Source organism: Amphiprion ocellaris, chromosome 2 (assembly GCF_022539595.1).
Source record: "Amphiprion ocellaris isolate individual 3 ecotype Okinawa chromosome 2, ASM2253959v1, whole genome shotgun sequence".
In the NCBI taxonomy this organism is placed as follows: Eukaryota; Metazoa; Chordata; class Actinopteri; family Pomacentridae; genus Amphiprion; species Amphiprion ocellaris.
In genome coordinates, this window is record NC_072767.1 from 8,987,500 (window position 1) to 9,057,077 (window position 69,578).

Consider the following 69,578-nt stretch of genomic DNA (forward strand, 5'->3'; position numbering starts at 1 on the left):
GCTGACAGAACAACAGTGGAGCAGCACAGGACTGGAGTCCCAGAAGCAGAAGCAGGACACCCTGACCACAGGGGCAATGTGCATACTGGAGTTCCGGTTCCAGATATCCCACACGTAACCAAAGTCCAAAGCTGATTATACCTTCAAACCAGAGAGAATCACAGACACCACAAACATGACACTGCAGTGCACAATGACAGAAATACACCTCAAGCATCAAGTCACATGAACCTCCAGCTGTCCACTTTGGTAGCTGCATACAACCCAAACCCTAAAACTGCTTTATCTGTGGCTTCATTTCACACAGCACAAAAGACTACAACCTCTAAGACCTGCTTTGTCGGTGGCTCCATTCCACACGGCACAAAAGAAGGACTTCTACGGATGGCTTTGCCTGCAACCCCTTGTGACACATGCCATTTACCACAGCTGCTCAGCTCATGAATTATATTGGATTTGTGGTATGAAGGTCGATGAATATCCACCAAAGTCAAGGTCTGGTATGTGTGGTCTGGGTCATGTGATGCCAGCCATGAGAGTCCTTAGTTTGCCACCTGAAGTCACCACTGTCAAGAGAGATACGCACGCACGCACGCACGCACGCACGCACGCACGTACACACACACACACACACACCCCACAATGGACAAGATTCTTTGGTGTACTCATTCCAACCTATGAAGTGATGACATCTCTTGACCAAATATGAGATCTTTCTCATGCTGTAGAAGATCTTGCAAACTCCACTGCATCTGGTTTGGCCATGTTGTCACAAGAAATGACTGCTGTAAGAATGATGACATTACAGAATCAGACTGTACCAGATTTCATACTGACATCACAAGGAGGAACATGCGCCGTCATTGGAGCCAAGTGTTGCACTTTGATTCCTGATCACAATGCCACCATACAGGAATTAAATGATTACTTGAGCAGCATCACAAAGACATTACATGGACCCATTCCTACTAGATTATTTGATTGCATCAAGAACACAACTGGACTATTGGCATACATAATTTTTGAATTCATACTGCTTGGTTTGGTTATTTTGACTACTGTTTTGTGATTTTTGTTTAAGTGAAATTCAGCCTGTAGAAGAAAACCTTGATTTCCTGTTTAGCATGGCGTCATTATGATTAAGTGTACACAAGCACACACACACACGTATACACATGCCCACACACACACACACACACACACACACACACACAAAAAGTGCAGATTATTGAAGAAAATAGCACATCTTTTGGTACTAGTGTCACATGTCACCCCCTTCATTCCATTTCCCACAGTTATCCCCAATTCTGTTATCTTTGTTTATTGTTACTGTCTGTCTGCACTTCTTTGTAAAAACGTGTTCAAACTCGCCATATGAGCGCATTAAGATTTCCAATTCAACTGGGGTGAAAAACGCAGCCCTCCACTTCCCCGTTGCCATGGTGACTCGTCAACTCGTGGCTCCATTGATACTGGCTTTTTATAGTTGTGGTGCACGTGCTTAACTCCAGGTGAAACTACTCCGAGTTGATAAAACCAACTCAAATCAGCTGTTCTGAACCGGAAACTCAGAGTTTCCCATCTCAGAGTAGATCAAATGAGCGTTCAGGGTTACACTCAGAGTTTGTTGAACCTGCTTTGTGAAACGGACCCCAGCTCTCTTCCTCCCCTCTCTGTGCTTTCAGAGCGGAGCGGACCTTTTTTCGGCTCCGTCGGTCTCCATTCTCCTCGGTGCGTGCTGCGGACCTTCAACGGACACTGGAGAGACACCTGATGACATTCATCCCGGTAAACTGCCAGGCAGCTGCTCAGTTCATGGATTGTCGCCGGTTGTGTAAGTTGAACAGGGAAATAATTTCTCCTTCTCCAAGACTTTGATTGTCATTGGACACATCGCTACCTTTACGCGTGAACTTTTCCAAGCGTAAAAATGTTCTTTCACCGTGTGGGAGCCTCAGGATGAAGTGGACGGACACATTTCTTCACTTGGGTCTGTTCCTGCAGCTGGCGGTTCAGGATGCGGTCAGTCCGCTGGAGACACTCATCAGAATGAACAAGTGTGTTGCTGTGGACGTTGTTTGAGGCTGATTTTTATTTGAGATAAACAGTTTTTTGCAGCTCTGCATGTGTACAGAATAAACCAGTCTGCCTTTCACTGTAGTGTTCATAATTTGCCAGTTTTATGGAGGAAATACTACCACGATCATGTCCCAACAAAGTGTAGCCTATATGCCGTTACTATTAGCGCTGTATTGGTACTAGTTTGCAGTTAAAGTATTGGTTGAATTGGGCTAGAGATCAGACAGATCTAAGTTCGGCTCTAGGAGTGGAGGAAAGGAGACTGAACACAATGATGCAAGTTTTAGGTGGTACCAATTATATTATATTTTGACATAGACAAACAACATTTAACATTTAAAGTGAATGGCCATTCGTGAGAAGTGCAGAATTAAGTCACAATTATTTCACAATAAAACATTATTCGATGGATCCATTAACACGCGAGAAACGATCCATTAGACGCGCGAAAGAGTTCTGAAGTTCAGCCGAGATAGAACACACGCAACAGTTCAGTGGCCCAAATTGTCCAGAGTCCAGAGGGAAAGGGCAGTGTCCAGGGAAAGGGAGTGTTGAATGAGTGGTGAATGGGTTTGGGCCAAGAATGAGTTGTTGCGAGGGGCAAAAAGTAAAAGAGAGGGGCGGCTGCCTTAAAGGATCCTCCTACCAGCCCAACCAGGTGGAGGAGGTGCAGGAGGTCCAGTTCAGTTCACTTCAGTTCGAGCTCCAGGGTTCTTCAGGCGGTGTGGGCCTAGAATTCTTTGGGTCTAGCTCGCCATCACCTGGCCAATTCCTTCTTTAATCAATACCCGTGACTCCACACGACACCTGGCGGCTCCGGTAGTTGGCTCCTTGCAGCAAATGTTCCCAACGCGTCCCCCTCTCGAAGCTTGCGGCCCGCGAGTGACTTCCGGATATAAAACAACCCGATTGGCCGCGCACCGTCACGTGACGGGACGCACAGCGTGACGTATGATGTCATTACGCATTTGACAGGACAGTTTTGGAGACGGGAATGGAGGATATACTTATTTATTTATATTTCTAACTAGGGTTTTATCACCCAGGTTACAAAAGAGTTCCTCATGATAGGAGCTAAAAGTAACCAGCTTCATTTTGATAGACTGATTAAAATACTTGAACAGATTTTTACTATTTTGGCAACAGTCATAAGAATGGTAACTTGGAACTTGTTATTGATTTTTTTCCCTTTTCAGATTTGTTTATTTACTTGTATTTTAAGCACAGACAGTTCTTATATTGTGTTAATTTGGTCGCTTTTCAAGTTGAGTTCTTTTCATTCTTCTGTGTGACAAGTAATCACCAAATTAAGGAGAATTCTCATAGATTAAACATCAAAAGCTGTTTTTAACACTTGTCCAAAAATGAGGTCACTCTAAATTATTGTAGTGCTTATTTACTGAAACATTCTGAGGAATAGCTAAAGTTTTCTTAATGTCACAAATAGCCGATTGCACATTTATTATTTAGTTGAAGTCAGAAATGTCAGAAACACAAGTGTAACTGAGAAGTGTTTCATCCAGATATCGACCTTCTGTCCTCATGTTTCTCATGTTAGTCTGAAGTGGATTAGAATAATACAATAATGACCTAATGGTCAGTGTGTCTCCAGCGGTGTCACATCCTCAGAGATCACCAGATTTTCTGACCACTACTCCATTTCTAACCTCATTAGGAGCTGTGGTTCGAATGTTCAAGACTTTTGCCATGTCTGCTAGGCATGCTTATCGCCTTGTTTTAGTGCCATCCTTAGAAAAAATATGAGCTAAAATTTATCTCAGCTTTCAACAAAAACCACACAGTTGTACATAAAATAAATATGAAATAAGCCATAAGAAAACATCGGAGGTGTCCCCTATAAGTTCATTAACCCTGGACACACTCTGGCTGCATGAGCAAGGAGACAGCATTAATATTTCCCCCCTTTTTTCTGCATAGGTGCATATGCCAGTTTAAAATTCAAACAATGCAGACAACAGGATTTAAAGAAGATTCCATTTTATCCTTGTTTGAACTTCAAAGCCATTTTGCTGGGATTCCTTGTGCATCAGCTTACTGTGGCAAGTGAGGACATCATGGAGCTTTTGGGTTTGTGATGCCTTTCCTTATTCTGAAGGCTGTTAACAATCCTGTGCTGTCCCTTCCTTTATTAGACATTTCCCCCAGAAACTAACTTCTGATCATTATTAGGCCTGAAGGTCACTTTTATCAATGTTTTCATTTCACTATAGATCTCTTTTTTGTAATGACAACACTTGAAGACAACTGTCTAGCGCTATTGGTTTGTGTCCTGGATCTCTGTAATTGCCTCAAAAATGATTGTGGTGAGAGCAACTTTAGTGTGGACACAGTCACTGCTAATTTCTGTCTTTTTCATGCTTTCTGTTGACAGTTCAGTGTACCCACAGTATACTGACATTCTTTATTTATAAAAGTGGCTTGTTGAATCTCCCTTACAAATTAATTATTTTCTATCATATTCATGTGGCAAATGCTTTTATTCAGAGTGGTTCACAATACATGATAAAATTTTCATATTGATTGAACATTAAATATTATATAAAGTGTTTTGGGGAGATATAATAGAATTATGCAAAATATAATTTAAAATCCATTTAATAATGTACGATATTTAGACCAATTAATAACAGTTGATGGGAGAAGCACTAACAGTAGATATTTTAAGTAAAAGTAAAAATCCTGCACTATAAGCTGTTTCCACTGAAAAAACATCCCAGAAATTCATCCATCCACCCGTTATCTATACACTGCTTAATCCTCATTACAGTCATGGGAGGGTGGAGTCTATCCCAGCTGACTTAGGGTGAAGGCAGGGGACACCCTGGACAGGTCACCAGTCTATCACAGGACTACATATAGAGACAAACAATCGTACTCACATTCACACCTACTGACAATTTAGAATTACTGAGCATATTTTTGCACTGTGGGAGGAAGCCGGTGTACCTGGAGAAAACCCATGCATGCACAGAGAGAACATGCAAACTCCATGTAGGAAGATGCAGGGAAGAAGGGACGCGAACTGGGGATCTTCTAGCTGGAAAGCGACAGTGCTAACCACCAAGCCACAGTGCATCCCTCCCAGGACTTCAGCTAGCAACAGTTCTTCAACTGTCAACAGTCTGTAAACGCTGGTGTTTTTGAGTCTGTTCTATTTTCTGTTTTCAACTGCTACTCAAATTTTAAAATATGCATTATAACAGTGGATATGGTCTGGCAGAGGCGAACAGAGGCGTCCAGGGTTGGGAGGGTTAAAGCTGCATAAATCGACCTTTATGACCACATGAGGGCAGCAGAACAAACTGTAAACTGGACAGTGACAAAATGTGCACTCACAAAGTTGGGACAACAAATGTATTAGAAAACAGTTGCCGATTTACAGATCCAGCAGACAAAGGACAACATTAGCACTCAGCTGAAGATGTGTTTTGGTGCACTGGATGAGTCCAATTTTCAATTCCCTCTGACTCTATTTTGGTCTCTAGCTGCTAAACAAGCCTCTATGTCAGGGCTATTCAATTAAAAATTCACTGGGGCCGGATTTTCAGACTAAGAACATGAGCTGGGCCGGATGTTTTTAGCAGACACTGAGCAAAGTTAACCATTTAAAATAAACACAAACAGATAACAAAGACACTGGATGTTTATAAACGTATTGCCACATCCAAAAGGACATAAACATAATAGAAGAGCAGTACTTAAACTAAACCTGTGCTGAAATACTGCTTCTTTAAATTTTACATTTCAAACACACAACTTCAACACATTTTGATAGGTAAATATAAGCACAGGTTAAGGTGCATATGAACATAAAAACTAAGTGCAGATTAGAAACACCATCATTTGTTTTGGTTACATCTCAAAGTGCATTAAAAAGTAACTTGGTTAACAGTAACTTTTCAGAACTTGAGACATTTTTCTTCTTTGGAAATAACAAAAAACAGAGTGTGTCCCTGTCCATATTTGGTCTCATCTGAGACAGTCACAGCTTCAGTGCATATAATCAAAAAAATAAACAGTGGGCACAGTGATAGTTACTATCCCTTTGAAATGAAATAAAGCTGACATCAAAGTGCATAATAAAGTGCAACTAAGTGAAATAACTGTCAAAACAAAATGTATTTCTTAAATATTAAACTTATAATAAGTGAACAGAAAATAGTCACATAAATACATAAAACTACCTTTAGTGTCTGCTACAGCACGCTGCTTTGTTGCACTTACCATGTCTCGAAGACATCTGTGGCGAGAATGTTTGACGTGTCAGACCTGTTTGATAGCAGATATCACACTCGTCTTAACTTTATCGTCCGTTAAAACTTCATCCACGACAGCCAACATGCAGTCCTTCACAGTTTCTGAGTCTGTGAACGGCCTCTTTTTCGTGGCCCTTTCCTGAGCTGTGCAGGTCCGCTTCATTGTAGTACAGCTCCGGTTGTAAGATGCAGTCAAACTCTGAATTATAGCCGCTCTCTCATGACATCCCTCGGGAAAGTTTGTCCGAAACGCAGCATGTTTTTCAATGTGGTGTCTTGGGACATTATAATCTTTCAGCGCTGCAAAGCACTCATTGCAGAGTAAACGCATTGGTTTGGCGTTCGGACTTGGTGGTAAATAAATAAATACTTGTAAGTCCACGCAGGATTAAACCGACGGTTTTCCTCGCCGATTTGTCATTTCAGGATAGAAAAAGACATGCTGCTATTTTCGCCTGTATAGAACTGCTAATGTTAACTTTTCAAACACGTCTCCTCAACGCAATGCATTGTGGGTTAGTTGCTAGGTTACGGCAAGTGTTGCATTCAATGTTCGCAATAATGTTGGAATTTTTGTAAGAACTTGTCGTCTCGAGGGTTGCTTTCGGGCCGCATGTGGCCCACGGGCCGCTAGTTGAATACGGCTGCTTTAGATGGTTGGAAAGGGGTCATTGGGGGGTGGGCCAGTTGTGAGGGGTCCGCGGGCCGGATGTGGCCCGCGGGCCGCCAATTGAATAGGCCCACTCTATGTTCACCAGTGAGTCTGATCTATTTTAGCGTTGTACAGTGGAATTTTAGAGTGTTATGTTGATGTTATAAACCAGTTGCTGATTGCATCTAGAGATGGGGTTTGTTGAGAGCACTGATAATTAATTAAACAATAAAAATGTAGACAAATAAACAAATCTATGAATTTAAAGACTAAATTATCCAGTGGGGTTTTAGTTATCAGTGGTTTCAGTGCTGTGAGCAACATATTTCATATTACATGTCATCATTTGTTGCATTAGTATAATTAAAATACTTATTAAAATAATCCTGTGATGTTTTTGGCAAAAAGAAGATGTAATGGCCAGCAGTACTGGTGTGCCGCCTGGTTTCTGGGGTGGTGTCTCGTTAGGCCTTTGTGTGGGGAGATTGCATGTGTGGGTTCAGCTGTGACTGGTTTCAGAGTCTCTCTGGAACCCCAGCTGCCAGCCATTCCAAATGATGACTCCGGAGTAGACGATCTGCACTGCAGCCTTGTCCTACCCGCCTCCCGACCTTCCTGATCGGGCCATCGTCCAGTTCCCCTCCACCTCTAACCAACTGGACATAGCCATCACCACACCTGCAGAGTACATACCTGAAACCAAGCTCTTAGTCTGGGCGGCTGGTATCTGTGACCAGTCCGCCCTGGTGCCTCTCTGTGAGTGACATATTGTTTGTATTCCTGTGTTGTCCTTCAGTCTGTGGATACTTGTGGTGGGTACTACAGACACTTTGAGCCTCTGTTGGCGGCTGCTAATTTGGTGTGGAGCCTACAGACTCAGTGGAGACTGAGGCTCCAGTTTGCAGTCCGCCAACTTCGTGAAGAAGCTGTTCGGTATTTAGAGTCTTTGTAAACTGTTTGATCAGTATGTGAGTGTGAGGCACCAGTTTTGTTTAGTTTGTTTTTGCACTCTGGTATTAGTTTTTATTACTTGTGGTGGGTGTTGCTGATGTACTTATGTTTGGCTTGGGTGTTTAGTGACTTTGTGTTTAGATAGTTTAGAATCTCTGTTAGCTTTCTTTTTATTGTATGCTGTTCTATGATTTAGCAACACTCAGCAGTCTTGTGTTCTTTATTATCACTTTTATGTTCCATTTGCCAATAAGCAATAAACTTATCTACCTGAACCAATAACATTCTGGTTATTTTGTTGCATCCAGCCAACCCCTAGAGGTTGGATCCTAACAGAAGACTTCTGGCCAATAGACATAGATGCAAACAATGCAGTTTCAAATTCTGGAAATCAGTTTTGCAAATGTTTTACAAGCAAGGAAATGGATTTAACACATTTGATTGAACTCAAACAAGTTTTGTTAAGCAAATATATGTTGAATTGTATACGATCCTGTTTGTAATATTCACAGACAGGATGTCAAAGATCAGTCAAAGTGAGGACCTGGTGCTTGGCCTGAGAACCTCAGTCATCACACCCCTGTTTTTAGGGGTGACCTGTTTCAGCTGTATTCATCAGACTGTGTCTTACAGTGAGCGCTGAGTGACTGGAATGAGAGCCAGAACCTTCAAGTCTGAGGCCATGGTTTGCTTGGCTGTGGATTTTTCCCTCAGGGCTGGGGGTGAGTTGCTGCCCTAAGTGAAGGAGGTTAAATATGTTGGGATCTTGTTCTTGAGTCACAGCAAAATGGAGCATGAGCTGGTGTAGCTTCAGCAATAATACAGGCATTGTAATAATGAAGAAGGATTTACAAGTCGATGTATGTTCCAACCATCACCTATGAGGGCAATGACTGAAAGGTTTAGATACAAGTGGTCTAAATGAGTTTTCTCTGCTGGGTAGGGATAGGGTGAGGAGCTCAGAGATCCGTTGGGGTTTGGAGCAGAGTTGCTATTCTGGATCTCGTGAACGGATTACATATCTCATCTGTCCTGGTAACATCCAAAGATCTGCCTGGAGGAGCTAGAAAATATTGCTGGGGAGAAGGACATCTGGAATGCCTGCTGCTACAGCAACATGACATGAGAAAAACAAGACAAAGTGGATAGAGTAAATCAGTGTAAATATAACATTAGTTTTTTTAATCAAAAATTAATTAAGTAAAACTTTTAAAACTATTGATTGTGCAAAAAATGACCTCTGCAGGTGCTACACTATCCATATATCATGGATTAATATTACTGATGTATTATTTATGACCAGCATTTTACATGTTCTTTTTAATGCCTATGTATAATGCACAACAAATTTCATGTAAAATATGAATTTGGAAAATAACTGTAGCTGTCAGATAAAAGTAGTATTAAACAAACGTACATTTTCCTCCATGAGTAGTCGAAGTATAAACTAGAATGAAATGGAAAAACTTTACCAAAGTACAAGTACCACAAGCATCAACATAAGAGCAGTTCTTAAGTTAATGCATGTATATAAAGTGCTTAAATTTATTAGACCACGATTCAGTGTAAGGTTTTTGCCACTGCTGCAGTAAATAAACAGTATTGCTGATTACCAAAATATTTTTTATGTTTCTGTAATGGTTAATTGACCAGTATGTGCAGCTCTTTAATGAAAATGATATCTTTTATGCTAAAATAGAATTGTTGTTGTTGTCCATGAATTTTCAAATTTACTGTTTGCAAAAAAATGAAAAAATAGTAAAGCACATTATTATTTTTTGCTTGAGATGCTAAATTGCAGTTATTTGCTTGCATTCCTGAACAGAAAAAATTGTTTTAGTGGTTATATGTTAGTTTTGAATTCAGAGAATTCCAGCGTGCTGGCTCAAATTTGGGTAAAAAACATGAATTTAGTTTGAAATTCCTCACTTCTGTTGAAAATGGTGACGTGTAGGGAACTCACTGAGAAAGACAGAGTCAGTATTAAAGCACTTTATGATGCTGGATGGTCTTTGAGACAAATAGGGCACTGTGTGTGTTCTCTCAGTGTGGTCGAGAATGCCTTGAAAAGTCCATAAAAGTAATGGCAGCAAGAGTGTAAGCTGTTATTAGGGCCAAAGGAGGTCATACAAAATATTACGATGTTTGGTTAATATATGTGAATAAGGACTATTTAATTGTTCCAGTTTGTTATTTGCTTAATAAATTACAATACAACTTTTAGTTTGAAACAAATTTTTGACAGATTTCTAAAATATTTGTGTTCTCTCATTTTTACGACAGGTGGTCTAATAAATTTGTTAGGGACTGTACATGCTGGCATTTCAGCACTGATTTCCAGCAGAAGGCTCTTCCAGAGCTTTTGAGATGTTCATTGACCCACTAACATCTGTCACCAGCCTGAGGGAAATTGTGCCTCTGCCTTTTAAATAAGCCATAAAGCCTTAAAATCAGCTCTAAAGGCCACAGGTAACTGGTGCACAGAGGCCAAAATGAAGAAATATACTGTGATTTTTTGTATTTTTTTTTTTTTTTAACATCCTGTGAGTGTCCTTCATTTGGCTGTTATCTGTACAAAGCAAAGGCATCAAGTGATTTTTGGGCTGAATATTGAGTGACAATAATTTGTTTCCTGGAAATTAAGACAGGAAGGGGTGAAAGGAGAATGGAGAGAGAAAAGGATTGGGATGAAATGATATATATAATAGTATCCTTACACCGAATATGCACATTTAATATATATGCATTAGAGAAGTCATTAGAGAACCTGGACCACAAAGACAAATTCATGTAAGGACACAAGGTTTAAAAAGTGAAAAAATGTATGGAGGATATCTTTGGCCCAGACAAGACCAATAGGTACAGAATCAGGCAAAAGGGCAGGATAGCAGATGGTCAACATATACTATATGTTCATTCCATTTTGCTCAATGTTTTTTTTTTTTTTTAAATAATTATATTATTTGTAGGATCTGCCTCAAAATTCCAGTATAGTTGTACCTTTAGTTTTAAGAGTCCCCTGTGTAAGTAAAGCTTAATTGGAAGAGAAAAACAAGGTAAACTGAGACATTATGACCCAAACATAACACATCATAGTTCAAAGACTTTTTCATTTATCTGTGATTTCCTGCATTCACACAGTTTTTCTTTGCAATGAGCGATAATTACCATTACTTCAGGTCTTCAAATGTGTTGAACTGCTGATTTGTTTTCCAACATGTCTGATGGTGTTTTTTCTCAGTTGGTCTTTGTTGTAGTGGAGTGTAATACTACAAGATTTGATATCAATCTTATACCAAGTAAATACAGGGCTGATACCGATAATTCAGACTAACTTTTTCAGTTGTCACACTTGTGTGACAGACATGGTCAGTTGGTTGCACCCACCTGGTCCCACCTGGTCACAGGCGAAACACCTCGCTGAACGATTGCTTATTGACAGACACTACATTTACCAATGTTCTCTAAACACCTCACAGTGCAGACTGTGGTAGATGCTGCTCAGTGGCTACGGTGCCCCGACAGGTGTGAGCCAAAATGACTTTGAAAAGAGTGAGATAGTGTCCTCATTTCAGATTTGTCCAAGATGAAAGCAGAGAAAACAGTGCATGCAAATGTGCTATGTCTCTCAAGAGTGGACCACATGTTAAAATTTTAAAGCCCACAGTCATTCGTTTTCATATGGTGGTTTGAAGTTAAAATCATGTCAATAGTGATTATTTCTCCACCAAGGAACGAGGTGGAGTTGTGTGACGATTGACGTATGTTTGTCTGTCTGTCTGTCTGTCTGTCTGTCAGCAACATTACTCAAAAACGGATTTGGATGAAGTTTTCAGGGAAGGTTAGAAATGACACAAGGACCAAGTGATTAGATTTTGGCAGTGATGCAGCTTGTAGTCTGGATCCACAGATTTGTTAAAGATTTCTGCATCATTGCAAGATAGCGGCACGGCGTCACTGTAACTATAACAAGTGAACGCATCGTCAGCTGCCTGCTGAGCCTGCTTGCTCGTTTGTCTGCCGCCGCTGAGTCACGTGACGATACAACATCCAGTCACAAGAGGGAGGAGGATTAACTGCTGCTCTGCTCTGTGATAGGAGGAGCTCTGACAGACAGACAAGTTGCCTCTTTGATGAAACCACAGCAGTGCAGGCATACATGAGAGAAACTGAAACTAAAACATCAATCTCATTACGCTGGTATCATTGAATATTAATACCAACGTTGGTATAGATATTATTGATACTTGGATCGATCCGCCCACCACTGCTGTGTTGCCATGTTCCCATGTCTCAGTACGTGTATTTGTGAGTACAACATTATTATTACAAACAGAGATTATACTACTCCAGCGGAAGGACACAAGCTGTAATCATTTATATTTTTTTTGTTTAACACAGTAAAACTGATATCCTCCATCCTGCATCAGATGCAAACTGTGAGCACATAATGAAAACCTGAAGTTCAGAAGCATGAACAAATCCCAAGCATGGATCCTCCCTGTCAGACCATGACAATGGAGCTCCTGCACCCTCAGTCAATCTGTCCATGGCTTCCGTGCAGGTCCTCTGAGACTAGCTAGTCAATGGCCCTGACAGGGAAGACAAGTTGCCCTCAGAAGACAAAAACCACCCACAACCCTGTGTCCCCCACCACCTTGACTTGGGTAATGCACTCCCTGGGCCAGAGCAAACAGACCTGATGTTGGAGTGCAGAGGCCAATGCAGCGTCTCTCTCTGGTGATACTGAATTCAGGTGAGTCACTCTGAGGCTTAACCTCAGCACAGTGCGTCAGCTTCACCATGATGGCCCTCTATATTTATTTAATGTCTATCAAGGTGAGATCATTCCTTCAGCCTGATTTTTGTTTTTATAGCTGTGTTGACATTAAAATTCTTTTCTGTGCACTTTGACTAGCAGGCTAAAGGTGGTTAATTTCAAATCAAAGTTGTTGTTTTGTTTTTTTTGTCTGGGTCCTAAAAAGTAAAAATAAGCCACAAAGATATAAATATTGACTAAAACGAAATATTTTATTGAAGTAAATTTTTCAGCTGTTTTGCCCAGCCCTACGGTGTGTCATCAGCATAAACATGACAACTACTACTGTGAGAGAAAGAAAGTAGGATGTAATTTCAAAACATTAAAGGACCAATGTTAGACACACACACTCATGTACATTGCATTCTAGCTTGACAATCCAAAAATCCTAAAAAAAAAAGAGAAAAAAAGGTCACAATGTCATAAAAATGCTGTTGTGTATTTTTCTGCCTTTCCTTTGTTTTTAAAGAATGTTCTTTTATGCCTTGTTGTTGCACAGCCTTGTGGAACACTAAATTTGCATTTCACGTCACACACTGTGTGACCATGTGACAAATAAAAAGTACTAAATCTCACATATAAGAGCGATTCTATTTGTTGTATCAAATATGATAGATAATAACTGAAATATGGGTCTCCGTCATCCCTTCAGCGCCCAAACAGCTGTATCGTAAGGACACCAGTAGACAGCAGGTCCTCCCCCTCAGCAGGTGGCGCTAAAATGAACTTTGTGTTTGCCACCCGCAGTTAAACGTCGAAAGAAGAAAAACATTCTCTTTCCGTTTCCAGGACAATTTAGTTGGCGGCTAAAAAGCGCCAAATCAAAAATACTGCGGACTTACAGACAAGCTGTGATGGAAACTAACGCCGCTCATTTTTAGCTGCTCCTCCTCACATCTGTATCTGGAGCGGTGCCCGGAGGACGGAAAGATCAGAGCCGTTAAAGAGTCGTCAGTTTGTTGAACGCTATGGAGAAGCTTTTCAGCAAAGAATTACACGTTACTGTGAAATGCAGGGACAGCGAGGAAAGGTGAGACTGCTTACACAGACATCCACAAGACAAACAATCATCTACATGTTTTACCTGGACACCACAGGAGTGTATTTTAGAACGTTTCAGTTATGGCGAGCCATTTTCACATGGACTCCCGTGTAGGTGAGTTTAACTATCTGGAATTCAAATTGCGGACATCCCTAACATCATTCAGGTTAGTCGTAATACATCGTTTCCCAAAAGTTCGTTCACCCCACTGGACATCATGTTTGATTGTTACCAAAATGTATTTACATCTAGTCAGTCAGGTACTGTTTGACTGTTTGTCTGGTCAAACTGTCGGGTCCCAGTGTAGAAATTTCTTGTTTGACCAAAATGCATTACAACAAAATTTTGGAAGCGTTACCATGGCCTAAAGTAAGGGTGGAAATGCTACTCTTTTAGAGTCTGAGATTCGTGTACAGGCCATTGCTCTTGAAAATGCAGGAAAAACTGGTCAACAGGTAGCTGAAGCCCTTGGCAGAAGTATTCGCTGGGTGCAGAAGTGGTGACAAAGGTACAACCCTTCAAAGACTTGCCTCGCTCAGGATGTCCATTTGGCCTAACTGCAAGAGCCAAGGATCTAATGAGAAAGGTCATGGGTAAAAGACACCAGTCATGCCAACAGGCTGAAAAATTTTGGAGAAGATGTTTCTAAGAGCACTGTGCATCATTATTTAACAGAAGCATTGAAAGCTTACAAGAGACAACGTATCCCACGACTCACCAAACTGCAAAAGGATTCAGTGATTTGGGAGCTACATCTGCTTCCAGTCTCTCAGAGCTGCACATTGTGCCTCAAGGTACCAATGTTAATGCACATTATTTTACCAGTAACATTCTAGAAAAGGTAACACTTCCAGTTTTGGCCAAGAGGAAAAAATCGGGGCCTGTGACTGAATGGAAAATGTTTAACAGACGTTCGGAATTGGTATTTCTGCAAAATGGTACCGATACCCACACTGTCCTTTTGACTCAGCAGTGGTGTTCTGAGCATCTACCTGACTTTCTGCATAAGGAGGAATGGCCACCAAACTCCCCCGACCTCAGCCCAATTGTTGGGGAATCCTGAAGAGTCGCATCTTTACCAGTCCACCACTGACCACCATGAAACGGCTCAAATCTAGGGCTATGCAGAAGTGGAGGAAGATAAAACCATCCACACTCAAGAACCTTGTACATTCCATCCCTGAAAAACTGAAAGCCGTGATCAAAGTGAAAGGGTGAAATACTGTTTTTTAAATAAATTCATTATATTTCATATTTGAAATATAATGAGCTTTGTTTTTCTGGGTAGAACCAACTTTTGGGACATGGTGTACACTGTGACTAGTCTGAATACTTTTCCAGATTTCTACAACCTCCTATGACCAATCAAAGGGACAGTTACAGATATCCGTAATTAGTTTGAACTAGACAAAATAATAGCTGCAGATATCTCATATATCTTACAAATCTAAATTGAGCATGACGCTCCTCATATGATGCTGTGACCTATGGCAAGTCATTTTAACATGTAATAGCTAAACACATCCATAATCCAATCCTTCTCAACCCAATAAAAGAAAACCACAACATTTCAGATATCCAAATCTTCACTTTTCCTTTGACATATAACCTACGTTTTACCAATCATTTTATAAGATTCCATTAAACCGTTGTCTACAGTTCAGCTGCAGATATCCATAGTACACACTGAGTATAGCTGGAGCTGAATTCTGAGTAGTTGTAATTCAAAAATCTACATGACTAATCATTGTAGTTCAAAATATTTTTAATTTCTCGTAGAACAACATCTCTGTTGCACTTTTTAGATATCTTTACCTAAACTTGAACTAGTCACAATGATCCTGTCAATAACTGGAATTTTGTCAAGTCAAAATGTAATTACAGATATCTTGAATGAAAATTTTGATGAGGCAAAATGATGTTGCAGATGTCTGTAGTTACATTAGAAGCTACCGCAGGTGAGACATGGAGGCGGCTTGCTTTTCAAATATATTATAATAGAATAGATATAATAGATAAACTTTATTGCCTGCCCCAAACGGTGACAGAAATTCTCCTTTGACAAGGCTCCAACAATAAAATGCAACATACATCAAAACACACTTAAGACACAACCTTTAGTACAGACGTCTAAAAGAAATGTTAAAAAGAAACAGCAGGCGATTAAAAAAAAAAAATTATGTACAGTTCAGTTTCTTATTTCGCTGAAAAGTACATATATTTTTTTTTTTGTCGCCTGCTGTTTCTTTTTAACATGCATACATTTAGTCTTCAGTGCTCCTTTAGAATTGGACACTGCAACTGTAACTGATAAATTTCCTCCATGTAACCAGTATTCACTGATGAGGTCTTTGTACTTCACAGCATTTTCTAACAAATTTATCCACACCAGCAGCCGTTGTTACTGCTGCTAACAGTGTTCAAATACTTTGCTGGACCAATGATGGATCCAATGCCAATACTCACATGAGCATCATCAAGCATAAAAATTCTGATTAGTCATAATGACAGCTACAGCTATTACTTGTCAAGTCACAAGTGAATCACAAATATCTGTAACTGTTACTTTGCTATAGATATCTGGTATATGAACTCTGACAAGTCAGTGTAATTATGACCAATCAAAATTACATTGTTGATATCTTTTTAAATTTATATTCCCATTGGTCAAACTCAGCCATTAAGTGTTAATGCAGCTGCCATACTGCCATACTAAAGTTTAACTTGTTTTCCTGTCAAAAGGCAAAAATGAAATGACAAGAAAACATCCATCCATTATCTATACACAGCTTAATCCTTCATAGGGCCGTGGGGGACTTGCATCTATACCAGCTGACTTTTTTTGTATCAGTTCAATTAATATTGAAGTTAGCCATCAGAAGTATTTCCAGGATTTCTCCTGTTGCTTTATCTATGCTGTTACACTGATCCTCCAAAGCCAACAGTCGATATTTGATTTTGGAGATGTTTAAACACTCCCAATTAGCAATTGCAGCATCAACTGTATTTATATTCACATTGCTTCAACTTGACCAACACAATTGTTATCTTTACTTTGAAGGCTTATATGGTTTAGATTTTCTGAAGACACTCCTCCATTGATGTTCCATCATATTGAATATACCCAATTCCATCATTAATGGTGTCTGAATGTGTTTATAGCTAAATACATACATCACTATTTGTCAGTTAATTCAAAACCGCTTGCATCTTACCAGGCAAAAAACATAAAAAAAAAACACACAAGTGTTTTTAAACAACCCATCAGACTGTGCACACATCTAGAATAATCACAGAGTTAACTTTGAGTCCATGTGCAAGTGATTATTTATGTACAGATTGTCAATAATGAGTGAGGTGCATACATTTAGTCTGCAGTGCTCCTTCATAATTGGACATACAATTTACGTTTTGGCATTTATCTCAGGATAAAATTGATTTTTCCAAAAAATCTGGTCATGAGTTCCCTGTCCTTGCTTATAATGAGTTTCTTTTGTTTAAAATGCTCCAAACAAGTTACAGTGGGTCTTAGCGTACCACAAATTTGTCCAATCCTGTGAACTTGTTAGAAAGTGAAGCACTTTGCTTTTTCACATGACATTTTTGTATTCCTGTTGAGTCAGAGCTTGCCACACAGCAGAATCACGGTCTGTGTTTCCATGCTCAAGTATTCCAGAGAACAGAACATCAGGGATGTATTTATCCAGTTTTGTTCCCCCATCTGATACAAGTCATTTAGTATCTGCCGATACTGAGTCCCACTCCAATACCATCCATGACAGGTCTCTCTTGAGAATGAAACTCTGTGTGTCAATGAGATTACCTGTATAAATAAAGGTTACATAAAAAATTAATTCCCTAGATAATACACACTTCAAGTACATTAAACTTTGTACAGTCAGTCCAGTGTATATCTTTGATAACTGAATACTCTGCAATGCATTAAGAAAAAATGTATTTCTGCTTCCAAACTGTTAATGTTCCATAAGTATCCATCAACTGTATTGTAAAGCTCTGGTAGGGCATTGTCTGAAATGTAATGTGCAGAGGGTAGGGTGTAGCGTGGCTGCAAAAGCTGCAAAAGACAGTAAGAATCTGTATTTTATACTACAGCAATGGGCTGCTCATCTAGCTATCCATCCATTATCTATGCACCTCACGGGTTGCGTGAGGGCTGGAATCTATCCCAGATGACTTAGGGTGAAGGCAGGCCCTGGACAGATTACCAGTCTATCACAGAAACAACAAGGAAAGACAGAAAACCAAGGACATTCACACCTGTGGACAATTTAGAGTCATCAGTTAACCTCAGCATGTTTTTGGACTGTGGGTGGAAGCCGGAGTACCCGGAGGAAACCCCTTGCAGGCCCACAGGGAGAACACACAAAAGTCCTGGGCCAAGGATCAAGTTGTGAGGCAACAGTGCTAACCACTGGTCCACCTTGCCACATGGCAAATGTATGGCGTACTTTCCATTTTCTAACTTTCCTTTGAAAAATGATGAACACAAAACAACAGAGAGTGAACCATTAGTAAAATTAATTCACACATCAAAATAAAAGTAAAATGTATAGGGACTTTTCTGCCAGGGGGAGGTTTGGCTTGTTAGTATGATGTATAGTGATGTTAGGCCCGGTCAATACACATGACCACATGTAAAGCAGTGTATTCAGTCCATAGCACTATCTGAATGGTTACACATCATGACTAATAGTCTATCACCACTGAAGGATAAATGTTGTAAAGTTCTGCTTTATTTAAACATATATAGTGCATCTAAACTAAGGCATTTTATTTCATTTATCCCTCAAATGTATATTAGTACCATACATTTGTTAGCAATCTCTGAGTACTACAAATCTTTATTAGCATCAGTTCTGAGGAAACAATATTTGTCAGCCCCTACTGTTTACTACTTATGTAATGATCCCAGAAATTTTGTTGTACCAATATCAATGAATTTAAACAATTCTCAATACCAAACATGGTTAACCTAGTTTAATGGTTTAATTTTACAGGAAAGCAAACATCCGTGTCACCATTGAGCAATCACCAAGTCCAGTACACAAAAGGGTGAGTAATTGTTTTACACCAACAATTTTGAAAATGTTCTTAAATAAACTCTAAACAAAAATAGCCAGCTTTTTTCAGGTAGCTGAATTTCTCTTGTTTTTGTTTGTACTAGGATCTTTTAGTAAGACTAACAGACAATGGAGATCCATATTTTCTCTTCAACCTCACTATATCAGAGGAAGATTTCCAAACGTGAGTCCTGATAGAAGTAGCATATAAAATCTAAATTTAGGAACATTAACAAATTGTCTTAAAATCTCTTGTATGTTTTCTTTCTTTTTCATTGTTTGGGTAGCTTAAAAGTGCAGCAGGGGCTACTGATTGACTTTGCATCATTTCCTCAGAAGTTTATTGAACTGCTAAACCTGTGCTATTCCGAACAAGAGTCAGACAGTCCAAGGTAAGAAGAAATGCAAACCATCACACTGTTCAACTCAATAAGTATATCTTAAAATTATATATTGGTTTGTGTCAGTCTCAGCAATTCCCTTTGTACATATACGTTCTGTGCAGAAATTTTCAGTTCATGAAGAAATGCTAAACAGTGAATATGTTTTCAAAAATAATGCTACAGGTAGTTATTTATTCACTAACATTCATAGGGCAGTCAAAGGAAAAAAAAAACTTAATCAGATCATTATTTAGTTTTACCACCTGGCCATGCTTTTGAAAAAGGAAAACCAAAAGTTTGCCCCTGTACAATGGTCCCTCACCATAGCGCAGTTCACTTTCCGCGGTCTCACTGTATCGTGGATTTTTAAATTGCATATGGTATCGCTGATTTTGCAGTATATAGGTATTTGTATACAGTTATTAATGTTGCGAGCAGCATTGAAGAATGACGCTGGAGACCAGATATCAGCCTTTTATGTACTCTGCAACTGGCAGACGCTTTTATTTTGACACACACAGCCAGCAGCTTTATAGAAAAAGTGGCAGGAAGTCATCAAACACACTACACTTCACAATCACGGTCCTGACAACATGACACTTAACCAAACTAACTAGGCTGACTAAATCACAAAAACACAATAAAACACAAACACTAATAACACTGTAACACTAACATAAACCACAGTAATAACTTTTAAACCCCCAACACCCTGAACTCTCATGGTGCATTGCAGCACAGCAGTTCAGTCATAGCTACCGGCTCTGCGTTCGCTACATTATTTTAATTATTTTTGCGATAAAATAAGCATTTTCTAGCCTACAAAATTGAAAGCAACATAAAAAAAATTATTGTAACATTAAAAGAATATTTAATCGAAATTAAATGCGTAGTGTACAGCGCTGGGTGCTGATTGGCTCAGCGATCGTAGCATCAGTCTCTTCTGTCTGCCATGTAGCAGCATTCAGCAGCTCGCCTTGTCCATTTCACATAGACCTTTGATCGCTGCGCATAGTGTTGCTTTGTGGTGTTATTGTGTGTGGGGAGGGTTTGCAAAGCCTTAAAATATATATAAATAATAAAATAAATATGGTCACTACTTTATGAATTTTTCTCTATCGCGGGGGGTCTGGAATGTAACCCCCGCGATAAACGAGGGACCACTGTATACCTAATCTGCTTGCTGGGAAGCTCTAGCTTTCTTTCTGACTTCTCTTCTCTTGCTGAGCCTGAAGGAGCTGTCTGACACATTTTATTTTCTGCTTCATACAATCCATATCGAAGCTTATTTTGCTTGCATTAATTTGCTGAAGTTTACTGAGTTAAACGTTAGTTTCTTCACCAAGAACTTTCTTTAACATGAGTAATTTTATTCTGTCATTAATGTAAGGGTAGAGACAGCAATCTTTGATAAAATGTATACATTTTCTTTCCTTATAACACTGTGACTGTGGCAGCTGTTAGGTTGACAACCAGTTCCCTTATACTGAAACATATATAGTGCATTACTGTTGTAATCACTGCCTATTTAAAACCAATCCGTATTAAGTTTTAGATGCAGTGCTCAATGAATAATAATATGTCATGTTGTGTTTGGTCGCATTGAATAAATATTACAACTTGTTTTAGATGATGTGAATATTTCTGAGTGAGGATAATTGTGGTACAGCTGAAGCAGCTCCTAAACCATCCATTTTCGACTGCTTATTGTGGATCGATCGGGTCACAGGGGCAGCAAATGAAGTATTATTTATTGGTTGAATCATAGTATCAAAGCTCTGTTGATATTGATTAACTTTTCTCATTACCTGCAGTGCCGTGAAAAAATATTTGCCCCTTCTCAAATTCTTATTTTTTGCATATTTTCCCCAGTGTAATGTTTAAGATCATCAAACAAATGTAAATGTCAAAGATAACCCAAAATGCAATTTTTAAATAAGGATTTTATTTATTAAGGGAAAAACAACTGTTCAAAGCTTCCTGGCCCTGTGGTGAAAAGTAATTGCACCTAAACCTAATAACTGGTTGGGCCACCCTCAGCAGCAACAACTGAAATCAAGCGTTTTCTATAACTGGCAATGAGCATTTCACATCTCTGTGGAGATATTTTGGCCCACTCTTCTTTGCAGAATTGTTTTAATTCAGCAACACTGGAGGGTTTTCGAGCATGAACTGCCTTTTTAAGGTCATGCCACAGCATTTCAATTGGATTAAAGTCTGGACTTTCACTAGGCCACTGGAAAACCTTAATTTTATTTTTGTTTAGCCATTCAGAAGTCGACTTGCTGGTGTGTTTTGGACCGTTTTTCTGCTGCATAACCTAAGTGCGCTTCAGCTTGAGGTCACAAATTGATGGCCTAACATTCTCCTTCAGGATTTTCTGGTAGAGAGCAGATTTCATGGTTCCATCAATCACAGAAAGTCATTCAGGTCCTGAAGCAGCCCCAGACTATCACACTACCACCACCATGTTTGACTGTTGGTATCATGTTCTTTTTCTGAAATGGTGTGTCACTTTTACGCCAGATGTAGCGAGACACACACTTTCAAAATGTCCAACTTTCGTGTCGTCAGTCTGTAGAACATTCTCCCAAACGTCTTGGGGATCATTCAGATCCTTGTTTGCAAAAGAAAGACAAGCCTTTATCTTCTTTTTGGTCATCAGTGGTTTTCGCCTTGGAGCTCTGCCATGGATACCATTTTTGCCCAGTCTCTTCCTCCTTCCTAGTTTGGATAGGTTTTTTCTTTTACAACAAATCATCATTTGAAAAATGCATTTTGTGTTTACTTTGGTTATCTTGGTCTTATATTTAAATTTGTTTGATGGTCTAAACATTTAAATGGGGGAAATATTCCAAAAAAATAATTTGGAGAAGGGGCCAAATACTTTTTCACGACACTGTAGGTGCACACATTAATCACAATGAATTGAACTAACTGATTAGTTTCTCAAAGCCAGTGTGTTATACTTGTTTAAACACACACTGGACAACAAATTCCTTAAGTTCTGTCTGGAGCGTGATAATTTTTTAAGATTTCTGTGTTACACCTGACATAAATTTTGTCACCTGCACAAGGCAGCTTGGGGACCTTAGCAGACAACCACTTGCAGTGCGAAATTTGTGACTGTGGACTGTCCACATAGAAAGCATTCCAAAATATTAAAGTAAACTGGATGAATTTGTGCACTGCATGTGCATCACAATCTATGTACCCTATTTAAAATTCTTTGTTCGATTCTTGTGAAGTAGTTACACATGCCATTTTCTTTTTTGGCTTTTTCATGTTGTTCATTTATGTAGAATGTGTCCACACTGTCCCCACTGTCCACATGTTAATCTGACGCTGTCAGCATACAATTACTTTACAATTTGCAAAACAAATGGTCATACGTGTAACAGTTATTGCCAACCGACACCATGATGTAGATTGTAGAAAATATAATATAAACATCTAAGTACCTCAAACTTGTGTACTGTATGTGTCTTAAGATTGCCAAAGTTGCATAGCTTTCTAAATTTCAGAAAAGGCTGAGATCAGTTGATGTGGAAAATTCTTTTGTGATTGTGTATTTGTTGGGGGAAAAAACATGACTGGTTTGTTTCTTAGGTTTAATCGAATGTAATTGGCAGAATATTAGGGACAAATTTCATTATAACAACCTTCAGACAAAAACCTCACCATGATCTACATAATTGTATCATATTTATCCACAGGTTTCTCCTGTACTTGTCATGTCAGTCTCCAGTGCTTGAAGGCTCTGCCACCTTCACTGTTGTAGAAACAAATGCATTCAAGCACCTAAACCACTTGTCTCTACGGCTTGCACATGGCTCTGACAACGAGGTTAAAGAATATCTGGCAGTGTGTCTTTCATCTCTGAAGGTTGGTTCTTTCACCGTCCTGATATACCTGTCAAATGTAACTTTGAATTACATTTTATTGCCTGGGTGTTTGTTGAAATGTTTCACTGTGCTCACATTTGTATATTGCTTGTACATTTTAACCAAGTGAGTTAAAGCAGTTCAGTGAGTTGATATCATCCTGCAGATACAAATATAAAAACCTTCAAATGGATATTTAAGTAAGTGTAGACTTTAGTTGATAAACCTAAAGTAAGAGTTTAAGTGGAATTATCTTGTCAAAGAATTGATGTTGGTTTTTTAGGGTTGCAGCTATCGATTATTTTAATAATCAAGTATTCTATCAATTATTCTGGCAATTAATTGAGTAATCAGACTCTGTGCTTGACATGGATGTTACAGCATCAAAAGCAGAAGTGAGCGCTCTGCAACAGAAATAACCGTCCTGGCCGAACACGGGTGGACATACCTACTGTATCATGCATATATAATAGTGTGAGAGGATCAAAGGAAGCCTCGAGACATTTTAGTAATCAAATTACTTGAGTGGTTTTAACCCTAGTGCTATGTTAGCTATATAGTCTGATTGAATTTTGTTAGCTTATGTCATGTTTATAAAGATGTCGTTTCAATTTTTCAGGTAGAAAAGCAAAACCTTTACACAAAGCTTAAGAAGACTGAAGAGGATCTGTCCAGGCAGCTGAGTTATGCTCAACAGGTGCGTTTTGTGTCTGGATTCTGTGTTTGGTGCTCCAACTTAATTGTACAGGTGTAGCAATGAGACCATTACTGTCCTCTTGGACACATGGACTGTTTGGGTGTTCCCAGACATTGACTAGGTGATTGACTTGTTACAGGCTAAATTTAGTTTTAGGGCTATTTAGCTTTGTTCCAGAACTCAGCACTGCATCTTAAGGTGAATCCTGGGATATTCTGGTCATGAAGTCTGGAATGTTTTTTACACTATGCAAAAGATTTCTAGATTATCCTCAAGATTTCCACTCCTTGGTCTAAAAGGTTATTTGCTACTTTTGCTATGTGCACCTATTTTTTTTAAGTGTAGTTAATGTTTTATTTAGTAAACCAATTACCTTTGATATCTCTTGGATAGAGACTTGCTTCATTTCACCCTTATTGTCTTCTTCACTTGGAGGCGCACTTCTTTTTTTCTTTACAGGCAACTCCACCTCAATTTAAATAGCTCTAAACTTCCAGTCTCAACTCTGAGCCTGTTGTGAGCTCATTTGTTCATGAACTAAGGTTAAAATGACGCACAATTGCCAAAGAAAAAATTGTAGCCAAGTGTCCAATTCCTTTGTCATCTTTTTTTTTTTGTGCAGTATGTGTTAAATAGGACACACAGTTTTTCAATATTAATGTAAACCTATTAAACTTCATTTGAATAAATTAAATAAATGAATTTATTTGAAATCGATTGTGCTGAACTAAGCGACGGTGTGACTGTAACCAGTGACATTTATTCTTTGTGGCGAGGATGTCTTTCATAATGTCACAACCAGCTTCAGATAAAAATTCAACATTTTTGCATGAAAAATGGAAAATCAGAATATATGTCCAAGTATTGTGCAGTGAAACCTATGCAACACATCTATGCTTGCAATATAAATTTTGGAAGTATTTTTAGATTTCTGCAACATGCAATACTAACAAATGAGCAAGTCATGTTTCAGATTAACAGTGACTGTACTTCTGTTGCAGACTCTGTGTGAGAAGACTAAAGAGTTGGACAAACTGCGTTTAGAGTGGACAAATCAGACCAGCACACTGTCAAGCTGTCATTCTCAGGAGTTACAGTTAGAGAGACAGAAGGCTGTAGAGGTAAGACTCATCTGTGGAGGACTATTTCTAAAGTGGTTATTATCAAAGTAAAACCACCTTAACAAAAATATGACTGATGTTGACGAAAGTGGTTGTGTACCACGAAAGTTTGGCAACATTAAGTCAGCAACAAAGTAGGAAAATGAAGCAGAAAGTTTTCTGAATAAAGCACCTACTTACTTTTTCTGAACTATCTGAATTTTTTCTGAAAAATTCAATCGTCTGGGAGTCTCATCTGTTTACTTTAGAATTATACAGTCTAATTGCTGATGGTATGAAAGATTTTCTGAATCTTTCCGTCCTGCAGCGCAAGGAAAGGAGCCATCCACCGCTGATGTTTCTTTTCTCATTGAGGGAGATATGAAGTGGATGATCCATGTCTTTCAGAATGGCCTCCATCTTGCTCAGTGCGCGAGTTCAATTTGATTCCGACTACAGAGCCAGCTTTATTAACCAGTTTGTTCAGACGCCTTGCATCCTTGTGCTTTATACTGCCACCCCAGCAGACTGCAGCATAAAACCGAACACTTGCTACCACAGACTGATAAATTGTCTCCATCATCTTACTGCAGATGTTTATTGATCGGAGTCTTTTGAGACAAAAGAGGTGGCTCTGCCCCTTTTTGTAGACGAAGTCTACGTTTTTAGACCAGCCCAACCTATTATCCAGTTGTACACTTAAATATTTATACGATGTCACCACCTCAATGTCCACACCGCAAGTTCACTGGGTGAAGAGGGGGGTTGGATCTGTGGAAATCTAGGATCATTTCCTTTGTCTTTGAGGTGTTGAGTAGCAGGCAGTTTTTGACTCCAGTCACTGAAGGCACTTATCAGATCCCTGTATTCAGCTTCGTGTCCATTTCTGATACATACCACAATAGTAGTGTCATCAGTATTTCTTAATGTGGCAGGACTCAGTGCTGTATTTGAAGTCTGATGTATACAGTGTGAACAGGAATGGAGCCAGGACTGTTCCTTGTGGAGCCCCAGTACTGCTCATTAATGTCCCAGAAACACAGTTCCCCAGCCTGACAAACTGTAGCCTTCCTGTCAGGTAATCTGTGATCCAAGAAACATAGGAAGGATCCACTCCCATCTCATCTCATCTCATCTGAGCTTGTCTCTAAGTATGGTGGGTTGGATGGAGTTGAATGCGTTTGAAAAATCAAAGAACATGATTCTCACATAAACTCCAGGTTCCTCCAGATGAGACAGGGCACGGTGAAGCATGAAGAGGATGGCATCATCCACTCTAATGTGTTCTTTGTATGCAAACTGCAGGGAATAGAGTTTGTCTTTGACCTCAAGCCTCAGTAGGTGTAGAATCAACTGTTCCAGAGCTTTCATGATGTGTGAGGTAAGGGCAATAGGTCTGTAGTCATTTAGCTCAGCTGGACATTTGATTTTTGGTACCGGTACAATACAGGATGTTTTCCATAGAGCAGGCACCCACCCCAGCTGTAGACTCAGGTTGAAGATCCTGTGGAGAGGTTGACACAGTTGTGCAGCACAGTCTTTAAGCAGTCTTGGACACACACCATCTGGACCAGCTGCCTTCCCAAAGCAAAGTCTCCCAAGCTCCAACATCACCCCTGTCTCTGTGACAGAGAAGGTTACAGGTGCTAGAAGGGAAGTGGCTTGCAGCTGTGGAGACATGTGTAGGAGACGGAGGAGGAGAAGAAGAGCAAGCAGTGGATAATTTTGCAGCTATTGTTAGAGGTGTTTATTTGGTTTGTCTTTACGATGTCTTTCAGTTACAGAACAAGCTTCAGCAGCACACTGAACAGCTCCGTCAGGAACTGGAGAGTGCTCATATAAAGGCGAGCCAGCAGCTCCAGAGCAGACTGACAGAGCTGGAAGCCTCCTGTAGAGAATTGACAGAGAAGAAATACAAGAACGAGTCTGCCATTCGAGATCTAAAGATTAAACTTGTGGGTGCAGAGGAGGTAAGTGAGTGCATGAGACTGGATGAGGAATGAGTGTGTCCGGATCATTTTGTGATCATTATTTAAAGGTGGAGTAAGCCATTTGAACTCAGCGTCCCAAAAACACACCCCTTTCTTTAGTTCATGGACACATATCGGTTACTACACTAATAACTTGGCTAGCAGGCAAAAAACATTCCAGCCTTGTGTGTGTTGAAGTGGGGGTCTTTTTCTCATAGCTGAGGCAAAACAAACATTATCTAACAACTACAGCACCAAAACACAAGAGTAGAAACTAGCAAGAATTGGTTATTTAGATTGTTTTTACTAGCTGCTAGAACCAAATAGCTGACCACAGACAGCGTCCTCTCTCCAGTGGAGCCAGAGTAGGCACCTGCTCCAACTTAATGCAGCATTTGCTGTGTCAACAAGCCTAGACAACACAGTGGCACTGTAGCCTCACAGCTAGAAGGTCCTTGGGTTCGAATCTCGGCCTGAGGACTTTCTGTGTGTAGTTTGCATGTTTTTCCTGTGTCTGTGGGTTCTCAGCAGATGCTCTGGCTTCCTCCCATAGTCCAAAAACATGATGAGGTTAACTGGCGATTCTAAATTGTCCGTGAGTGTGCTAGTTTGTCTCTCTCTGTGCGGCCCTGTGATGGACAGATGACCTGTACAGGATGTCCCTTGCCTTCACCCTGAGTCAGCTTCTACGACCCGCAACCCTACAGAGGATTATGGATGGATGGATGGATGGATGGATGGATGGATGGATGGATGGATGGAAGGGCGGGCGCGCACAGGGCAAAATCTGCTCATCATACCACTGGAGGACAGGAGTGTTTGCTGCTGTCTCTCACCACTGCTCAACAAGCTGCTGCTGCACAAAAACATCAATTGCAAAAAATTAAGAATTAACTTATCATCTGGAAGATGCTTAAGGGTTCATAGAGTCATCATGAGCTTGTGCTCTATGCCTGTGCACAAGAATGAACACCCCTTGTTGCTGGTTAGCTGGAAAAATAGATCGATTAAACCTTTATTGATCCCGCAGTGGGGAAATTTGCGAAATGTTCAAGGATATTTATTGTCATTGCATTTCTACAACGAAATTTTGACGACACTTCCAAAAAACAGCATAATATACCAAGCAACAAACTTAGAGGGATGTGGCACCTCATTGCACTATCACACTTTTTTAAATAATACAATACACACACACACACACACACATAAATAGGAACAAGTAATTTAAAAAAGTGTGATAATGCAATGAGGTGCAACATCTGCTTTAAAGTGTTGCAAGTGATGCAAGTAAAATGCTCAGTATGAATTGGTTATTGCACATTAAAATGATTATTTTCCATCAGTGAGTCTCTGTTTAAGGGCAGGGGGGTGGGGTAAGTGCTCCATCTCTGGGTTGTGCATGTCTGTGGACAGGGGAGAGGGAGGGAGGAGATGCTGTGGTATAATGGAGGCAACAGCTCTGGGGAGGAAGCTGTTCCTCAGCCTGGTAGTCCATGCTTTTATGGCCTGGTACCTCCTCCCTGATGGCAGTGGGACAAACAGTGGGACAAACAGGGAGTCCCTGGGTGACTGATGTCCATGCAGATGGCCCATGCTCTTCTCTGCATGCGCTTAGTGTACACAGAGTCCAGGTTCGGGAGCTCAGCTCCCACAATTCTCTGTGCCACCTTTACCAGGTGTGAATCAGTCCATCCCAAATTGTTTCCCACTTAGAGGGATGTGGCTGTGTATAAACACCATTTTTTTTTTTATTCAGCATACAAAGAACAGACAGCTAGTGGACCATAGTTGCTGAATTTGACAAAGTATATTGGATTAGATTGCACTTGCAACCAAATATATTTTACTAAACCCACAATAACTACTTTTGCAAAGCTTGAACTGAATACTGATATTTAATCCAATTTATGTTGACATAATGCCTATTTGTTGCTTAACAGCTGCTAATTTACAAAGATCACAGTTTTGGAACATCATGAAATCTGTAATTGTCTAGATTTGATGTGGAGCAGTAACGCTACAGAAAATTTTAAGAGCTTTTCAAAGTTGCCTGCTTCAGCACTAGGAATGAAATGAGCGAAACAAAACAGTTTGTAGTTGAGCACTATGCTGAAAGTCAGTATAAAGGGTTGTAAAACTTCGTCGGAGTGAAGATTTAGTTTATAATTTGCTGTAGGTTGTTTTTTTCCACATCATTTTATTCACTGTTCATATAAAAATGTCATTGTGGTCATGACACAAATAGAAATTTCACTTAACTAAGTATACACATACACGCACACACACACTCTAACCACCAAGGCAGAAGAGAATACAGTACATCCCACACTAGTCCTTTCTGTTTGTCAAGCAGAGATGTGTCTTCTATGGTGCTCTCTGTGTCTTAGATACACATAGGATTACTTTATCTGCCTGTCTTTGTTGTAGAGTTCAGATATAGACAGAAATGTCTGTTATAATAATGACTTCCAGGTGCTTATTTGTTGTGCGTGTGGATGAAAACACAGAAGTCTGGGTTAGGGTTAGGGTTACAACATTTTTAATACAAAAATGTTTGATAGAAATTGTGCCAGCAAATAGGAGATTATGTCTGCTACCTGACTGAATGACTGTTTACAGAATGTGTATTTATGATCTCCTGCTGTGTGTTTTGTGTGTAGGAATCCCAGCGTTTGAAGCAGCAGGTCCTGTCTCTCAGGAGGGAGAACAGCACTCTAGACACAGAGGTTCATGAAAAGGAGCGTTTGGTGAGCCAGCTGCAGATGAGAGTGGCTGTTCTGGAACAGGAGATAAAAGATAAGGATCAGCTGATGCACAGCACAAAAGAGATGCTGGAAGCCACCCAGGAGCAGAGGGTGGGAACTGCCTCTTTTATACAGACTTTTTAGAGTAACCTGAAAAGCTAAAAACAACCCTTTACCTTTCAGATGGATTTTAGATGCACAATTTGTTGCTTCGATATCTAGGTCAGTTTTTCCCTATGCCCAGTTTAGCCTGCCTAAATCAAATTCTGTGATTGTTAGGGGGGTTGACGAGGGCCAGAGTCAACATTGTTTCAAAACCTGACTGGTGTCCGTAAGTTGTTAAAAAGACATCAGTTACTCTGTTGCGGTCGGTAATATGTTCCTTTGATAGCATTGACTAGGGCTGCAAAATTATTATCAATCAACATTATTTGTCAATTGGGAGTCCACCTTTCAGCAATTAAATGAACATGATCAGTTGCGATATTGAAGTTTAAAGTGCGCCACTCATAGAGGACTCTGCTGTGTATCAGATCAGGCACTTCCTGAACCAATAGCAATCCATCATGGAGCAATCCAGATGTTTAGGCTTCACTTTTAGGGAGTGGCTATACTGGCAACCAGTGCAGAGATTTCCTAGGTGTAAAGACTGCAGTCCAGAGTAGAAGAGTGATTTACAACAGAAAGCAGAACATAAACTGTATACTAAAGATGGACATAACAACTGTAACATCACCCAGCACTGGTTTATGGACTGCTGTTTTTAAGCCTCCAGTTTGCTACGTCCTGGGAGCCATGTTGGAGGTGGCTGACTGAAAACCAGAGGACGCTCTGCCTGGCTACCTATACCCTCACACACAACTCCTATATAATTACTCCTGAACAGATATGTCAGACAAGCCAGCCACGCCCCCAAGCATCACACAGTTAAGCCCTAGTTCTAGTTAATTGTGGAACTATTTTCAGTTGGACCACCAAAGCACTGATCTAATAGACGAAATTAAAAAATGATAATGACTCGTTGAAATACATGTATTGTATTAGCTTTTCTTGATTATTTTTGAATGAGAATCTATAGGGGTCAGAGCTTTTTGCAGGCAACGCCTAGTGACGCTCAGTGGTTTTCTACTTCTGCATTGCCTTCACATTTGAGAGCCAGTTGCTCTATCCATCTTTTTTAAACAGTTTATAAAGCAGACAGGCAATGAAAAAAAAAAACAAATGTATGCCGTAGAAGGTGAAGCACTAGTCCCTTGAAATATTTATGATACCAGTTGTTTCGATTTATTTTGGATAAAAGGCAAAGGAGGTAAAGCAAGGACAAATCATCTGCAAAGAGTGCGTGACAGTTGTGTCTGTGCCACAAAGCAACACAGCTATCTTGTTTAACCACTTAAAAAATGGAAAAGCACACACTGCATTATGATGATTACATCAAGGCCAAAAAGTAACAGTAAAATTGCATTACATTGCGCCATCGCATCGCACAACAAGTAAAAGTAGTTTTGTTACTTGATTTTTTTAATTTTAAAAAGTTTTGGTACAATTTTATTTACATTTTGCTTCTAGGAGATGTACAGTGAATAACAGTCAGTTTTACTTTGATGCAAAAATGTATATAATAGCAGAAGCGTATGGATGTGAAAGTAGAGTTCTATGTGAAAATGCAACAAAATGATTTTGCCCCTGAGGTAAAATAATTGATAAATATTTGTGAACTCAATATTGATCAAAATAGTTGTGATTACCACTTTGACCACAATTGTGCAGCCCTGCCATCAACACACACACACACACACACACACACACACAGCAATTTAGCTCGATTCAATCCCACATACAGCACACTGTCCTGCTAATGGAATTACTCGGTAGTACCGAATGTGGATCCATTTCCTGCTCAAAAATTGTCCTACATAAGTGTAGGGACACTTAGGGGGGACAAAATCTTGTTTGAGTAATGTTGCTTTTTGTCTTTAATCTGATTTTTGGACAGTAAGACAGAAAATAAAATAACTTGTTTTTTATGTTCTCTCTTTCTGTTTGTATATTTATAAATCCTCTAATTTTTGTTTCCTAGAAATCAGTTGAAGAAAATGCAGAAAGTAAGGAACTTAAGATAAAAAAACTTGAAGCAACTGTGAAATCACTATCTGAGGAGCTAATAAAGGTTTGTGAACCTGAATGCAAGTTGCCCATCTGCTACACTCTACACACTCTGTACATTAAAACTAGTGCAGTTTAATATACCACTCCCACTGTAAATCCTATTTTCATAGAAGTTCCATTTGCAAAATCATACATAATGTTATATATACTTGCTATATGATAATTTTGGAAGATGCAGTTTGTAGTGCTTTTCAACTGTAGTATAGAAAGATGTTTAGATGTCATATTTAAACTCGACAGGGATTAAAAAAAAAACAGTTGGAGTGCCTGTAAAATTGGCAACTGGGTCTTTTCAATTGCATCTTGTGTTTGAGTATGGTCAAGTTCAGTGTCTTTTCTCCTTAAATCCAGGCTAATGGTATCATTAAGAAGCTGCAGGGGGAGGTTCGAGGCCTCGTCAGAAAAATAAATGTCAAGAACACAGTGACTGTGTCACAGGAGAAGGTTCTTCAGGACACATCAGAAAAACTTCAAAGTGTAGAGACTGCTCTACAGAGTGCTCAGCAGCAGCTCATTTCCAAGGATGAACAGGTATGCCTCCAAGACATGGCAAAGGTTGACCCACTCATTTTAACAGACTTGGGGCTTTTCTCTGGGTTATGTAAAGTTGTAGGATTTTTGCTCTTTATACGTAGATCACATCACACATCAAGAAAGTGATAAATGATGGGGGAAGTGTGGTATTTACTGTTAAATTGTTTTTTTTTCTAACTGTATACTATTGTGCACCAGTTGTAGGCACTTTAGATTCTTATCCATCATGCGATGCCATTAGGGAAGTATCCCATTTTCCCATATTCATACTGCTGCATAGAGCCAGAGTCATAGAAAAACATCTTCACCCACAAGAACAAATAGCCTTGTAAAAGATGGTATGGCCACCTTTAGAGCCTTGATCTCATCATCATAGAATCAGTCTGGCATTGCATGGTGAGTCACATCAAATCCACAAAAGAACAGTTGCAATTTTTTCAAGATTCCAATTACCTCAAAAAACTGTACAAATGTACAGAAGGAAAATGGTGCTGTTTTGAATGCAAAGGATGCTGACCTAAAGATTGATCTGACTGAATTTATTCTCTTTGCTACACTTTAAATGACGTGCATTATGCTGTTATTTAGAGCATCCTCACTTTACTTTGAGTTCCAAAAACTTGCAGTTTTGTACATTACCATAATGATAACCAGTTTGTAATGTATATGAATTGTAATTACTGATGACAGAACACAGTCTTATGTGCCGGTAAGGTGTACAGCAAGCAGCCACAATATTAAAACCACTTCCCTAATATTATGCAGGTTCCCTTTGTACTGCCAAATGAGCACTGACCCATTGGACCATGGACACGGAACCTCTCAGGGTGTCCTGTGGTACTGGGCATTGGGACTTGTTGAATTAGACACCATAATTAAGGTGGTGAATACAAAAAACGTGAGAAAAAAATGTTTCATTATGGAAAACAACAATTTTCCTCTTATCTTACAGGTTTCAAAACTGAAGGAGCAGTTGGAGATGACAGTACAGAAGCTAAATGAAAGCAGAGAAGTGTTAAAAACAAATGAGAATGGTGAGGAAGCTAGTTTTGCTTGTTTCATGATGTGGTATAACAATACTGAAGTTGAATTAGATGACCCTTTTCAGTCCCTCAGTGTTTAAAGATCCACCACAGACCGAAAAACTCTGTTTGGAATAATAATTACCTTGTTAAATTTTTTTTAATGCATACCCTTCTTCTAGGACATCAAATATTCATAATCTATGAATATGCAAAATTGCTAAGTTTTTTGTTTAAATTTACCTTTCACAGGTAGCCTTTAGTACTCAGTAGTTCTCAGTACTTGACTGAGACACATTTTGGTCAGTATTAATATGCATTTAAAGTTTATACACAGGTTTTACCCCCATATAATTGTGAGTTTAGTTTGTTTTACTCATTAAATAATTCTATTAATAAAATGAACATCAAATTAGCTTTATTGTCATTTTGCTGTACATACAACATTGTACAGGCAAAATGAGAGTGTGTTTCTCCAGGATCCAGTAACTTAAAGCAATTAAGTTAGGAGATCAACACTTATGCAGTCACACAACCACCCTCCCACCCATACACATACACACATCCCTAAGATGTCCTTTTTTACAAAATTGTCAGCATTTACAAAATTGGCAGTATTTAAAAATTGACAGTTGAGCTGTTAGTGTCTATAGCAGCAGCCTGTGATGTAAAGTGCACACAGTTAAAGTGACCTTGTGGACTGATGAATAATTTAAATACTGACACTCAAACTGAAAATACTAATACTTTAGATTTAAGGTGCAGATGTGTGTGCAAGTCCTGATCAGCAGTTTAGTATTCTGACAGCTTGTGGAACGAAGCTGTTGATCAGTCTAGTGGTTCTGACTTTGATGCTCTGGAAGCATTTGCCTGATGGTAGCAGTTCAAAGAGTTTATGGAGAAAGTGTGAGGAGTCTGACAATGTTCAGTGCCCTGCTCCTGCAGCGGCCCTGGAATATTTGTTGAACAGGGGGGAAGGGAACTCTGATGACCCTTTCAGCTTCCCTGGCTATCCTCTGCAAGTCTTTTCTGTCTGTCATACTGCAGCTGGACTACTATGCTGTGACAGTGTCAGGACACTCTCGACCACACTTCTGTAGAAAGTCCTGAGAATGCTGGTGGGGAGAGAGGCTTGTTTCAGCCTCATCAGGAAATGCAGTCTCTGCTGGGACTGTTTGCAGATCGCTGAGGTGTTTTTAGTCCAGCTCAGATACTGCAAGATCTGCACTCCAAGGAACTTGATGTTCCCCACTCTGTCCACTGTGCAGCCACTGATGGTGAAGGGGAGCATGCTCAGGTCGTGACCTCCGGAAGTTGATGATCATCTCCTTTGTTTTGTCCACGTTGAGCAGCAGGTTGTTTTCGTATTTTGTAGCTTTGATCCCTTTTGAGAGTGCAGACCTGGCTGAGCAAAGAGCAGTCCTGTCTCCCGCCCTGAAAGCTGCATCTCGAGCTGTCAGCAGCAAGTGCACCTCTGTAGTCATCCAAGGTTTTTGGTTGCCACGTGCAGTGAAGGTCTTAACTGCAGTGACATCTTCTGTACACTTTGCAATCTAGCTGGTCACCGCCTCAGCATACTGCTCAACGTCAGTCTGATTGTCCTGGGACACTGCTATCTTGAAAACCTCCTAATCAGTGTTCATAAAACGAAGTGCTGAGGATGCACCCTCTGACCAGATCCTAGGTTGTTTTTTTGCTGCCTTCAGTAGGGGTTTGTAAATGGGCGCCAGCATAACAGAAAGATGATCAGAGCACCTGCAGTGGGGGCAAGGGTTGCTTTGTATGCATCAGGGAAGTTTGTATGCACCAAATCCAGCATGTTCTCTCCTCTGGTTTTAAAATCCACAGATTGCTTCAACTTGCGGAGCACAGTCTATAAACTGGTGTGGTTTAAATCCCATGCAACCACTACAAAGCTGTCTGGGTGTTTAGTCAGAAGTTCACTGATGGCGTCATGCAGCCGTCCGGTGCCTCGTTAGCATTGGCTTTAGCATTAGCAGTCTGAGCTATGTAAACAGCAGCTACAATCACGTTGGTGAATTCCCTCGGCAGGTAGAATGGCCGGCATTTCACAATGAGGAACTCCGCCAACTGAGAACAGTGTTTAGAGGCAAATGTGGCATAAACACACCACTCCTTGTTGATATAGATGCACAGGCCCCATTTTGGCTCTTACTAGAGCTAGCAGCCTCTCTGTCCACCCAGACCAATGTCATCCCCTCTCACTGTAAGGCCGCATCTGGGATGTTTTCATGGAGCCATGTTTCCGTGAATGCAAACACACAGTCTTTCCACTCTCTGCGGGTTTCTGTCAGCAAACACAGCTCGTCCAGCTTGTCGAAGCAACGGACATTGGAGAGTAGGAGTGATGGTACTGCTGGTTTGGAGGGGTTAGCCTTTAGTCTAGCATGAATCCCAGCTCTCTTCCCCTTATTTTGTTTACGTTCAGATCGTTTGCACTTCCTCCTCTCTCGAATAACTGCAGACGTAGTCTTGGATAGGATTCCGTGCTGGCGTAGTGCGTTCAAATCACAAACAAGCATCACAATTTTAGCAGCATTCATTGCTCTGATGGTCAGCAAAGTCTCTTGGCTGTAAGTTTTGTGGAATGAACATCTGCTGTAGGCAAGACACTCAAAAAACTCTCGCTGTCTCCTGGAGGGGCCACTGTGTCCATGCGTGCCACCATCTTGTTTTTTGTTTTGTTTTTTTGAAACATGAACATCTATTATCACAAACTTCTCATGAAGAGTATTTCTCCAACATAAAATTGTTCAAATAAAATCAGTTGAAAGAACTGTGTAACCATCTCATTTGAGGACAATCTGCTGTTCTGCACATAAATTGATGAACTTTACTTATCTATATTTTTAGTTCTGCACAGACTTAGTGAATGCAATACATAACCAGTCAATAGGGAAAAAAAGTAGCTGATATGTGCTAGCTATATTCTAAGAAATTTCCCTGTAAAATTACACTAAACTACTGGCAGCTGTGGTCGGCAGTACTTTACTGTATTTTTACAGTATAGACAGCTTGGAGTTACTATGCGTGTGCCTCTCCAGTTAAATAGTGTTAATATTTATAAACTTAAAGACTTTCATGTTTGTGTATTTTCTGAGTGTTAAATAGTGAGATCCTAACCCTTAGACAGCTGCATTCATTTCCTGTGATATTTGTGCACAGTGAGATGAAGTAGGGATATGTCAGAATTTTTTTTATGGAAATAAAAGGCAGTTTAAAGAGCATATTACAATTAAAATATGTTTACCAGTATTTAACACCACGTTCATCTCATATTTTTCTTTTACCACAGTTATAAGTTGGCTTAACAAGCAGCTAAATGAAAAGCAGCTGTCCAGAAGGGCACAGTCTCCTGAATCTTTGAAGAGTCCTTCAGTTTTATCCACAACACCAGGACTGAGGGTAGGAGATACCTTGTGGCTGTGCTTACAATTATACTCTACTGTACTGTACTCATCATAGCAATTGGCCGTTTAGCCATCACCCCACCCCTAAGACACTACTGTAGACATGGTCTGCATATTAAGTACTGTTATGCCATCCATCAAATACAAAATACAACTTCATTTTGTTAAAGTAATGATCTGTATTTTATGTCATTCAATCATTCATTCAACACTGACACAAACTAAAACAGCACTATTTGTCCAGGCACAGTTTTATCCTCAGCCAGGCAATTGTGCTGTATCACCTGTGGCAGCTGCTGACTTCACCCCTGCTGGATATCAAGGAGGACACCCAGCCAAAAGACAGATGTAAGTTTGGATGTTTGCTTGCTTTCCACAAGTACAGAGGATTTAGAAAGTCTTCAGACTGCTTCATTTGTTCTACTTGCCATTACATATTATGTAAGCTAAAGTTAATATCCCTTTTTTTTAATTCCTTATTTTACCAAGTAAGATCAGTTGAGAACAATTTCTCATTTACAGTGATGACCTGGCAAGAGGCCCCAGCAGGAAGGCAGATAGCAAACAATAGATATACAAAAAATGACCACACATGTTAATGAAGTCAAAGAACAACACAACATTCTATTAAAAATCCCAAACAGAAATTTCTGATTCGTGTTAGTATACAGATTCTTTATTCAGGACTTTGTAGGAGCTACTTTTGACTGCAGTTTAGCAGCCAGAAGTAGTCTTAGTCTTCTGAGGTATGTTTGAACACCGACAGTCATGGAAAAAAATATTGGACCACCCTTGTTTTCTTCAACTTCTTGTTCATTCTAATGCCTGCTACAACTAGAGGTACATTTTTTTGGACAAATATAATGACAACATCATAATCAGCTCGTAAGAATTTAAGTTAAGAGCTGATATCAAGCCACTATTAATGATGTCATTTCTGGCACACCGGTAACTCTGATGAACACTCCAGCCCAGTAGGTGGCGGTAATGAACCTAAAGTCTGTTTGTAGCCATGAAGAAGAAGCACAGGAAGTACTGAGTGAAGTCAGGCACTGGTGAACAGTGAAGGAAGACGAGATTGAGCTTGTTGGGCAGAAAGTTTCCTTTTAAAAATCTTCCCGATGGCAGCTTGGATAAAAGCCTGGTTGTGTGCAAATTGTACAACAAAGAGTTTTCTGATCACTGTGTCACTTCAAGCCGACGGTATCACCTCAATGTAAAACATGTTGCTGTTAGCACCAGAGCTAACGTTAGCTACGAGTCATGCTAGCGGCTAACGGTGTAGCCATCCCATAATAGACCACTTTTCTAGACAGTGCTTGAGTTTACAGAAAGTCTTAAATTGTTGAATAAAATTGCTGTAATTGCACTTAGATTTGCAGTAATCTGTGAATGTAGCAGACAGATGAAAAATGCAGATAAATAGAAAAACACTTTTGTGGTTTAAGTTTTTTCTCCGTTGAGGCTCCGCCTCCTTGGAGGAGGAATAACCTCAACAACAAAAATATCTCTTTTAATAACTTAATTATAAACTTTTTGTTTATAAAAAAATTACATAAATAAAAATTGATATTCCTATAAAAAGAACCATCAAAATTACACCATTTATCAGACCCAGAAAAGATGAAAACAGAATGAATCTCTGGATTTTCAACTTTCTGAAGCTCCTTGAACTACTTATGCTGATTTTATGTGCCATACAGTGGAAAAAACAACTAAATTCAGGCTTTAAGTCATTAAAATCACTTTTTTCTATATGTCCCATTTTCCTTTTTTTTAAAATAAATTTTAAATTATAAACACATATATGTCTATTCATTGATTCAACTGTCAACCACAATTTTATTTGAATTGAAAAACTTCACTTATTGTGTCAAATATTGCTATTTGACAAAACTGCAAATTGCAATTAATTACAAAGCCTGTAATTAATTAAATTTTTTCAATCGCGCCCCACCACCTATATGTGTGTGTGTGTGTGTGTGTGTGTGTGTGTATATATATATATATATATATACACACACACATATATATATATATACATATACAAGTAAATAGGAACAAGTATTTTTTTTTAAATGTAATAGTGCAATGAGGTACAACATCTGCTTTAAAGTGTTGCAAGTGATGCAAGTAAAATGCTCAGTATGAATTGGTTATTGCACATTAAGATGATTATTGTCCATCAGTGAGTCTCTGTTTAAGGGCAGGGGGGTGGAGTAAGTGTTCCATCTCTGGGTTGTCAGGTCTGTGGACAGGGGAGAGGGAGGGAGGAGATGTTGTGGTATAATGGAGGCAACAGCTCTGGGGAGGAAGCTGTTCCTCAGCCTGGTAGTCCATGCTTTTATGGCCTGGTACCTCCTCCCTGACGGCAGTGGGACAAACAGTGGGACAAACAGGGAGTCCCTGGGTGACTGATGTCCATGCAGATGGCCCATGCTCTTCTCTGCATGCGCTTAGTGTACACAGAGTCCAGGTCCGGGAGCTCAGCTCCCACGATTCTCTGTGCCATCTTTACCACTCGGGACAGATTCTGTCTGTCTTTTGCTGTGCAGGAAATTTACCACACTGTGCAGCTCTGGCAGAGGATGCTCTCGATGAATGCTCTCCAGGCTTCCTCCTAACTAGTAAGTTGGCTGGATTGGACATCAACTCAAAATTGGAAAATTCAGACCAGCTTCAAGAAGTCTGTTTCAAACTGTCCTTGTCGAACAAATCACATTTCTCCACAGTGCCCACTCATTTTAAAGGTCTCTGGAGGTCTGAGGACGATTCCTGACACAGAAACGGATGAATGCACGGTCATCTCGTGGGGTAGAAAGATGTTTCCTGCCACAACCAGCTAGCAGTTTGATAGTACCTTGTTGGGCTTGTTTTTTCTTGGTGTAATAACCGGCTGTCTTGGAGAGCTTCAGTTTTTTCACTACTTATCTCTCACTCATGCCAATTTCCAGCAGGGCAAAGATGGCTGCCTTTGTGGCTCCACATAATTCTTGTTTTGGGCATTTTATGAGAGCTGACAACTTTCTAAGTTGTGCTACGGCTTGAATGTAAGCAGGAAACCACTCCAGGACTTTGCATGTGCAGTGCTGCTTATGACATGAAATGTCCTCTTATATACCCTGGGAATACAATTAAGGTTAATCAAGTCAAATAGGACTTAAAATATTATCAAATCAGCTGCATTTTTTGTCATGTTCATTGTATTCTTCAACCTTTAGTGGCACCAGACATTGGAATGAAGAAGATACTGAAGAAACAAGTGTGATCTAATAATTTTTTCCATGACTGTAGTTCTGCAAAACCTCTGTCTTGTCAATTTCAATGGTTCTCCAACAGTCTTGAAGGAGTTCCCAGAGATGCTGAGAACTTGTTGGCCCTTTTGCCTTCACTCTGCGGTCCATCTAATACCAAACCATCTGGATTGGGTTTAGGTCAGGTGAATGTGGAGGCCAGGTCATCTGACGCAGCACACCATCACTCTCCTTCTTGGTCAAATAGCTCTTGCACAACCTGGAGGTGTGTTTGGGGTCATCATGCCCTGTTGAAAAATAAATGCTGGTCCGACTAAACGCAAAAAAGATGGGATGGCATGTCACTGAAGGATGCTGTGGTAGCCATGTTGGTTCAGTGTCCCTTCAGTTTTATATAAATCCCCAACAGTGTCACCAGCAAAGTACCCCCAGACCATCACACCTCCTCCTCCATGCATCACAGTGGGAACCATGCATGTAGAGACCTGTTCACCTTTTCTGTCGCAAAGACACCGCAAGTGGAACCAAAGATCTGAAATTTGGACTCATCAGATGAAAGCACAGATTTCCACTGGTCTAATGTCCTGGTCTTGTGTTTCTTGGCCCAAACAAATCTCTTCTGCTTGCTGCATTTCTTTAGTAGTGGTTTCTTAGCAGGCTTATCCTCAGTAGCAGAGGGGACTCATGGTCGTCCTCTTCTAGGGCGATCCTCATGTGAGCTATTTTTGTTGTAGTGCTTGATGGTTTTTGCGACTGCACTTGGAGATACATTCAAAGTTTTTGTAATTTTCTGGACTGACTGGCCTTCAGTTCTTAAAGAAATGATGGACTGTCATTTCTCTTTATTTAGCTGATTGGTTATTGCCATAGTATGGATTCTAACAGTTGTCAAATAGGGTTGTCAACAGTGTACCAACCTGACTTCTGCCCAACACAACTGATGGTCCTAACCCCATTAAGAAGGCAAAAAATTCCACAAATTAACCTTAACAAGGCACACCTGTGAAGTGAAAACCATTTCAAGTGACTACCTCATGACCTCATCGAGAGAAGGCCAAGGGTTTGCTAAGCTGTAATCAAAGCTAAGGGTGGCTGCTTTGAAGAATCTAAAATATAAAACATTTTTAGAATTATTTCACAGTTGTTTGTTTGCTACATATTTAACATATTTCCATATATTTTGCTTCATATTTTTGATGTCGTTAGTCTGTATCTCCAAGGTAGAAAGCAGTAAAAACAAAGAAAGAACATTGAATGAGAAGGTGTGTCCAAACATTTGACTGGTAGTGTACATGTTTCCATCATTAATGTTGACTAAATATGTTTTAGCTAAAACATACACATAATTACTTGTCAGTTAATTCAAAAACCTCATGCATCTTACCAGGCAAAAAACATAAAAAATACAAGTGTTTTTAAACAACTTATCAGGCTGTGCACACATCTAGAATAACCACAGAGTTAACTTTGAATTCATGTGCAAGTGATTATTTATGTACAGATTGTCAATAATGAGTGAGGTGCATATATTTAGTCTCCAGTGCTCCTTCATAATTGTACATACAATATCCCTTTTGGCAATTATCTCAGGCAGAAATTGATTATTCCAAAGAATCTGGTCCTGAGTTCCCTGTCCTTGCTTTTAGTGAGTTTCTTTTGTTTAAAATGTTCCAAACAAGTTACAGTGGGTCTTAGCGTACCACCACAAACTTGTCCAATCCTGTGAACATGTTAGAAAGTGAAGCACTTTGCTTTTTCACATGACATTTTTATTTTCCCGTTCAGTCAAAGCATGCCACACAGCAGACTCATGGTCTATGTTTCCATGGGCAGAAATTCCAGATGATACATCATTTATCCAGTTTTGTTCTCCCATCTGATCCAAGTCATTTAATATTTAGTATCTGCCGATGCTGAGTCCCACTCCAATACCATTCCCTCGATAATACACACTTCAAGTGCATTAAACTTCAATCCAGTGTATATGTTTGATAACCGAATACTCTGCAATGCATTAAGAAAAAATGTATTTCTGCTTCCAAACTGTTAGTCATTGTTTCATAAGTAGTCAGGAACCGTATTGTAAAGCTCTGGTAGGGCATTGTCTGAAATGTAGGGTAGAGTGTAGAGTGGCTCCAAATGCTGCAAAGGACAATAAAAATCTGGATTGTTTACCGCAGCAATGGGCTGCTTACCCATCCATCCACCCATAGTCCCTCCCTCCCTCATTATTTGTGCACCTCATGGGTCGTGCGAGAGCTGGAGTGTATTCCAGCTGACTTGGGGTGGAAGCCGGGTTCACCCTGGACAGGTCACCAGTCTGTCACAGGAACAACATGGAAAGACAGAAAAACAAGCACACTCACATTCACACCTACGGACAATTTAGAATCACCAATAAACGTCAGCATGTATTTGGACTGTGGACGGAAGCCAGAGTACCCGGAGAAAACGCGGGCCCACAGGGAGAACATGCAAATTCCACACAGAAAAATCCCAGGGAAACAGATCTTCTAGCTGTGGCGTGAAAGGCTAACCACCGATTCAACTGCTGCTGCTTATCCAGTATGATGAATTCAGTTACCCTCTATGTGATCTTTTTGTCTTTTGTTACTGCCTAGAGGAAAATTCTATCACCAAACATTCTCCCTTGTGTGGTGCTTCGATGCAGCCTGTGCAATTGAAGTGAACTCACTGTATTCTATTGATTGTGTGGCTTTTTAGGTTCTGTATCGAACTGGTAGTATTGAGTGCAGGTCTGTTGCTCCTTCTGTGTGAAATACTCTAGTCAGAAGTGGTACAACTGGCTGTTGGATTACTTAATTTTTCAGTTTAAGTACTTCCAGAAGGCAGACATTTTAGCCAAATCCTGCCAAAATTTGTGCTTTCCTTGCACACTCAAGCCCAGTAGGTGGAGTTTGAAATGGTCTGACAGAAGAACAAGAAGGGTTGTGCTCTTTCTTTATGACACTTCAGTGACGGCAGACATAAACAAATAATTAGGGTTGATAAAGCCAATACAGATTATTTAAACTGGGTTTCTGCAGGGCGTTAAAAAGCATTAATAGTTATTAAATAGATTTTGTGAAAATTAAGGCCGTAAATGGCATTGAAAATCATTAAATTTGATTCTCAGTGGCATTAAAAATTCTTTCTGCAGTTTTCAAGAAAAATATTTGATAATAATGATATAATAATAATATGTAATGATAGACTGCGATTCGTCAGATATGTGCATCTGCCTAAACATGCCAAAGCCTTGCGATAATTGTTCTGGCCGGTCGGGTACAACTGCCAAAAACAGCATGTTTGGAAATTGGCCAGCAGGCTGGACCAGGTGGAGGATAGCTGGGAAATGGGGAAATGCAACATCCAGCAAAAATGGCTAGAAAACGTAGAATTCAGAGAATGACTACAGCCTGTGGGTGGACAGGAATGGTTTCCGGATTCAGAAATAGTGAAATGTAGGGGCAGTTTTCATATAAAAATCATCTTTTACAAAAAATAAAACAACCTGTGTAATTTGTTGAGTTCACGGTCATGGCATTAAAATTTTTACAGCATTGCGTTAAAATGGCATTAAAAAGCATTACATTTGACTGCCTGATTTCTGCAGAAATCTTGTTAAAAATGCTTACATTGGTCCTGATCATTGAGATTGGATCTGGACATAACTACACAATCATCACTGACAGAGCGACAGCAGAGGTCCAGCAAAGCTTTTAATAACCACTTATCTTCATTTTTAACAGCAGCCATTTTAGCAACCCATTTTGAGACATCAAATCATAAGTTTGCTTCTGACTGAAATCTAGCCTTGCTCTGCACATGCCCAGCTCTTCTCGTGACATAATATGCAAATTTTGCAAGTATTAGAAGTGGACTGCAATAGCACAATTTCCACTACCTTTTTGGCTCACTCTCTTCACATGCTCATTTGCTTTGAGAAGGTCTGGAATTTTCATTAAAATTCTTGATTCTCATCTTGTCCTTTCACAACTATTCTCATAGTTAGTGTTTTTTTGGAGACATGCTCCCACTTGCTCTCTGATAGCTTGCCTCAGTAAAATCTCTGCACCTCTTTAATAGACCCCCTGGAACCCAGAGTGTTGATGAGTGCTTGATCAAAGTTCCGTCCAGCTTTATAGTTCTCACAAAAATTTTCGGACACCCTTAAAATTTCTCAAATATTATCATGAAATATTTGTGGAAAAGTCTTTTTTGTGTTTCAAAAGGTGCCATCTCAAAAACGTTCATTATATCTTCTTGTTAGTACATTAGTTTTGAGTTCTTTTGTTCAGACATAGAATGATTAGATAGATGTTGATTACCTTGCTTGACAGTTTCTCGCCTTCATCACAAGCGTCTCACTGACAGCCTGTGACGTGTCAGCCGGCAGATTTTGACAGCCTGCATTTGTGGCACGCCCACTAGAGTCGCCAGATTTGCCAGGCCAACCACGCCCACACCGTAATGGCATGTCATGGTGAGCCCAACGGACCCGACCATCCCACCAGGCATGCCGCATCCCTGTCGCCCTATTTCCTCTGGAGTAGTGTCCCCCAGATGTGGGAGAGCATGAAGCCCTCCTCGTTCCTGTTCATGGCCCTCTTCGCCCGCCTCCTGATCTCCATAGCTTCCTTAATCCAGCATTTCATTTTTTTTTTCTGTTTCGATGATTTTTGCCCCGTCCCAGTCCATCACATGATTACTTAATTTGCAGTGGTCTGATATTGCAGATTTGAGATTTTCCTTTAGTGCTTTTTCTTTCTGAGATCTTGTGAGTTGTGTTGCTGTTTCCTTTTTGCATTCCTTCTGATGTTCTTTTTTTCTTGTGTAAAATGTTCTCCCTGTCTCCCCGATGTATGTATGTATGTATGTGTTAGTACCTGTTGAATGTGTTTCTCCTCCTGTCATCTGGAAACACATTCAACAGGCACTCACACGCTGCCAGTACCCCGGGTGGGCCATCAATAAAGGCATATAACGGGTAAAAAACAAACAAAAAGCAAAGTCAAAAAATGAAACAGGCCCGAGACACACACGAGAACAATAAAACCATAGTCACATTACCGTACATCTGGGGGATAACCGAACCCATCCAAAAAAACACAACATAGGCACCGCCATAAAAACTGCCCAGAAAACTTCAGCAACTACTAGTACACCCAAAAGACAATATCAAGCAGGAAAAAAAGTGCAATGTCATTTACAAAATACCATGCAAATCTTGTAATAACACATACATCGGGGAGACAGGGAGAACATTTTACACAAGGAAAAAAGAACATCAGAAGGAATCCGAAAAGGAAACAGCAACACAACTCACAAGATCTCAGAAAAAGCACTACAGGAAAATCTCAAATCCGCAATATCAGACCACTGCAGAAGAAATAATCATGCTATGGACTGGGGCGGGGCAAAAATCATGGGAACGGAAGAAAACAAACGCTGGATTAAGGAGGCTATGGAGATCAGGAGGCAGGCGAAGAGGGCCATGAACAGGGACGAGGAGGGCTTCATGCTCTCCCACACCTGGGACACACTACTCCAGAGGAAATAGGGCGACGGGGGATGCGGCATGCCTGGTGGGATGGTCGGGTCCGTTGGGCTCACCATGACATGCCATTACGGTGTGGGCGTGGTTGGCCCGGCAAATCTGGTGACTCTACTGGTTGTGCCGCAAATGCCGGCTGTAAAAATCTGCCGGCTGACACGTCACACGCTGTCAGTGAGACGCTTCTGATGAAGGCGAGAAACTGTCAAGCAAGGTAATCAACATCTATCTAATCATTCTATGTCTGAACAAATGAACTCAAAACTAATGTTCAAAAGGTGTCACTGCATTACACAGACACAAAGAAATTTAAATTACATTTTTTAAAGTTTCTGTGATGTCATTTAGCAGTTTTCCCCGCACATGGGTTTCGGGATACGGTCATTTCTTGTTGAAGGAACCTTTGGACGCTCAGATCTTGGTTCGTCTTCCAAGCTGTTGGTTCGTCTGTATTTCTGCAGTGCATCCAACTGCTGAAGGACTGCATCTGCACTTACTGGCTATCTGGTGGCAGCTGTACTCTTCCGGGCTGAGAATCTTGATCTTCAGGCATGTTTCCTGGGTTCCTTGTTTTAGTCATTTTTGTCTCTGAAGAACTTTCTAATGTGCTCTTAATAAAAAGCACAACCTTCATTAGTGGATCACTGGTACCAAAATTACCCAATACTCAAAATCTCTTATGTATTTTATGGAACCAATCGGTTTTAAGTTTTTAATGGCTTTTTTAGGATTTGTTTAGTATTTTGGCCGTGACTGTACTAAAGGACATAAGAGTGATTCTTATTGTAATATTTCACAAACGCATGGGGTGTCCGAAAACCTTTTTCCACCACTCACTGTATAGTGTATCTGCCTGCATGGGTTTTCTCCAGCTTCCTCCCACAGTACAAAAACATACTGCGGTTAATTGATGATTCTAAATTGTCCGTAGGTGTGAATGTGAGTGTGCTTGATTGTCTCTACATGTAGCCCTGTGATAAACTGGTGACCTGTCCAGGGTGTTGAATAATAGCTGAATAATATTTCAGATTCAAGTTTTTTATAAAGTGCTTTGAACATGTCTGTCTTGTTCAAGGGAATTTTGTTTTAGAATACTTTAGTCACAGGATGGCATGTTTGATTTTGTGGTCTTCAAGCTTATGTGATTTCTCATCAGTGGAGACTCTGCAGGTCTGGATTCCAAATACTTTGAGAGGAGAGATGACAGCAACCCAGTCTACGGACTGTCGACTAATCTGCTTCACAAAGGTAAACTGTTAATTTAGAGCACTTCATGAATTAAAAGACTTTATTGTGTTCAGCATAAACGATAATCATTTGATATGACTGTTTAAGCAGAGAATGCAATGTCCTCAATGTTACTACTGCAAGGTTTGCAAGGTGTTGCCTAACCTAAGTCATACCTTCATAATGCTTGAACATTTTGTATACAAAAGAGTGTCTCCATGCAGGTTAAAGACACCAGACAGGAGTGATGCTTGAAAGGTAGTGGCAGAATGAAAGGACAGGTCATTTTGAATGAATATGTTATTCTCATATCCAAAGCAATTAAGTGTGAAGCAAACTGAACCAGGGTTCACGCAAACAGTGTTCTACAGCTTGTCATCTGAGCACAGCTGAAAGCAGAGTGATTCAGTCTGTGCTGAATGGACAGGCTTGAGGCTACTGTGACTTAGCCCACAGTCATTCACCATTCCCCACTCACCTGAAAAAGAATCTCTGAATGTTACACATCTTTGTAGTCCCTACACATTAAATGGCCAAAGTGGTGCATACTAGCAGTATCGAGATGACAGCGTTCACAGGCATCATGATAATATCAGTGCAAAAAATCCAGATCTCCGTGTTTGAATTCAATTAGATTTTATTTATATAGCGCCAATTCACAGCATATGTCACCTTAGCACTTCACATAGTCATGTTTAAGATCTTCCATATTGTAATTACCTTGCAAATGTTCCAATACTAGTTTGGATGTCTTCACTTTCAAATTAAAAGAAGAAGAATCTGTGTTTTTGATTGACACATTGAAGTGTGATGGCTGTTTAAATATATTTTTATTTTTTATTTTTTTTTCCCCAGAGGTTCCTCAGCGTGCAAAGCCCGCCATAGCTTCTGCTTATTTTTCTGCATAAAACAGAAGCTGCTGGATTTGATAAACAGCTACAAAACAGTCTCTGTTTCAGTTAGAGGAGGAAGTAAAGCCACCCGCATTATGTCTTCAGCTCTCGCACAAAACTGTTACTGTTATACTATGTTGAATAGACATGGTTTTTCTGTAGCTAATGTTGCGTTTTATCACTGTACTCATGGTGTACATAGGTTATTTCTATGTTGTAATTCATGTCTTTAAATTGTACTTTTTCTTAATGCAATACATTACATTTGCCACCCTTCAGTGTTTATATCGTGTTTTTGTTTTCTGCAGAATTTTATTTAAATGCAAGCTTCAATAAACAATTTCTCCAACCTCATTGGATGGTAAGCAATTCTACGGTATCTGCCTGTTGTATTGTTAAAATAAATTTATTTGCTCTCATTTTAAGCCACCATCAAATGCTAAAGATGTGAAGAAATAAAGATTGGTGTTATTTAGATTAGTCTTTAATCTAGAGCCAATTTACCAAATTAGAAGGGTGCAATTCATCAAGTGGTGTGTCACTGATTTATTACATTTTAACAGAATAGTTGACTGCTATATCTATGGTACTCTTGAAACCTAAAAGAAATTGATGCTCTAACAATATTCAGCAAACTTTGCATATGAGCCGGTTAAAAATTAGCTTTTCTGAACTGTGTTGTCTGTACATGGAAGATCAATAAAGACAAAACTGAACATGGAATTTAATTTTAAATGCTCTACATTGTTGTCAAGTCATTCAAATTTAGCTTGATATTTTGGATTTGGCGGAAAACCTTCCTCTTCGATAAAGCTTATAGTTGGGGCTGCTAGAGATCACCTGAGCTGTCCCTTAGACCAGTAGTTCCCAACCTGTTTGGCTTGAAGCCCCCCCTATAAGCTGCTTGATTGGTTCGGTTTGTTATGCGACTCACTGGGCGGGATCGAGTGTGTTCCGGGATAGGAGATCCCTTAGTGTCGTTCATTTGAATGATTTTCCGCAGAATAGGTTGGTTTTGTTGCTGTCGTTAGTTGCTTTGACAGTGTATATATATATATAGAGAGAGAGATATAGAGATATGTAGAGATACAGATAGATAGATAGATAGATAGATATAGATAGATAGAGCTGCAGCAGGAGCCAATCAAGAAAAGGTCCTGTGCATGGCATAATTTCCATTTGCTGCCGGATAACAAGGCAACTACGAGTGTTATTTTTATTTCACCTGTATTTACATTGGAAAACTCAGGGCAAGCCCTCATGTACAATGATGCTGCTGTAGAAAATATAATTACACTATTGTTGTCCTTAAAGTGCATGCCTGTAGGAGCCAATGCCCAATTTCAATGGAATGGAAAATTACTTGAATGCATTCAAATTATGATTGACTTTGGTAAGTGATTGTTTCACAGGTCCAGTGTATGCTGTGTGATACCAGGCTCATTTGTGCTGTGTGAACAGGTTTTTTTCAGGGCTGTGGAGATAGTAAAAGAAGAAACTCCTTGAGTCCGACAACTGTTGATAAATTGTTATTTCTGAATAAAAAAAATCATATCCAGTTACACGAGCACACCCACTGATCTGTTTTCAAGCACACCCTCTTTACCAACCTCTTTACCAATTAACACCATGACATACTTTGCCAAAATCCATAATATAATCTGTATTTGCACCAGCCCCGTGTGAAAATTACATCAGTCTGTATTTATAGAGCACATCTCATGAATGTAGCAGCACTGTTTAAATGTTTCATAACACAGAATATAAGTGAAGAGTATATAGGGTTACAGACAAACATGGCAAATAAGAAACGTGCTCTTCAATAGTTATCGTTATTATTATTACCAGTAATATTATTTTTGTGTCCACTTGAACCCATACAATCATCTAGTGTAGTCAAAGAGGAATGTGTGCATGGCGAATCAAATCCAAAACAATCCATGAACCGACCACGTCTTGATTGCACTTCATTTTATTGACCACCAGATGTCCTACTCGAGCACTGTGTGTCAGTGAAGCCTCGAGTAATTGAACCAGGTTTTGAATGAAGTGTCGAAGCTTCAACAAAGCCTCGATCAGCCATCACTATCCGTGGCGTCCAGGTAGGTAGACGGTGACGGTGGTTACCAGCCCCAGTGGTGTCCTCGTGGTGTGGCAGGTAGTAATGGGACAAATGAACCGAGGCATTGAGGCGTGTCTCGAGTAAAAGTGGGCGTGTCAGATGAAGCTTTGCTTCGAGGCTTGTGTCGCTTCCGGAAAAGTCACGTGACCGATGACAAACGAGGCCTCGGTTTGTGCAGATCACGTGATTGGTTCGTAGGAGAAGATTTTTCAGCTAATGGGAGGCCACCAATAAAATCTTCATCAGTTTTTGAAACTGACTGGCAAAATATGCTTTGCATCAAGTCCTGCCACGAGAAATAAAAACATTAGAGCTTTACTACAGAAAAACTTTGCCACTGTGCCTTATGTTACTCATTATTGGAGACAATTTGTTCCTGATATCAATTGGAATGTTGTATGGACTCTTCCCTCTAAATATCTCATTACGAACAAACTACGGGATGTGTGTTTCAAATTGCTCCACAGATGCTACCCAGCCAAGCAATCCTTACACAAGGACACAGACTACAATTGCTCTTTCTGTACTCATGACTCTGAGACTGTCATACATCTGTTCTGGAAATGCCCCTTTACTGTGAAATTTTGGAAAGACTTCATTCTCTATGTCCAGACCAATATCTTCATTAACTTTTCTCTTACCTATCCCAATGTGCTTTTTGGTTTTTATAACAATAAGTAGCCCCAAAACAAAGGAATATTACATGATTAACTTATTACTAATCTTTGCAAAATTTCATATTCATAAGTGTAAATTCACTGCTAAAAAACCCCTTTTTAAACTATACTTGCTTGAACTGGCACAGTACAAAGATTCTATTCAATACTCTTCAAATCCCAAAGCTGTGAAAACATTGGAAGGTTTCATGCAATATAACTGCTGATTGTATTTTTTATTGTCTTTATATTATTTTTATTTATTTGTTGGACATTATTGTTTTTCACTGTTTTGTTTTAAGTAAAAACCCCTGGCATAATAAATGTAATGTTATTATGAACATTCAATTAAAAAAAAAAAAAAAAACGTGATTGGTTCGTTCAACGTATCGCTGTCCCATAAAAACGATTCAAACCTCGCGCCACACTGTGGGTGTTGTCGGCGTTTGTGGAGAGAGGTGTTGGAGCGAGTTAGAGAGAGTTAGAGCGAGTTATAGCGAGTTGTTGTGAGTTAGAGCGAGTTATAGTTAGTATTATTCAGTCAGTGTGAAATACAATAGCAGTAGCTGGAGGAGTAGAAGTGTAGGAAGAGCAGCAGTTTAGATTATTTCCCCACTGTAGCGCTTTGATGTGAGACATTATATATGATTTTCTTTGACACTGGTTTGTGGGTTGTGTAAAATTATGGGTGTTTGTGTGTGTCAGTTTTACCATTTGTAAATTTCACTCCTGTATTTGGTGTGTGCACCTTCTGTCACCTTCTTCAGTCACATGTGAACTAGACACTACTTTGACACATGTATGTAAAGAAGCCACTGGGAGCCACAGTTCTACAGCAGGGCCTGCAAAGCATGTGTTAGTTTCTGTGTTATCCATTCTGAAAGACAACATGTGTAAGTGAAATATGTACAAAAGTTTTATGTATTATTAATAAAATGAGCTGTAAACTAAACACTGGTGTTGGGTAATAATTAATTCATGTGATGGTGCATATATATATATATATATATATATATATATATATATATATATATATATATATATATATATATATATATATATATATATATATATATATATATATATATATATTATGGTGACTGTGATTTTACAAGAAAACACTGTAAGAACATTCAAATTCCTGCCAGTTCCATGTTTGTTTGTTGTAACACAAATCCTCTCACAGATGGAGCAAGGAAGAAAGAGGAAGTCCTCACCCGTGTGGGAGTATTTTGAGTTGACTACTCATAATAAGGTTTGTATGTGTGAAAACTCATAATATATTTGGATACTTGCCATACATTGAACTATCAGTCCTAATATGTATGATTTTATTAAAGACAAGGAGCTGACATACAGCAACAACACTTCCTCCATGCTTCGCCATTATAGAGCGCTGCATGAGCATGCCCAGCCTACCAACAGGCCGGATATAAGCTAAAGTAACAGTAAATATATATTGCATGTTTATAAAATCTTGTATTCAGCTCCTACAATACAGCAGCATTAACTGTTACAGGTGGACGAGGCTGTGGTGAACATGATCATTAAAGACTCCCAGCCATTCTCCATTGTGGAGAAAGTGGGGTTCAGGGAGCTAATGCATGCAATGGATCCCAACTATATTCTCCCCAGTAGAAAGGTGTGTGGACAAAGCCAAGTTGTTCATTTTTATGTTGGTCATCATAACAGCTCTTCTTTTCACCCTCAGGCTCTGAAGGCAATGGTGGAGAGAAAATATCAGGAGGCCAAGGAGAAAGCAAAAGAGCAGGTCCACAAGGCTCTGGCTGTCAGTCTCACGTCTGACATGTGGACGTCCATTAATATGGACGCCTACTTGGCAGTCACCTGTCATTTTATTAATGACAAGGACCAGCTCTGCACTACGCTGCTTGGGGTGCAATATTTTCCAAGGGCCCATACAGCAGAAAACTTGGCTGTGGGACATGTACAACTGATGGAGGAGTGGGGCATCACAGACAAAGTGAAGTGGCTTGTCACTGATGGCACAGCAGACATGAACGCATGTGCCAGACAGCTGAAGGTGAGGCATACAATATGCATTGCCCACACAATGAATCTCATTGTTCGCAAGTCCTTTGATGCTGTGGAAGGACGGAATGAATTAAGACAGAAATGTAGGAAGTTGGTCACACTTTTCAGGACAAGCACTACAGCAAAAGAAAGATTGGTGCAGGTACAGGAGCAGATGGGGAGGCAGCCACTTAAGATGATCATAGAGGTGGACACACACTGGAACAGCACATTCCATATGTTGCGGCGGCTTTATGAGCTGAGAGAGCCAGTGGGGGCAGCAATTGCCTCACTGAAAACCCTTACAGCATCAGAGTATGATTCTGTAAATGATGCTCTCTGTGTGTTAGATCCTTTTAATGAAGCAACGGTTGAGGTTTCAACTGAGAAGAGGGTATCGGCTTCAAAAGTCATTCCACTGATGAAAATGTTGCACCATGCAATCATCAACAAGATGCAGACGATGACTTCCACCATTTCAAGACAGCTAGGTGACAACCTGATAAGACGTCTCAGGGAACACATAAGCTGTCTGGAATCAGCAGATGCCCTGACAATGCCAACCTTGCTGGATTCAAGAAATTTGGATTCCAAAGTCTGGCAAAAGCAGACAAAGCAGTAAACAGACTGAAAAATGAATGTGCAGCGTTAATAAGAACTGAGGCCCTATCTGCATCCCCAGACCAGCTGCAAGACGCCGAAGTGGATGAATCTGCAAGTAATAGTAAGTAACCCTATCTCTGTATTCTTGATTATGAGGTTGGTATGATGTTGGTATTGTGAATTACACCCTGCTCTCCTTTCTTGTTGTTAGGTGAACTGTGGCAGCTGCTGGATGATACCATTAATAGCAGCAGGAGCAGTTCAAGTGTTGTGGCTGATTCGGTTATTGAAGTTGATCGTTACCTGGCAGAGCTTAACATTGCAAGAACTGAGGATCCTCTGGCTTACTGGAAGATGCACAAAACCTAGTACCCTCACCTTTATAAAATAGCACTTACATGGCTACGTTCCCCAGCTTAATCAGTGCCCTGTGAAAGTGTATTTTCCAAGGCGGGTGAAGTGTTATCTAAACGAAGAAACCGCCTGAATCCAGGCACAATGGAAAAACTTTTGTTTTTAAATAAAAATACAAACTCTTGAGATGTTTTCAATGTTATTTTAATTAAGAAGAGATCTCTGTATCTCTGTTGGAGTACATATACTTACACATGCATATACGACAGAAACATCCATTATTTATTGTTTCTGCACACAAAAGTCATTCCTACATTTCAGCTCAGGTCATGGTAGTATGGCAATGCCGCTTAATGTCAATTTGTCCAGTAGATGGCAGTATTCACCGTTTCATTGAAGCCTCGAGAAGTGAACCTTTTGGTGAAGCAATGGGCTGGAAAGCCTTAGTGATTCATGGGGCTTCATTTGACCATCACTAGTGGCAGGCTCACATGTGGCATGACAGCAGCCTGAGCCCTCCCTGGAGAATCCCACGGTCCACTGGAAGCCAGGAAGCCTCAGCCAGATGGCTAATTCAACCTGCAGGGAAGACGGCAACAGAAGCAGGCAGGAGTCAGCACTGAACAGAGAAAACTGGATTACAGCAAGGTCTAGGACACAAGATGACTCAGACAGGTCTGGTTGCAACACTAACTGTTAGTTAGGAGACGGTCCAGCACCAAACGAAGAGTCGAGTCACTTTGTAAAGGGAAGCCAGCCAGCTTGATTAGACGACTCCCACCTGCACATGATCAGTAGATTGGAATCACCCACACCTGCTGCCAGCCTCTGCCACACTCCTAGGAGAGAGAGAACCAGAGAGCACTGCCACCTAATCACAGCCTCTGGCTGTGACTGTGACAGAGTAACTACAAAGATTTCAAAACATAAGTGAAATGAGGCAGCAAATGCAAGCAGACAGATGGACTGAAAATGCGCCTTGAGGAAACGAATGTGAACAGCAAAATTGTGACCCAAAATGCCTGTTGTAAACCTCCACTGCAGTTTATAGATCACCTCTCTGCTTCAGTTTGAGCCTGCTTTGCTTAATATTGTGTGCACATAGTTTCTTAGCAACATGGGAGTGTCACATCCAGACATAAGCTCAGAAGTGCCTTTGTCAGTGACAGACTAAAGGTAATATAAATACACTACTGAAGAACAGTGGAGCAGATGTAAAGCATTGTAGGTTAGCTGTTTCAGGGCTGTTGACTGAATGAAATCGGAGGTAAAAGAAAATCTGCTGAGTGAAGACAATCAGAAGAGCAGCAGATGACTGGCCCTCCCCCGGCAGGTGGACAGAGATGGAAGGCTACACTGCATACATCTCCTCTTTTACATATTATCATTTTTGCCTTTTCTGCTGTAAATGCCAGTGTCCTTCACTGAAATCAGAAATTGTCATTGACATCCATTATACACACAGAAAACATAGTGGTAAGTAAAGCAGCTATTATTAGCCCTTTAAAACAGCATTATCAGTTGATATAATGGCCATAGATATCATCAGTAAGTGGCCTTCACCACCTTCTACAGGTGCATCTTATATTATTACTATATGGTTAAAAAGGTTCATTTTTTTTTATCAGACATTGCTCAAAATTAAAATTGGATATACTGTATTCTAGACTCAGTACACATCAACTGAAATATGTCAAACCTTTATTTGTTAAATTTTTATGATAACAGCTTAGTACAGCTCATCACTCCCTCTGTCTCAAAATATTATATTTCACAGGCAGCAACAGAGATATCAGTCAAGGACCCCGAGACATTCCCACACAGTTCTAAGAGGAGTTCTAATCAGCTAATTAACTCAAAACACAAGTAAAGAGCCAAGTTCTCAGTCTGGTTCAGTCTACACGACCACAATCATAAAGAGGACTACTGACTGGACAGCTGTCCAGAAGACGATCACTGACACCCTCCACAAGGAGGGTAAGACTCAAAAGAAGTACATTACGGAAAGGGCTACATGTCACAGAGTGCTGTATCAAGACATATAATGGAAAACTGACTGGAAAAAAGGTGTAGAAGAAAAAGGTGCACAAGCAAATAAAGTGGAGATCCATAGGATCAAAGTTGCTTGAAATCTTAGACCTGAACCTAAAAGAGAATGTGTGATTTGTTGTTAAGAGGAGAATGGGATGAACCAGATTCATGCATCATAAATCCTTGTTTTAGCTGAACTTTGTTGATCTTTTGGAATATTCTAATATTTTGAGTCTGATTTTGGGAGAGTTTCATGAGCTGTAAGCTTATCATTAAAGTTAAAACAAACAAAGGCTTGTAATATTTCAATTGATGTGTACTGAGTCTAGAACTATATATATATATATATATATTTTCATTTTGAACAATGTCTGATGAAAAATATTGAACCTTTTCTACCATATTCTAATATTATCAGATGCACCAGTAGTAGGCATTGTAGACTGGGGGGTCAGCTGGTGTCTTCATTTGCACAACTGACTTCCCCTTTCGACGTCCCTTTAGTTTTGCCCCTAGTTCTGCTGCTATAGGCGTAGACTGCTGGGGGACCTCTCTTGATACACTGAGACTTTCTCTAGCTACCATTATATTTAATATATATACCGTTATTGCATTACACTCACTCTGTTTCTCCCTGCTGTTTCTCTCTGTGTCCTTTCTCCGAGTGTCCCTGGTCCCAGAGCTGGATGCTTCAGATCTGTGGTTGTTCTCCCACCAACTGGTCTAGTCTCCAGCAGGATGCTGCTGCTGACCTTCCTCTAGCCCACTGCTTCCAGCTTCCCATTTCCACCAGTCGACTCTGCATCACCCTCACTATACTTGATATGCTCATCTACTTACTGTTTGAATTTTACTACCAGCTATATATGTAGTATATTTAATGCCAGAGCCGTACATCATAACAGTAAACTATGAATCAATTTCAATGTTAGATTGTACTTTGTATGTATCATCTAGCTTATCATACATGTATCCAACTGTATATGTTCCTTGTTCCCCACCCCCCTCTTCTCCCATCCCTCCCCCTCTCCACCCCTCTACCTCTCTACCCCTCTATCTCTACCTTTCTACCTCTTCTGTTCCTCTCAACCCGCCCAGCCAGCAGATGGGTCCCCCCACATAAAGAGCTGGGTTCTGCTCAAGGTTTTTTCCCTGTTATAAGGGTGTTTTCCTTGCCACTGTCACCTTAGGGCTTGCTCTGGGGGTCAGGCATATGGGTTCTGGAAAGCATCTTGAGACAATTTGACTGTAGTTGGCGCTATATAAATAAAATTGAACTGAATTGAATAGACTGTTATTACTCCACCAAGGAACGCTGTGGAGTTATGTGATGATCTGTGTATGTTTGTCTGTCTGTCAGTGTGCAACATTACTCAAAAACGGATCGCCGGATTTGGATGAAATTTTCAGGGAAGGTCAGAAATGACACAAGGACCACCTCATTAGATTTTGATGTAGCTTATAGTCTGGATCCATGGATTTGTAAATGATTTCGCATTGGGAGATATAGCAGCAGGCACAGCGTCCCCATAACTATGAAAACAAAGGAATGCTACGTCAGCTGCCTGCTGGCGATCACATGATTGCGATCCTGCTACATATTGACTGTGATTAATCCATTGGAAATCATACAAGAAACAATTGAATAAATTGTGGCAGTGTTTCCGAGTCCCATCAATTCCCGCCGCATGCTACATATTTAGGTCATGCAATGTAGCAACCCCCAGCCAGACAATGGTGAAGCATACTGATGTTTCACAAAGCCTTGATTTACGTTCAGCTGTCAGCCTTATTTTGAACACAAATTCACCCTTCTGTCCACTCATTTCTACAGGAAACACCACAAGAGCTTGTCTCGATTCCAGCTAGCTGCTTATAAATTTATACACATCCTTTGCTAGACAGCAACAGCATGGAACCGTTTTCCTTCCATCTTTACGTGAATTTTCAGACTTTTCGGCAGCGTCTTTGTCATATCAGGAAACCGCTTCTTAGATAAACACTTCCTTTGCCACTGGAATGGTCACAAGATAAAAGCCCGTAACATTAAAAATACGCCTTCAAAATAAAATCATGGAGGGAACAGTTTTTTTAACACTAGTAAAACAAAGGCTTGCAAAAAGTGATGCACTGATCAATAGACCTTTATAAGAGTAATCTACACGCAATTCAGTATCCATACATTACATGTACATGCATAACAAATGCCTGTGCTCAGCACAAGGTCATTTTTTATTAAAGACTTTATCCGTCAGATATGATACATCAACTGAGCAGCCTTGGTGGAGTACTGCACTCTCTGAGTGCTTTTCTAGTTACCTAATGCTCTCTAGTGCTCTCTCCTAGTGCTCTCTTATCAAACCATTTCATTGTTATGACAGTCTAGTTTTACTTTTGTTTTCAATCCCTGCTTACTTACATTTTCAGTCAGTTTACACACTAAAAATAAAAAAAAATGATAGGTTTAGGAAAAGACTTTGATTTGATTTGAAATGCACAGTTTTGCTACTTTTACCACATTTCACAAATCTCCATTTTGTAGGTTTCCAAGGTGAGACTCCACCAGAGACTGTACATGCACTTACCACACCTACCACCAGATTTTGCTTGTAGAGGGTCTGATTATCAGTGATCACAATGGATATTGACATACTTTTTCGCCCCACTAGTATATGCAGGTAGGCACCTGCTAGCAATAATTATGGACATGATACTAACTGAACTGACAACAGCATTTAATGGGCTGATAACTTAGAAACTGAGTAATCAGGTACCGCAGTCAGTGTGTGTCAGTCCAGAGACTAATATCTAATGTAGCCTACTAAGGAGCAGAACATTCCAGAGCACCACACAAAGATCCAAAGACCCTTTCCCAAAGCTGTAATTTGGTAAGACACCATTTCAGGAGACAGCTAACCCAAAATTCACCTCCAAATGGAATATCTGCTGATCGGATGTTTGCTACTAAAGGACCACTCATGGCACTTTTGGAGACAACAGGATGCATCCTACCTCCATTAGAATCTGATAAAGGTCATAAAGTGTCAACTGTGAGGAAAACCACACCTTTGCAGGATTGGCATTCTGACCTTCTGATCTCCTGACCTAACACACAGAACTTTCTACATAGGAATGAATTGAACAGTTTAAATCAGAATATTAAAGAAATGCACCATCATAGGAATGACGATCTGGACTCTGTCTCTGATACCAGGTTGATCAGGACTCAGATGGAAGCAGAACACATCAAATCTGAAGTGTTTGTGGAAGATGCACACATATGATATACAAACACCCCCTCCTCTCTCTTTCTGTCACAGACCAAAGCCACAAAAGACACGGAGAGAATTTTTACTCTAAGAATATATTCTCTACATATTACAAACTACATATTCCCCCCTTCGACACGTCAGTCTCGCTAATTACCATAATATTGGATACATAAGAATCACACACAGAATATTTATGCCATTTGCTTCTGTCCATGCTAATCACGGCATAAGCTGAGCAATATTGTAAATTTGTGGAGTGTGAAAGCAAAAAACCTGCCAGGCAGCTATCTTTCCAAATTATCCATCAAACAATCAAGATAGGAAAAGTCTCTCACGGTCCCTCTGGCCCAGGCGACCACATATGGTATTCCAAGCCAATTGAAAAGAGGGTTCAAACAAGTATGTGAAATAAATGGAAGCAAATACATTTGGGAATCACAGAAATAAAATCAAAAAATGTCCAAAGCCAGGCTGGTCGACCCATCGCACCCTTCAATGGACCTAACACCACTGTCCCTAAGCAACCCGAGAAAGAAAGAAAACACCTGAGATCCCAATGTACTCACCTCATAGCAGAAAACATCAAAATAATGAAACCCCCTAACATAAACACTTACATATTAGTCATTTAGGTATAGAAACTCAAAAACTTAAATAAAACATATTAACGTTACCACTAATTAAAATACCCCCCTATGTAGGGAAGTGTAAGCAAGAGTAAACATCTAATTATGCAACAGATGATATATAATAAAACAAAATCCAATCCTGTAAGCATATATAAGAAAACTGTCGCTCCTCAGCAGCAGCTCCAGTTGTAGTGTGCTCTCACTGCAATGTTGTTATTCAGGATTCTCCATCCCTTTTATTGTCCATTTCATTGTCCATATTTGAGCATGTGATTCCATTCGGCTGTAGGGATATCTGAACAACAGCCACTCTTAGATTGGTTTCCCAGATGGTATCCTGGAAAGAAAAAGATTGCCAACCAGTATCTTGCAAAACATCAGATGCATCAAACACAATTCATAATTCACACGTTCCATTTCCCCCCTTTAACCATACTGAATCCCATTTGGAGTTTGGACATCTCTACTGTAGGTGACACCAAAAATACAAGTTGAGATTATAATGAAGTCAGATATTCAAAATGGACATTTCCCAGTTCACTCGAACGTCACACTATTAACTCCAATTGAAGCGTCACTACCTAAATTAGACGCCTGCGTTGTCAGATATCAACAGAGCAGTTTTTCAACATACCATTACTATTCTTATTATTTTTACAAACACCTTGGCATTGCAGATGATAAACAACTCCTAAATGCTGTTCAAGTCCCAATTTTGTAGGACTAATTTTACCTTTTTATCCACAGGCTCTTCTATTATCTGAGTATATGCAATCTCAAAGTCTCTACCTGCTTATGGCCCCACTTAACCAAAACTGAACAACAGACTTAACAACAGACTGAGCATCCAAATCATATTCCAGCGCTTATTGAAAATGTGAGGACTGTTTGAATCCTTGTGGCAATCTCTTATATTCATAAAACTATCCTTTGCATGTAAACCCCCTCAAATAGACTTCAATTTCTGCACTTAGCGGAACACTGAAAAATGCACCACACAAATCTAACACCATAAAACATGTAACATCTGGAGGAATTTGAGCTAACAAAATATGCAGATCTGGCACATCTGCTGAAAAATCAGTCACTATTTCATTCACCACTCTCAAATCATATACCATGCAATAAGACTCATCTGGCTGCTTCGCTGGCCATAAATGTATGTTGCTCTGAGGATTCAGACTCATTTTCAAAACAACTGCTTGCTACAAACCTCCCTCCTATTCTCTACCAGTTGTATCTGATTAAGTTTTCTAAGAGTCTCCTTGTCCTGTTCTTTCTGGTCGTGCTCCTTTTTCCGACACAGCTCCACCAGATGAGCTACATGATCTGTGTAGGCGGCTCTTGTCATGTTTTCGAGAGAAACCACCTCTGCCAATTTACTCCTCACTGGTAGGGGGCAACCCTTTCTGTATTTTACCTCGCAGAATTGATTTCTCCATTTGATTCAAATCTGGGTCATTTCCTGTAACATTTCTCCATGTCTGATGAGCCCTTGACACATAGGCCCTCGGATTCTCCTCTGGTCCCAGTGGCTCAATTAAAATATTATCAGGATGTATGTTTGTTGGGAACGTATCTCTCAACGCTCTCCACATCCGACCTCTACTTGCAGCAAAACAATTTTGGATCATTCACCGCAGTTGCCACATATCTGTTAAGACCCGCTTTCTGCAGGATCTTCTCCATTACAGGGACCAAGCTCCATCTGTCTCTTCTCCGTGCGCCTCTGTCCTTTCCTTCCTTTCTTTTTGCCCGCCTTATGTGTGGACACCAGCACCTGCATTGTTTTTATTACACTGGGATTGAGAGTCCCTCTACTGGCCAGGGTTGGTCGATATCAGGCCACTTGCTCCACTTCTCCGACATTTTTGCAACACCTTTAACAAGCGGATTGTTCTTTTGCACTGCATCAACAGGCATAATCACTCTTCTAACTTTACTGTCCATCTTTGACATTGTAATGTCTACCTCAAAGGAAACCATGGTCTATCACCTGATGCTCAGACCACACCCATTTGTCTAAAAATTGTCCAATAGTCTCAATGTTTAATTCCAAATCAACCAAGATCAAACTAGACCATACACAAATAATGAAACCAGTATTCACAGCTCTCAACAGTATTTAAACCACAAATCCACAAATAATTATTTAAATCAATAGTGATCCATTAATCAATTAAATGCCTCAGATGGTCAGTCCATTGCCAAGCTTCCTCCCAAATAATTACATGTAATATCCCATGTATGTGTACACAGATGTGCTTTATTGACCCCAGACTAAAAAAATTATCGGAGTCACGGCTGTAAAAGAAACACTGTGGGCCTATATGTGAAAATAAACCAATCAACAATATTGACCATAAATAAGTGTACACACTTATAGGTGAATACAGGTGTCAGCTAAAAGAATTTGTGAATAAAACTGCACTGGCCTTGATCAGACTGAATGCAGGAGCCCTGTAGCATCGTCATCTGCAAGCCTCAGTTTGTGTAGAGCACAGTCTACTGTCCTCTCATTTGTCCTTTGGAGGATCAGAATTCAGACGCATTCCATCTCCTTGGTCTCCTCCACAAGTCTCATACATCATAGTTGAACAGAGGAAAAACAGAGAAAACAAACAAAGGTTTAATGTTTTATGACCACCATAAATACTCATACACAACACAATAAACAATTCAGTGAAATTTGCACATATCTGCCAACATTTAGGTCATTTTAATTTCCCTTAAGAGTCTCTTTAGAGACAACTACTCACAAGCTCAAACAGATTTCTTATTTCTCATGGTTTCTAAATTAATCATACTTAATTTTACCTAAATGCATTGTCAATTTTAGGAATCGGAGTAAGTTTTTAATCTATTGTTATTCGTATGACATTCTACAGTTTTCTCCTTCTCTATCCTACAAGAAGAAAAGAAAAGAGAGGGGGGCTCCCTCACTGCTCCTCTCATACAGAAGAGCAAACTTATTGGCATCAAAATGGAGCACCACCCTGGCTCCTCCTCTTAAGTTTAGCAAGAACTTCCAGTCTACACCGGACATCAGAGAGTGAACATCTGGCCTCAGCTCCCTAGGAGTCAGACCAACCCAGTGCAAACAACACAAAGTCAAAGATTACACATAGATGCCAGAGTAATATCCTCCCAATCAACAACTAAAACACAGAATTTAAAATTTGTCCTCTGACAGTTAAACCCATCTCCTCCTTCACTTTAAATAAGACTTTATGTTATTTGTTCAAAGCAACACATATCTCAGGTCAGATACTACAATAACTATGAGCTTTGACTCTTAGTGTTTTTACTTTGGCACAATTTTGCAAAGCAAACCTGTCAAAGTGCCTTCTTGTCCTGCATTCCTGAACCAACTCATCCAGCAGATCATCACAGCTCTGCATCCTGCAGAGGCCTCCCTCACACTACTACAAAGGCTATGTAAGTATCACTTTCCCTCTGCTAAATGGGCGAATTACAAATTGGCTACAATTGGTTTTCCAATTATCAAAGTCATTCTAAATTCATCACCTTTTTTACCAGCTGCTTCCAGTGACGATCACAGTTCATTAGTTTATTTGTCTGCATTTATTCATTCATTTATTCACTGTTTGTTGTTGTCATGTCATTATTGTTTATTGTTTGTTCGTAGAATTAGTTAATAAATGTTTGTGTATAATTATCATCCACATTTGGAATCCCTTAAGGAACTCCTCAAGGCTTTGCAATTCAGACACTTCTCCCCTCAAAGATACTCTGAAGTATCTTCCTGAGGGTAGGACATGAACCAGTGGAGGGCTGATCTGGAGATGCCAAGCTTAGTCAGTGTGGAGAGGAGGATTTGGTGGTTAGGGGATGAACTATCTCGATGACGGAACTGATCTCCATGCAGCCCCCAAAGGGACTGCAGAACTGACAAGGACAGCTCCATTAATCCTATGCCTAGTCACCAGGACAAGCCCCCAGACACCACACAAGTGTCTGGGGGGAGTGTCCAGCCGGCCCTTATAGGATCAGGGTAAGGAAAGTCTTACCAGCCCCCGGGTGGTTTCTGGCCTTAAACTCACTTTAAAATACATTAAAAGGAATTATAATCACTTGATTTGGATTTAAAACACTCAAGTTCATAAACACAAAAAAAAAAAAAATTTTTTAGTTAAAATTCATATGGGTTAAAACAGTTTATTTTATGGGTTTATTTATTTAGATAGGGTAGATTAGAGGGAAACAATTAGGATCAATGTGTAACAGCTGAGCAGTGGATGAGAGCCCTGTTCAAAGCTAGAGGGAACTTGCCCATACATGTTCCTGGGCTGCATAGTATAAGAAGAGGGCCTGCTGCAGCCTCACTGTGGCTCAATCTAAGGAGCGAGCAACATCTCCAGGTCAAGGCTGCAACTGTTTGCATCAAAAATCACTGTGAGCCAGGCTTGAAGAAGGCTCTGATCAGGACTAAAATGTTGCTGCGGCACATACAAGTGTTAAATTAGTTGATTTTTTTCTGGGTTTTAATTTGGGATTGCTTTTGTTTTTTGGCTTCTAATTCCTCGGGTTTCACTCATTAGCTTCAATTTGATAACTTGGGATTCAAAATTGTTAGTTACAGGGAATTTACCATTGACAACAGGGAGAAAATCATAGACATGAGCATTAAAGGGTACATTCCACTAAACTCAAAATTCAAAAGCAGTTTTCTTTTGTTTATACACATTTGGAAATTAATTTCGTTGCCAGAATTAAACACAAAAACACCTTGTTAAAAAATAACAAAGCTACCAGCACTGATAAAAACTGCTAAAGGTTAAAAACAGTTTATTAATTACACTGAGTTGATTAAAAACACACACTAAACACCTACAAACAGCCAAGCAGTCTCACAAGCACTTCATTTTCCCTCACATTCACACAAAACATTATATTTCATTAAAAAAAATCAAAAACAAAAATATTAAAAATAAAACACACACACACACACACACACACACACACACACACACACAAAAACAATTAGAAAGTTTTTAAAAAAAAAAAAAAAAAAAAGCCACGACCACGATGGAGTCTCCAGGCAGAGTGAAGAGCAGGACGAGAGCGGTCCAAAAGTGGGGCTTGAACGTCAGAGGCTGGTGATTTCTCCATTAAATGTGTGTATCTGGGATAAAAGATTTCAGGTATGTATCAGGTAAGCGCTATGTTCTGAACATGTGAGTGTTGTTTAAGAATCATGCAACAGATAAGGATCTGTAAAGAAAAAAAACATACCACCAATGACAAATAAAAACTTATTTATTACTTATTTATTCCTTTTTTTGTTTTTCCTTATTACAGGTACTGGAGCCTTGTCCAGGATATCAGTTGCAATTCTTTTATTTGACCAAAAGATGGAGACAATTTGCCCTCTCGATCCAAGCTTTTCATTTGGGCCTGTTGGAAAACAGGCTTTCAGACTGCTTTATCCAGTGTCACTCTGCTCTTTGCCTTTGTCCAGTTTATGTTTGTTTCCAAGCCAAACACTGTAAAATTGTCCATTGTGTGTTCCTGAAAGTGAGTATATAAAACAGTGATTTTGTCCATTTTACGGATTTGGTACTTTCAGTACATATAAATCCTCAAGCACAATTTACGCCTAATACAATAAAACACATTAAGTGATTTCAGTTGTATATCCTGCCATATTGGAGTCTCTGAACCTGAGAAATCGTTTAAAATATGTTTCACTTTAAAGGAATATTTGTTGAATTTCTGTGATGCATTCTTGTTCTGAGTTAAACTAGAGTGTACCAGTAAATCCTTCGGATTTGTATTTCTTCTGTACGCTGATATTATTCGGAAACCTTCAAGATCCCTACTGACTTTTTGGATCTCTTGAAAGTGGGCTTTGATTTTGGAGCCGAGTCCCACCAGGCTAGGGAAGTAAGTGTCAACACAAAGTGTACCTGTCTGGTTGTCAGTGTCCTGGTCATACCCCTCTGCCCCCTAGGAATACCTGTTTTACTTCTGCTTTTACTTCTCAGAAAGAGTTTGGAGTAACCCCAGAGCCTCAGAGCTTTGAAGAAGATGGCTGGTGCCTTTTCTATGTCCTCTGGGAAGGAAAAGATTCTATGGAAACGTATGAGTTGTGATTGTTTCAGTTCTTTATATGTATGTTTTGGATGAAAGCTGGATTTGTGTATAAGTGTGTGTCTGTGTCTTTGAAAAAAACTCTAGTTGCTAATGTTTTGATTGCTTCATCCTGTGGGATGAAGAAGACCTGTGTGTCAAGAAATTCTATTTACTCTGTCTGAATGTTATGTGTGATGGTTATGGCTGTCAAAAAGTCTTCAAATTCTGAAATGGGGTTATCCCAAATGACAAATATACCATCTAAATATCTGTTGTAGATTAATGGTAAGTGTTTGCATTTTGTGAAGGCTGTTTCTTCCCAGAGATACATATACAGGTTGGCAAATGCCAGGGCAATTTTTTTTGCTCATAGCTGTACCATGAATTTGTAAATAATATTTGCCATTGAATTCAAAATTATTCCTGGTGAGACTCAGCTCCAGCAGCTCCAGAATCCCTTACCCTGTGAAATGGAGGCCTGTGATTTGATGTGAATATGTGGAGATGAAAGGAACTAGATGTGGTCATGAGGACGGGATGTGATGTGTGAATATGCATTTTGATTACTTGTAAGCATAGAGGGGTGCTAAAAAGATTAGTAAAGATTGTTAATGTCTATTATAAAAAGGTAGGAATGGTTGGGGACAGCCAAGGGTCTGAGCATTTCAGTGAAATGATATTTGTCCTGGGCTGCACAGTGGTGTAGTGGTTAGCACTTTCGCCTTGCAGCTAGAAGGTCCCTGGTTCGCGTCCCGGCTTTCCCAGGATCTTTCTGCATGGAGTTTGCATGTTCTCCCTGTGCATGCGTGGGTTTTCTCCGGGTACTCCATCTTCCTCCCACAGTCCAAAAATATGCTGAGGTTAATTGATTATTCTAAATTGCCCATAGGTGTGAATGCAAGTGTGACTGCTTGTCTGTATATGTAGCCCTGCGACAGATTGGCAGGTGTCCCCTGCCCTCACCCGAGTCAGCTGGGATAGACTCCAGCGCCCCCACGACCCTAATGAGAATTAAGCGGTGTATAGATGATGGATGGATGGTATCCATTCCTTAATGCAGCTGGGGTGTCTAGTGGACAGGGGACCCATAAAATGATCGATAGATTGTGAAGTGTGGTAGGTGGTGCTATTGCCATCAAGATACTGTTGGTCTGCCACTAGGAACCTCAAAGCTAACTGTCCAGGTCTGTGGTCCCTTGTGTATTTTTGGTAGTAAGTAAAAATATTGTGGTCGTGGATTGTCAGGGCCCAGCACGTAGTTTTGTTGTTTAGCTGTAATGTATTTTTTGTTGTGTAGTGTATGAATAATGTTCCTAAGTTTAATTTGTGTTTGGGGTTGAATTGAACTGTCCAGTAGTCTGTAGTAAATGCTATTCCTGAGTTGGCGGTAAGCCTCCAGTAAGTATTGTTGATTTTTAACTTTTGTCTGCTGGTTTGATAACGATGTTGGGGATAAGTTCAGTCAATGCCTTGCGTTCAGCTTGAGATAGGTGATCTGAACTGTTTGGTTGGTGGTCTGTGAAGTCGTAAAGTCCGTCTATTTGACTGAATAAATGTTTTTGTCAATTGGTTCAGTCCCGAAAGTTTTGGTTCCCAGTGCAAAGGGTGTGTAAATGGCTTTGGTTGGTGATTATTTGAGTGTTGGTGGAAATAGTCAATGATTTTAAGTCATCTATGAAGTTATGTAGGTCCCTTTGAAGTTCCTCCTGGTCAAATGAGGCAGAACGTGGGATGAAGGAGAGTCCCCTCTCCAGTAGTTGGCATTGGGGCATGGATAGTGTGAATAGAGTGGGTAGGTTCAGGATGGAAGAAGAAATCCAGCTCAGGTCCTGGTCTTGTTTCGATGGTGTGTGTGCATGTGTTACCGGGTTGGTTTTGATGTTTACTGTAAATTTAGTTGTGTGCACCAAATTTGGAAGATTGCTTTGGCTGTGGCAGGTGTCCAGTGGATATTGTCTTCCTCTGTTTTGAAGATGTCCTGTGAGATTCATGTGAGGGTGACCCGGTGTGTGAACATTGAGGTGTTTATCAGGTTAAGGTTTTCCTGTTGTGCGGTTGTGAGGTACGATGAATAATTCAAGAGTGGAAAATAGACATCTGCATTCGGGAAGGTCATCTTTGCCAGTCGGAATTGTGCTTTTTGCTACTTGTCTGTGATCTGCCTGGGGTCCTGGTTCCTGTTGTTAATACCTATGGAGAATATGACTGTCTTTGTGTTAGGGTAGGTGATGGGTTTTTCACAAACTTCAATTAAATGGTACACAGTGGCTCTAGGGTAACTGTCCAATTGTATCTGCAGGTGGGAGTGGGTTGGTATCCAGTTGATATTTTAATCTCCAATGACCAGGACTGGTTTTCTGGGTCGAAAATGCCAGTCATGGATTTTGCGGCTTGGATGTGCGGTGTGATAGGTGGATCTGTAGACTGAAGGTTCCAGAGATGTGTAGGTCTTGGTTGTGGTGGAGAAAGAGGTCGGTGACAGAGTGGAGGAATTTGGGGTTTCTGGATTGGGGGTGGGGGGAGGAGTGGAGGAGAGGTTTGAATCATGAATTGTGGCAAGTATGGGGAGTCTGTTGGGGAGGTGGGAGAAGGGTTACGGGTTACGAGGGGGGGGGGGAGTTTGATTTGGGGGAGGGAGGTGGAGTGGTTTCGGACAGGGAATAGGAAGAGGAGGGTAGATAGGGTCCAGGGTGGGTGGTCTGATCTAGAGTGGGTGGTGTACTGACATCCAAGGCAACCCAACCAGGCAGCATGAGGTGATGTGGCTAGGGAAGTTATTGTAGATGTGTACTGCTGTTGAAGAATGGTTATTGTGTTCTGCATCCATTGTGCTGTATTGGTATGGATCCTGTTGCATGTGTCTACTGTAGGTGTGAATGGTTTGATAAAGTCCATGAAGCGGGTGACCTGCTGTAGCATTCCTGATGGGAATGTACCAGTGTGAAGTGCTTTGTCCATTATGATTTGTGGTGTATGACCTAAATGAGTTTGAAATACTGTTTGCTAAAGTGTCTGGTTTCTGGATCTGGTGGCTGAGTGAGCAGGTGAGTGTGTGTGGCAATGTTGTGTGCTGGTGTGTTGTCAAATATATGAAAGTGCAGTGGTGGTAGAATGTGGCTGTGGTGTGTGTCTAGATGTGTGACTATTCTCAGCCCTGCTCTTGTGCACAAGCCTAGTAGTGTGTGTGTGTGTGTGTGTGGGATACATGATGGTGTAGGGATCTTACAAGGATGCCGCTGAAGGTAGTTTCTTCAGGAGAAGGTTCTGCTCTTGTCATCCGGGGATTGTAAACTAGTGGTGTCAGCAGCTGGCCTCAGGTGAGTCGAATGTCAATGAAAAGGTCCAATTCTCAACCCAGTGGGGAATGGTTATCCTTAATTTCATTTCTCAATGGTCAATGTAGAGCAGATAAAAAGGTTTAAAAAGAGAGAAACAATTGTCTCTTTTCAATTGAGTCCAAGAGAGATTTAAAAATATCCTTGTCCTTAGGGTATGGTAGAGGCCCCACTGTTGGTTAAAAACAATCTTTCTTAAATTTAGTGCAAAGAAAAAACACAGTTGAAAGCCAAATAATAATAAAAACAATTATGTACTCACACCAAGGTGATGTGTTAAAGAGCAGGTCAGTCCTGATGTTTTGCAAGACTGTTACTTCTTCAGGGGATGGGTTAGGGTTATGGTCAGGGGGAAGGCTATGGTTAGGGTCAGGGAAAGGTTAGTTTAGGGGGACGATTTTATATGTCTCCAAGAGACATGCTGGGTCAAGTGTTTGCCTTGTTCTTTCAGTTTTCTCTTTTGGTATATAGGAACAATTAACCTTGGACAAATCTAATAATAAATATTGAAATGTCTAGAATGACTGTGGATTGGATCCCAGACAGAGGAGCGAGCAGAAAAACAATGTTATTGGCTACAATCAATCCCAGGTCAATTGGTCCAAAGCAAGCCTCTTAAATGGGTGAGCTAGCTGCTGCACATTTATGTGAAAGGAATTGAAGGCAGAAGATGGAGC

General features: G+C 40.1%; 1 protein-coding gene across 2 annotated transcripts; it reads left to right on the forward strand.

The window, feature by feature from the left end:
* The first annotated feature begins 13,572 nt into the window (after positions 1–13,572).
* sass6 (SAS-6 centriolar assembly protein) lies at positions 13,573–48,123 on the forward strand. Of its 2 annotated transcripts, none has more exons than XR_008602919.1 (16): positions 13,573–13,808; positions 18,839–18,893; positions 19,006–19,085; positions 19,189–19,293; positions 23,001–23,169; positions 23,788–23,865; positions 24,867–24,986; positions 26,744–26,935; positions 29,599–29,793; positions 31,763–31,852; positions 32,203–32,382; positions 33,338–33,419; positions 36,724–36,833; positions 37,083–37,186; positions 46,820–46,897; positions 47,732–48,123. XR_008602919.1 is itself a non-coding variant. In XM_023267515.3 (16 exons), exons 1-16 carry the CDS (start codon positions 13,747–13,749, stop codon positions 47,782–47,784), a joined length of 1,767 nt encoding a protein of 588 aa, XP_023123283.1. In that variant the 5' UTR covers positions 13,573–13,746; the 3' UTR covers positions 47,785–48,123. The 2 variants fall into 2 exon arrangements, 1 of the variants encoding a protein (XP_023123283.1); XM_023267515.3 differs by having other exon boundaries at positions 46,806–46,897.
* Positions 48,124–69,578: the final 21,455 nt, after the last annotated feature.

Bases quoted from the DNA above. Each gene is read 5' to 3' on its own strand.
- sass6 (XM_023267515.3), top strand. From the start codon at position 13,747: ATGGAGAAGCTTTTCAGCAAAGAATTACACGTTACTGTGAAATGCAGG. The intron at 33,420-36,723 runs GTGAGGAAGCTA...CTTTTACCACAG, and splicing joins GTTAAAAACAAATGAGAATG to TTATAAGTTGGCTTAACAAG. The intron at 36,834-37,082 runs GTAGGAGATACC...CTATTTGTCCAG, and splicing joins CCACAACACCAGGACTGAGG to GCACAGTTTTATCCTCAGCC.